Source organism: Marmota marmota, unplaced genomic scaffold (genome assembly GCF_001458135.2).
Source record: "Marmota marmota marmota unplaced genomic scaffold, marMar, whole genome shotgun sequence".
NCBI lineage: Eukaryota > Metazoa > Chordata > Mammalia > Rodentia > Sciuridae > Marmota > Marmota marmota.
This window is the reverse complement of record NW_026000057.1, coordinates 3,937,053-4,009,141: the sequence shown is the minus strand read 5'-3', so window position 1 is coordinate 4,009,141 and position 72,089 is coordinate 3,937,053. Positions and strand designations below refer to the sequence as shown.

At 37.9% G+C, this 72,089-nt stretch overlaps 1 protein-coding gene across 2 annotated transcripts; it reads right to left on the bottom strand.

Moving 5' to 3' along the window:
• Positions 1–37,868: 37,868 nt before the first annotated feature.
• Positions 37,869–58,938, bottom strand: Mmaa (metabolism of cobalamin associated A). Of its 2 annotated transcripts, XM_048813469.1 has the most exons (8): positions 58,922–58,937; positions 56,066–56,186; positions 51,445–51,948; positions 48,845–48,967; positions 44,813–44,983; positions 41,175–41,260; positions 39,256–39,405; positions 37,869–38,242 (listed from the first exon to the last, which is right to left on the bottom strand). In XM_048813469.1, exons 3-8 carry the CDS (start codon positions 51,887–51,889, stop codon positions 37,955–37,957), a joined length of 1,263 nt encoding a protein of 420 aa, XP_048669426.1. In that variant the 5' UTR covers positions 51,890–51,948; positions 56,066–56,186; positions 58,922–58,937; the 3' UTR covers positions 37,869–37,954. The 2 variants fall into 2 exon arrangements, with proteins under 2 accessions (XP_048669426.1, XP_048669427.1); XM_048813470.1 differs by lacking the exon at positions 48,845–48,967 and having other exon boundaries at positions 58,922–58,938.
• Between the last annotated feature and the right edge of the window lie 13,151 nt (positions 58,939–72,089).

Sequence of the window (72,089 nt, the reverse complement as noted above, 5' to 3'; positions counted from 1 at the left end):
TGAGTTGGCAAGACGTGACTAGTGAGTTCTTAGTGCTTTTTGAAATCTTTTGAGGTTTATAGTTGGCTTCACAGAAGAATAAAAGTGGAATTGAAGGATTAAGAGAAAAGTAAGTCAAAGATGGACACAAATACTCCATGAACTATATCACAGATTATAAGCATCTTGCTCACTTAGGACACTATTTAGTTCTTGTCAGTATTTTCCTAGATTCTGCCATCTTTGTAATAGGACACACATCCTTAGAAGCAGTTCCAGGTAGGGGCTTCAGAGACTTGGAATTGGGTGTCCGTGGTTAGGAAATATCCCAAGGACATCTTACACATATTGTCCCACCTGAGCTTTGACGTGTTCATACTACACAAAACCTCCTCTCAGAACATGCTCCATCGCCTGAAATAGCAAGAACCAAGGAGACTAGTTTTTTTTTTCTTGCAAGACTAACAACTTGGGTCCATCCAAGTTGTACAGGTGTGGGGCACAGGTATGGAGCTGAGAAGAAGAGAAAGGGAAGGGACAGGCAGGAGAGCTGGCCCTGATGGATCAATATGCTTCCCACCATGCTCTCCAGAAGGTTGTTTTGGACAGAAGCTTTTCCATTAAACAAATCTTGCTAGAATCCATCAGCCGAGAGCAAGCGGAAAGTTGAATTAGGCATTCATTGGTCACATTGCAGTTTTATGACACTTGATTTTTATTAATTATTTTCATGAGTTATATGAGAGATAAGCATGGGATGGACCATTTGCTCTATTCAGGCAACTGGGACAGAAAAGACACAGCCAAATCAAACACTTGGAAAGAAAGTCGATATTCATGCAAAAGGAAAATCAAGGTAATATAGGCAGAATAAATATGGCAGACCCTCTTTGAAAGGCTGTTGTGAAAAAGACTTGGAGAACTGTTTTCTGCGATGATCATGAATCACATTTAAGCACAGACCATCCGATCTGACCTTATGAGTCCACAGGTGCAATACATTACACAGGTATAATCAGTAGGCCACCAGTGGTCTAGCAGTTATGTAGTCAGCTTCTGTTGACAATGTAACACTTGGTTTTGTTTTAACTCCCTTCCTTATGAAGTACTAGCACAATTAAAGCTCATAATCCAAGAAATCAGGCCCAAGAAAGGAAATGAAGCACAAGAGACTTTACCATGTGGCCAAATTAGACCATTTTACCTGATGTACTGTCATCTCTCAATGAAGACAGTAGCTGTCGGTTATACTGAAATGACCGTTTGGAGAATGAAAAAGACAATATGGGTCAATTAATAAATCACCATTATTAATATGTATGCTTATGTCATTCTTACCCATTCTCCTATGAATACCTGACCATAAAAATTGGAGAGAAGATAGGAAACAAAGAATTACCTATTGCAGGGTGGTAAATTATTGCTTTACTGCTCACATTATCACACTTCAAAGACTCCCATCCTTCTAATGTTGGGCCTGCACAGCAGCTCTAGCAGACCAGAGGTGATTACTGGGGTTAATCAGTGTTCTGAAGGATGCAAACAGCAATATAAATGGAATAGGATCGTACCTGGTGCTACTTAGATCAGATGCACTGTGTCCTTGACTTGCTATGAGCGATGTGATCAGCCTGCCTGATTTCCCATACACTAGCTCGGACTTGTCTCTAAGCTATGTAGCATGTTTCAATTTTCTGTTCTTGACTGAAAAGAGGAGAAAGAAAATCTTTCCTGATTTTAACAATAGCATAAATGGTTACCTGTCCTGTCCTCTTGCATCGACTAATGGTAGAAGAACATTCAAAATCCATCTCATATGTACTAATTCCGTAAAGTCAAATTTCATTAAAGAAGCTGGATCTTCACTAGTTAGGAAGTACCCATAAGGCTACAGCATAACTTCCCACCATTCATTACATACACACCATGCATATTCAACTTTAAATACTACAGCAAATGGGCAAGCATTACCAAAATATTTTACAGAGTGCTTAAAACTTTAATTTGAGAGGATAATCATTAGTCTTATTGAACTTCCAGAGATTTGACCATGAGAAATGGGAATTATATGGGAAAACCATATAATTTGTTTCCTCCAAAAAATCAGTTTGTGGCGGAAAGGCCAGCTGTTCCCTTCTATAGTGCGCAGTTGTTGCTAGGGTGTGTCTGCCTAGCCAAGAAATCCATCTCTGGGCTCTCTGGCATCACACTGGAATGCAAGCGGAAGAGATGCATGCCATCTCCAGGATGAAGGGGTGAAAGGACGTGTGTGCCTTCCCTCCCCTGCTCCCCACCTGCCAGGTGGAGACAGAAGTCCACCAGGGTCCCAGGGATGAGGGAACCCCAGAGGGAGGGAACCTGTGTCCCCTCAAATCCAAGAAACAGGACCCCACCAAGGAAAGGCTAATTTTCCAGTTACCAACCCCCAAAAGGGAACTGAATAATTCTTTGTCTATGAATCGCCTGACAAAGAATTCAAAGCAATTATTTTTAGGAAGCATAGAAAGCAACAACGGAACACAAACAACTCAACAAATATCAGAGAAACAACACAAGGACCAAATGAGAATTTCAAGCAAAAGAAACAAAAGATACAGGTCAGAGGATAGAATATAGATGATACGCAGGAAGAATGAGCCTCAAGATCTAAGGTATGGCCTGAGGACTGTGAGTGGTAAAATTGTATTGGATATGGCATTCAAGTAAATGAGTAGATTTTAGCGCTCTTGTATCAAAACTAAACAAAACAAAAAAGAAGGGGGGATATAACTATGTTGAGATAATAGATATATTAATTATCTCCACTGTAATAATTATTTTCTTTATTTCTGTATCCCTTAGCATCATATTCTAAACCTTAAGTATACTCAATAAAATTAGTTTAAAATTAACAAAAAGAAATTCTATAGCTGAAGAATACAAGGAGTGGAATGAAAAAAAAAATGCAGTAGAGAGCATCAGGAGCTGACTTCTTCAAGTAGGACCATGCATCTGGGAAGTCAAAGGCAAGCCATTTGAAATTATTCAGAGGAGAAATGGAGAAAAATAATAGAAATGAATAAGGAAAGCCTATAGGATTTATGGGATACCACACAGGAAAGTAATAAAGATTATGGCAATACTGGATGGAAAAGAGAAAGAGAAAGGGACAAAAGATTAGAGAAATATTGAGTGAAAACTTCCCGAATCTGGGGAGATATATCTGGACATCCAGATACATGAAATTCAATATTTTCCAAACATATTCAACCCAAAGAGGATTTACCAATGCACATGATAATTAAGCTAAAAAATTAAACACAAAGAGAATTTTGAAAGTAGCAAGAGAGAAACTCAACTTGATTTCAAAGCTCTAGTAGTCAAAACAATATGGTACAGGAATGAACAGACATCAGGACCAAAGCAACAAAATAAAGAGCCCAGAAGTAAACCCATGCACATATCAATAACTGATATTCAACAAAAGCACCAATAACAAATAACAGGGAAGTTATAGTCTTCAAAATCAGATGTTGGTGGGGCTGCACACTAGTATAACTACTCCGGGAAGCAGTGTGGAGATTGCTCAAAAAACCAAGGATAGAACCACCATATGACCCAGCTCTCCCACTCTTTGGTATTTTTCCAAAAGTATTAAAATCAGCATACTATAGCAATACATCCACCTCAGTGTTCATAGCAGCACATTTATGGAATCAACCAGGTACCTGTCAACAGATGAATGATCAAGACATTGTGGCATATGCACACAATGGAATTTCTACTCAGCTATAAAGAAGAATAAAATCATGGCATTTGCTGGTAAGTGGATGGAAATGAAGAACATCATGTTAAGTGAAATAAGTGAGACTCCCAAACTCAAAGGTTGAATGATTTCTCTCATATGTAGAAGCTAGAGTAAAATAAGGAGAGAGGAGGGAAGGATAAAGACACGGGAAGCTGAGTGGAGTGGAGGAAGGAGATGGAGAGGCAGAATGGAGGGATGGAGAGGGGAGGAAATGTGGAATGAATTCTTAAAAAACTGTTAGGTGCAGGTTTAAATATGCCACAGGGAATATTTCATCTCTATGTGGAAGTAAAAAGAACCAACCAAATATAAATAAGTAGATGAGTGAAAGGAAGTCTAGCAGAGTAGAGAAAGGAGAACAGGAAGGAGGAAGGAGAAAGGGAGGGAGAAGGTGGGGAGCCATGAACTGGAATCCAATTCCATGCATAAGTGATTTTGTTAGAATGAGCCCAACTACTATGTTTAATTCTAAAGTTCTAGTAAAAATAAAAGAAAACCTCCTGCACTGCCAGCTACATGAAAATATAGCACACACCACTATGTCCAGTGCATGTGTACTCAAATAACCATGTTTCTAATCTATGCATTTACTATGCAATACCTCTTCCTATATTATGATTTTATCATGATTTTAGAGTGTATTGTTTCTAGTTATTGAAAAAAAGTTCAATGTAAAACAAAAAAAAATCAGTTGGGAAAAATTCATATCGATACACAAAAGAAGGGCATTGAACCATATCTGACACCACACACTAAAATCGACTCAAAAGAGATTAAAAACTTAAGACCTGAATGAAACTATAAAACTTCCAGGAGAAAACACAGGTCTTGCCATTAATTAGTCTTGATGAAGACTTGTTGAATATGATACTAATGGCCCAGGCAACTGAACAGGAAAGAAACAAGTGGAACCTTATCAAACTAAAAAGTTTCTGCACAGCAAAGAAAACAATTAACAAATGAAAAGGCGATCTATGTAAGGGGAGAGAAGATTTGCAAACCCTATCTGAGATGAGAGGCTACTACTCAAAATGCACAAAGAACTCATACAAATCAATAACAAAATCAAATACAAACTAAAATAAAGTAAAATAAAATAAATACCCTGATTGAAAAATAGGCAAAGGACTTCAACAGACATTTTCCCAGAGAACATATGCAAATGACCGAAAGTCATATATGAAAAGGTGCTCAACATTGCTCAGCATCAGGGAAAGGCCAAACTAAACCACAGTGAGATGTCACTGAGGTGTCACTGACACCGTCAGAAAGTCCAAGGGTAATAAGTGTTGGTGAAGATGTGGCAAAAAGGGACCTTTATGTGGTGTTAGTAGGAATACAAACTGGAATAGCCATTGGAAAAAAAATATGAAGTTTCCACAAAAAATTTAAAATAGAATTACCATGTAACATAGCATCCCAAATCTAAGTGTATGTATATACATACACACAGGAAATAAAATCACTATCTTAAGGGAATACATGCGTTCCCACATTCAGAGCAGCATTATTCACAACAGTTAAGATAAGTTAAGATATGGAAAACAAAGGAAATACCCTACAAAGATGGATGGATAAAGTAAACGTTGTATATATATATCCAATGAAATATTATTCAGCCTTTAAAAAAGAAGGAGATCCTACTGTTCATGATATCATGATGAGCCTGGAGGATCTTATGCTAAGGGAAATTATCCAGGGACAGAAAGAAAGATACTGCATGATTTTACTTACATGTGGAGTCTTTAAAAAGTCAAATTTATGCAAACATAGAGTAGAAATGGTGGGTCCCAGGAGCTATGGAGTGAGAGAAATGGGGAGATGCTGGTCAAAGGGTACAAACTTTCACTTATAAAATGACTAAGTTCTGGAGACCTAATGTACAGCATGGTGGTTGTGGTAAATAAAAATGTATTCTCCAACTTTACAAAGAAAGTAGATCTCAAATCTTCTCACCACACACACACACAGAGTAACTATGTGAGATGATTGACACATTAATGAGCTTTATTGTAGTCATCATTTCACAATGTGCACATATACCAAAACACCCTGTTGTATAATCTAAATGCATACAATTTGTATTGGTTAATCCTACCTCAATTAAGCTGGGGGGAAAAGAACCTAGAAACAGAGACACAGCAACCTTGGTGAAAGAGGAGCTGATCATTTTGCCCTTACCTATGACATCTGCAGTCTCCTGGGTACCAGCCTGGCAGGGTGGAAGATCGTAGGCAGTGTCTTTTAGCATTACCATTCTAAAGAAAACAAGTAGGAGAAACAAGGTATAAATTTATAGGTTTATAAGCCACATGGAGCCTGGACCTAGAGGAATTTTCATTTGGTTTCTTGAACGTTTTCTTCTTCTCTCCCTCTTTTCCATACTCCCAGCCATAACCCCACACTGTCATGAAATCAACCCAAGTTGGACTTCCCCATTGCCTTTAGGGATTTGCTTGTTCTCTGATTTGTCGTAAAAGGGTAACATTTTCAACTTCTTGCACATGAAAAGCTCAAACATTAAGTTCATAATTATTTCAACAGGATTTATGAGTGTTTCTCCAGGGAGCTGCTTTCAAAATAAGATAAGTGCTGTGCATGGAATAGGAGAGATTACAGTAATTACACTGGCTTCCAAATAAAACTTAATGGCAAGCCGGGTAGCTTGGGGGCTCCCAGATGCTGTGTCTATCCTTTGAAACACATCTGTATCTCAGTTTCCCTGAATCCAGATATGAAATTCTTTTTAAGCAAGCAGGGATTTACTGGAAAGCACAGGCCATTTTGTATGGAATGGACACAGCCCTCAATTGCTGGAATGTAATCCTTAGTGGCAGTTGCTATAGGACCTCTAATTGAGGGAGGAGGGTCTCCAAACTGCAGAGACCTAGAACTATGTGTTTGGGTTCCTGCAGGGAGCAAGTAGGGGAAGAGAGACATTGATGTCAGTCGAAGGATCCTAAAGTGCTCCTACTATACAAGTATTCAGACCAGCCCTGGTCATCCCAGAGACAGGGGCTGGTAACCCACCCTGTACCTTTCATCTCCTAACCTAGAACAGCCATTTGACTCATATGAAGGTATAACATTTTTAAATGCAGTTTCTGAGCCCAATCCCTCATAATTATTTTTCAGTAAGTTTGGGGCAGACGGTTCCAATATTAGTAGACAGTGGGTCAGTTTCCTGATTTCTGTGGGAATCACTTCTTTGCTCCTCTTTATATTTCTTTAATCTCCTTTTCTTTATATATATATATATATATATAATATATTTTATATTAGGTAAATATGAATACATTAAATATATATTTAATATTTAATTATAAATAATTATATTTAACATATTTATATTGAATACATATTAAAATATATTTAATTTATATATATATCTTTAAACCACCAGACATTATGGTTTGGGCTAATTTTTAGTTTTATATAAATGGAATTACACAGTGTGTGTTTTGTCTGGCTCAGAATGCTGAATATTTGTGACATTATTTTTCATATTTCTTGCTACATGATATTTCAATAAGCATCCTACTGTCTACCCATCAGATGTCAATATCCATCTACATCAATGGGCCCTCCATATCTAGTTTCCACACCTACTGTTTAACAACTGCCAATTGAAAATATTTTTTAAAAGTTGTATCTTTACTATGTAAGGATATTTTCTTCTTGTCATTTTAACAACTATTTGCGTAGAATTGATATTGTATTATAAGCAATTATAAGCCATCTAGAGGTGGTTTCCAGTATCCAGGAGGATGCTGTTCAAAGGTTAAATGTAGACGCTACCTCATTTAATAGGAGGGACTTGAGCATCTTCAGATATGGGCATCTGTTGAGGGTCCTGAAACAAATCCCAGAATGATGGACTGTAGTTAGTATTTATTCTACACTTGGCTTGTGTTGATTTTTGCCTCGTGTGAAAAATGCTGCTGAGAACACTCTTCTATGTGTCTTTTGGTGCCCGTGTGAAAATGCATTTCAGATGGGCATATATTTGGAGTGGAATTGCTAAGTCTTAGGGTATCCATAGATTCAACTGTAGAAACTAAAACCAAACTGTTTTCCTGAGGAGTTATATCAGGGTACATTGCCACTAGTTGTTAAAAGAGACTTCACAGTTCTGCACCGAATAAGCCCAGCAATATTTAAACTTGCATTTTATATGTAAAGTAGATACAAATCCTTTGTCAGTCTCTGAGTTAAAAATCTTCCTCCTCTGTCGGGAGCCTAGCATGCCTGTAATCCTAGCAGCTTGGGAGGCAGAGGAAGGAGGATCATGAATTCAAAGCCAGCCTCAGCAATCCTGAGGCACTAAGCAACTCGGTGAGACTCTGTGTCTAAATAAAATACAAAACAGGGCTGGGGATGTGGTTCAGTGGTTGAGCGCTCCTGAGTTCAAACTCTGGTACCCCCACCACCACCTCAAAAAAAAGTCTTTCACCTCTCTATGGTTTGTCTTTTCATACTCTTGATGGAATATTTGATGGAACAGAATTAACTAATTTTAAGTAGTTAATTTTAGTTCAGTTTATCTAACTTATTTCTAGGGGTTTGTGCTCTTTATTTTCTATTTTAAAAAATCCTTGCCAATCTCAAGGTCATCACCATACTGCCCTTATTGTTATGTAATGATTTGCCTTTAACAGTTAGACCTTCTTTCTCCAAGAATGAATCTAGTGGGTTGAAAGCACAGCCCATCTCTGCCGCTTTGCCATCTTTTTAGTACATCAAGTACCAGTTATTGGCACAAGTTTGTTGGTGGCTCTTTCTTCTGTTTCTGTGGTCTCTTTGTATACCACCCTGACTTAATTACTGAGGCTTTATGATAAGTTATCTGTAGAACAAGCCTTAAACATTGCTCTTTTTTTCACAGTATCTTGACTATATCATGGTTTTCATTTCCATATAAATTTTAGCATCATCTTGTCAAGTTCTACAAAAACAGCTATTAGGATTATATTAAGTCTGAGCTGGGGCAATGGTTCTGCAGTAGTGCACTTGCCTGGCATGTGTGAGGCACTGGGTTTGATTCTCAGCACCACATATAAATAAATAAAATAAAGGTCTATCAACAACTAAATATATATATATATGAATTCTATTAAATCTATAAATCAATTTGGGAAAAACTGATATTTTTACAATATTCAAGCTCCCAATCCATGAACATGGTTTATCTCTCCATTTACTTTGATCATCTTTATTTTTCAATCACTAATATTTTATAGTTTTCATGAACATGGTTTATCTCTCCATTTCCTTAGGTCTTCTTTATTTTCTTTCACTAATATTGTATAGTTTTCTGTGTGGAGATCTTGTACATTTTGCTTACATTTACTCCTTTAGAGACTTGACCTACTGTAACCATGCTACATGTGAAAACTTTTTAAAATTTCATTTTAAACTGTTATAAGCACTTTTTATTTCCTATTTTAATTTAAACATTCATGAAAGTTTTATATCATGCTATATTTTTCTTTATTATAAAAATTTATATTTATTTCTTTATCATAAAATGGTTTCAGCTCTCCACTCCACACATATTTCTTTTCTACTACTGCTGTAAAAAGCTAATGTTTGGCATTTGTCCTGCAACTTTTAATAATCAGTGCCACTTCATTTGAGAACCATGACGTGACATACTGCTGCTTTTTTCACTTAGGGATTTATCTGCATAAGTACTTATTTGGAAAGGAAAAACCACTGTTTTTCAAACAATTGGGGACTATTCTGAAGGCCCAGTCATAGTTGTCACAGCTTTTTGTCTTTTCTGGGTTTGTATTCCTTGTAAGCAACAAGGTGGCTGACTGGGGAAAGCAAGGTTGAGATGGGGAAGTTAGCTTTGTTCTAGGGTGTGAGGGAGAAAATGCCCCCAATAGCCAATGACTCCTAAAAGAGTTATTGAGAAGCCCCTGAAGTGACATCAAGTTTACTATGGGGTTAAAACATGTTTTTCACCCTCTTCCAAAGCAGCATTTCCCATTGCTTTCTGATGGTCAGAACCATGTGAAGCCCTCAACACATATACAAATTCACCAGTGCCTCATAATCATAGTTTCCCAAGGGAGTGACTTGAGTTTAACAAGAACGGATCATTGTCATAGTCAACCAAGGACAGAAATGATCATTTCTCTGAAGGACTCTTAAGCTGATGTGAGTGTTCAAGTTAAAACACACAAATGACACTATTTTTTTTTTAAATCAAGTTCTTGCAGTTTTTCCTGAGGACACACTCCTAAGGTTATTGTATATCTTTGGTTGATTTCCAGAGTTCTGAACTGATTTTGACAATTTTTCAAGGAGTGTACAAGAATATATTAAGGGATGGATGTATAGCAACATATGGAGGAATGAATGTACAGTGATCCTCTCTGCATTCTGAAAGCGCTGCCCTTTGAACCTTTAAAATTATTGAGATAAAACATACATAATATAAAATATACCATTTTAGTCATTTTTAAATGTATAATTTGGTGGCATTAATTACATTCACAATGTTTTCCAACTGTCACTATATAAAAGTTGATCCACCTTTTGGCTGTTGCCTTCAACAAGATTTTTATAATGATGTTTTATTTATCATTTAATTAAATTTTTTAAAAAAATTTATTGTGATTCATTTTAACCCATGGGTTACCTAGGAATATACTGTTAAATTTTCAAACATTTGGATATTATCTAGTTCAATGTTTTAGCTTAGTTTCTAGCTTAATATTTCTTGTCAAGGAACATACTATATATGATTTGAATTCTTTGAAATCTAATACTTTTTAATGGTTCGATGGTCAATTTTTTAAAAAAATTCCATTAATTATTTTTTGCTATTTATATATTTTTTAGTTGTAGTTGGACACAATACCTTTAACTAATTAATTTATTTTTATGTGGTGCCGAGTATTGAACCCAGGGCCCTGCATGTGCTAGGCAAGCACAGTACTGCTGAGCCACAACCCAAGTCCTCCATTTACTTTTTAAAAAGTGTATTTTTAAAAATACATCCTTGTAAGTATGTCAATCAGAACGAATATCATAATTTGTTGTTCAAATTTAGTATGAACTCACCAAAATTTTGCTTGTTCTACCAGTTACTGTGTTAAAGTGTTCAATTATGACTGTGGATTTGCTTATTTCTCTCTTTAGCTCTTTTAGCATTACTTAGTAAACTTGGAGACTATGTTACTAGATGCTCAGAAATTTGGAATTGTCTTATCCTCCTACGTGATGGATTCTTCTATCATTATCAACTGTCTCTCCTTAAGCTTAATATACTTCTTGCCTTCTGACCATCCCTAGAGAAGTCCTCCTCTCCCTTTCCTCCTCCTCTCCACTTCCTATATTTTAAGACTGTTTTTGTTTTTAAAAAGAAGTTGTAATACACAGATAAAGTTAGAGGATGAATCAGAGATCTACCATAACCTACCACACCTGCATAGCTTCCCTATTATTCACATCCCCCATCAGAGTGGTACATTTATTACAATTAAAACATAATTGTTCAAATCCATAGCTCACATTAGAGTTCCCACTATTGGTATTCAACAGTCCATGGCTTTGGACAAATGTATAGTGACATATGATACATATGTGATGTTATATGACACTATAACAAAGATATGTGTGTGTGTGTGTGTGTTTGAGTGTGTCTACATCCTCCTCCTCTTTGCCAACCCCTGAAAACCACTGCTATTTTTACTGTCCTAATGGTTCTTCCTTTTCTAAATTAGAAGCATACAGCTTTCATATTAGCTTCTTTTACTTAATAATATGCATTAAGTTTCCTCCATGTCTTTTCATTACTTGACGGCTCATTTCTTTTTATCATCGTATAATCTTCCATTATACTTATGTGTCACAGTTTACGTTTATACAGTTTACATTTCCAAGTTTGGGAAATTTTGAATAAAATGACCACACACATCTATGAAGAGGATATAAGTTTTCAGCTCTGTGGGGTAAATACCAAAGAGTACAATTGCTGGATCTTATGGTAGCAGTTAAAGCTTAGTTTTGTAAAAAAATTACCAAACTGTCTCCCAGTATGGCTGTACCATTTTGCGTTCCCAGCGGCATGAAGAGTTCTTGTTGTTTTAATTTGCATTTCTCCGATGATATATGATGTAGAGCATTCTTTTCAAATTCTTGTTTGCCTTCTGTACATTTTATTTTATGAGGTATCTACTAGGGTCCTTGGCCATTTTAAAATCAGAATATTTATTTTTGCATTGTCGCATTTGAAGAGTTCTTTGTGTATTTTAGATAATAGTCCTTAATCAAATAAGTCCCTGGCAAATATTTTCTCCCAGTTTGTGGCTTCTCTTCTCATTGTCTTGACATTGTTTTTTTTTTCAGATAAGTTTTAATTTTAACAAAGTCAATTATGTATTTTATGGACCATACATTTGGTGTTGTATCCAAAAAGTTACAAGTTGCTGGGTGTGGTGGCACGTGCCCCTAATCCCAACAACTCAGGGGGCTGAGGCAAAAGAGGATCACAAGTTAGAGGACCACCTCAGCAATGCAGCAAGACCCTTAGCAACCTGGTGAGACCCTGCCTCAAAATAGTAAATAAAAAGGACTGGTGATGTAGCTCAGTGGTAAAGCACCCCTGGGTTCAATCCCTAGTACCATAAAAAAATTACAAGTCAATCTAGGCTTTCTCCTGTGTAGGAAAGTTCTAGAAGTTTTATAATTTTGCATTTGCATTTAGGTCCATTATCCATTTTGAGTTCATTTTTGTGAACAGTGCATGGTCTGAATCCAGATTCATTTTTGCAGGTAGATGTTCAGTTGTTCTGAGACTGTGTGTTGAAAGGAGTATCTTCCCCATTGTGTGGCCTTTACCGGCCACCCCACCCCCCGCCATTGCACATCAGTTGGCTGTATTTATGTGGGTCTATTTCTGGGCTTCCTGTTCCATCACATTGATCTATTGGTCTCTTCTCTTGCCAACACCACACTGTCTTGATTACTAGAACCAAGTGGTAAGTCTTGAAGCTGAGTGGTTGTCGGTCCTCCAACATTATTTTTCTCCAATATTGTGCTGTTGTTCTGGGTCTTTTGCCTTCCCATATAAACTTCAGAACCAGCTTTTTAATGTCCATAAAATAACTGGCTAAGATTTTGAATCAGATTACACTGAATGTACAGACAAATTTGGGAAGAATTCACATTTTGACAATGTCATAGTCTCCCTGACCATGAACATGGAATTGCTCTTCATTTAGTTCTGCTTTGATTTCTTTCATCAGAGTTTTATGTGTTTCCTCATATGGGTCTTGTGAGATTTATACCTAGTTATTTCACTTTTGGGGTGTGTAAACAGTATTATGTTTTTCATTTCACTTGATTGCTTATATATAGGGAATCAATTGACTTAAAAAATTTTTTTATTTGTCAATGTACCTTTATTCCATTTATTTACATGTGATGTGGAGAATTGAACCCAGAGCCTCACACATGCTAGGCAAGTGCTCTACCACTGAGCCATAACCTGAGCCCTCAATTGACTTTTGTACATTAGCCTTATATTCTCTTATAATCTCTTATTAGTCAATTCACCTGTGTCAATTCACCTATTGAAAGACATCTTGGTTTCTTCTAGCTTATGGCAATTAGGAATAAAACTGCCAAACATTCATGTGGACATAAGTTCTCAAATTAGGTAAATACCTAGGAACATGAATTCACATAGTAAGGCTTTGTTTAGTTTTGTAAGAAACCACCACACGGCTGTTTGTAACAAAGCTCTCTGTTTGCTTCCAGGCATGAATGGTTTCTCTTTCTGCCATGATTCTTTCCCTCATCAGACCACAAGTTCTTTGAAGGCAGGGACCATATATGTGTTGATCACTGATGTAGCCTTGGCATTCAGCTTCAGACTGTATACATAGAAGGACCCTAAAGAATATCTGATTAATGAATGAGCAGATAAACAAAGTTTCAAGACCTGAACATTTGTAGTTGAGGATCTGGGGATGGAGCTCAGTGGTAGAGTATAAGAGGCTTGGGGTTCCATCCCAGGCTGGCAAAAAAAAAAATACACACATGCACACTGGGTGTGGTGGCACACCTGTAATCCTAGCAACTCTGGAGGCTGAGGCAGGAGGTTTGCAAGTTGAGGCAAGTCTGGGAAACTTAGACTCTGTCTCAAACAAAAAATAAAAAGGGCTGGAGGTGAGACTCAGTGGTAAAGCACCCTTGGGTCAAATCCCTGCTACCAAAACAAAACAAACAAACAACAAAAACTCTGTGAGTGTGTGTGTGTGTGTGTGTGTGTGTGTGTTTGCACTATATCCCTGCCTTATGAATTCCAAAATTCAGTTCTTATTTTAACCTTGACAGACCTAGGATTGGCACTGAGATCCCATAATACAAGTTCTCTACCTCACTAATCTCCATTCTCCCATCCCAGTATCCTTCTTTATGCACAGTATGTATTTTGCCTATTGCAAACTGATTTAGAACCAAATAATCAAGACTTCCACTGAGTTCCTTCTGCCTCACATGATATGTTTTCTTCTCTGTTTATAGTAAGTATTCTTACATGTACTGGATTGTGCTTTGGACACTTTAGTACTTTTCTGGTTTAACACACTTGAAACAATCAGTCATTTCACTTTTTTATTCCAAAAAGAGTCCTGGGACCATAATCAGCTCCTATAACTATATCATGTAGCCACACCTATAGAATTTTCCCCTAGGAGACTTATAGCAATGTGAAAAATCTCTCTCTAAAGCCTTACAAAATTTTAATCAAACAGCTTTTGCTTGGAATTTAAAAAGACATTTGTCCTCAGGGCTAAAATTAGCCAAGAAAAAAAAAAGATTAAAAACAAAAGCAAATATAGAATGTAATCAGTACTTTCAAAATGAGCTCAATCTGCCCTTCATCTTCATTTATAACGCTTGCTTCTCCTTACCCTTTAATGGGACAGGCAGTAGTTGTGCAGAAAATCTATTTATGAGTCCGAGGGCTCCAAACAGATAAACTTCGCAAGCTTGTGGCCTTCTGTGGTTTGCAAGGTCACAGAGAGCTTTGGTTGGAATGATGCATATGATGATCACACTCTGAGTAGCAACACACTCAAAGTCTTGTATATTTTTACCAGATGTCATATGTCTGGATTGTTTTTCAGGGCTATTAAATATCTTTTTTTCCTACCTTGGTGAATGGATCTGTTTGGATACTGGCTTTCAAACACTATCTGATTTCAGACAGTCACCCAGAAGTATTGGAAGACTTCTCTATCTGGACAAGAGCTGCTTTGGGTATCACAGAATTAGCAAAGGGACTGCCAATATTAATAGAAGTGTTAGCATACTACGAAAAAGACAGGCTGTAAATTGTTGGAATAGACTAAACACAGCGCCCAAATGGGAGGTACTTCTGACATATATATTGGCTTCAAGCCCTTTGTTTTGATGATTTGGAAAGACCTGGAAGGAAATGCAACTAATATTTATTAGGGCAGTATGAGGGCTATCCTTTACATCTGAAGGTGGAGCCAGCCATCTCACTGATTTTCAAATAGGTTTCCAGAATCTGGGGAAGATATTTACAACTAACAATGAGAAGGACAGACCCTTGAAGTTTTCCACATCCCCCCTTACACTAGGAAGTGTCTCGTGCTCATCCAGGCCTGACAGCTCCCCAACAGTGCTTGGGTTAAGTGCTTCTTTGCCACGGTGCTCACTCTTTCCTAGGGGCACATGCTTTTCCATTCCCCACCGGGAGGAAACCTGCTTTACTTAGATCTTTCTTGAAATACCAAACCCCTCCCCGACCTCAGACACTGATCATCTGCTTCCTTTGAACTGATTATTTATTTCGGTGGTTGCAGTTGCTGTATCAAACTGAAATTAATTTTTGCACTGTGGGCCTATCCCAGTGCCTGGCTTCCAGGAAACACTCAGAAAATTGACTCTGGGGCCCTTGACACCTTCATCGACAACTTTCTTCCACCTCTGAGGGAACTTTCCAACTCCTGAAAGTGGAAAAACCGTACAAGAAACCAAGTGATATTCTCAGAAACATCTCTTTGCTGCAAAGACAACACAAAACATCCACAATTTAGTCAATCACTCGTTTTCATCTCATTTCAGGAGTTGTAGTTATCTGTCACTTTAGGAGTAGTAAGGAGAGAATGGAATCATCATTTCAGCTGGTGACTGACATTTAGCTCTTCTTCCCACTGACATTTACTGAGGGAAATGCACAGGGTTAACATCTATGAAGACTCTCAAGAGCCACAATGCCCTCTTTCTTTTAACAGCGCTCTTGTCTATTTATAGCGACACATCCAGGTGTAAATTACAAAGGAATCTTACTGTGTACGCTGAGGCTCGTGCTGTGGGCTGCCTGGGAACTCATCCAGTTGTTTTTTCCGGTAACTGCCCTCGTAAGTTGTCATGCAGGAATTAGACCACCGTGTTTCATTCTGCCAAGATGCTCCGGCCTTGCGTCTGATCACCTCAAACTCTTGAGAAGTGAGAGGGCTGAAGGGCAGAAGAATTTGCGGGGTCAAGTATAAGAAGTGTGACATAGCTGTTGATGGTCTGCAGGGGATGACCACTGCTTTAGCCCTCTGAATAATGAAGAATTAATTCCCTTCTAGGGTCAGGAAGCAATGCATGAGGCTCCCCAAACTTCATAACTCTGACAGCTCACAGAGTGCGGAAGAGTAACTGTCTTAGGTACAGTTGCCAAGCAACGGGTCCCAAAATTCCGCAAATCCTACTCCTCACTCACGCACAAGTTTTAACCAACAAATTTATTTAAGTTATATAACTGCTAGTCCCTGCTCTACGAAATATATACTGCTTTGCCATTACATCAAGGAAGCACTCGGCAGGATTATTGTCTATTTCTGCTTCATGAATAAAGCAGTGAATCCTAATGTTGATGGTTTCAGAAGTTAGGAATAATATTTAAAATGATGGGGCCAGTTCCATCTCCCCTACATACCTAGCCTGCAAGCGTCTGGGAGAGAACACAAGCTGCTTGTGATGTCAACAATAGCAGGTGACTCAACAGCTTCTCATGTGTCACAGAGCAATGGTACTGACACTAGAGTCAAAATAAGCAGAAGCCCAGAACCCAATCCTACAGATTTTGACTTAACTGGTCTGGAAGAAGGCCCAGACATGGGTATTTTTTTAAGAGCTTAGTTCTGGAAGGTTCTAAAGAGCAGCCAGGATTAAGAATTGAAGTCATGGCTATGCTTTGTTGATTATGTCATGGTATATCCTGGGGTTGTATATAACTAAAAATAATTTTTAAAAATTTTTTTAAAGAATTAAGGTCATGGAAATGCCATGGTGAACTTTGTAAAGGTGGAGAAGAGAGAGCATTCTACCTTCCTCTCACAGGCTCCCCCCATACTAATAATCATCCTAACTCTGGTTAGCTGTTTGTCCCTTCTCACTTCTCCAGATTAGCAAACAATTCTTTGTCAACTTCAGATGAAACTGATCTTTTGACATGAGTCCTAACTCCGGAGCAGCAGTCTCAAGCCTCAGGGCTGCGACCTGTGGAATTCTTTATAAACACTGACTCCATGCCTCACCTCAGGGGGGCTGATCAGCGGTTCTGCAAGTAGACCTGTTATCCGTGTGGAAGAGAGAATCTCCATCGGTGACTTTATTGGCATCAGTGGGGCTTGTTCAACCTAAGACCTCAGAGATGGGTTCCGTCTGAGGCAAAGCCCAGGCATCTGCATCTTTATAGTTATTGACTCTGATGCACTCAATCTTTGAATATGGGCAACAGTGCTCCAGGGGTTAGATTTTTAAGTCTTAGAGTGAGGCTGACCCAGCACATGGTCTGTTTCTCCAAGAATGAAATTATTCGCAAATACTCGTTAGTGTGTTACACGAGGGGTTTCTTTCCGTAAAATGTTAAAATATGGAACACAAGCACCTTTGCCCTAGGAAAATGATCTGGACACATATCTGAAGGCTCAGCTGCTCTTACTCATGGCATTGAAGTCTTCCTGAGAAATCCAGATGAGCTTAACAACAACAAAACACACCTGGTTTCCGGGAACAGCTGTTTATTGCTTGAAGCTTTAACTATTTAAGCAAATAACAGTGGTTTTACTTTTACCTGTGACAATGTCAGCAATATGTATTTTTGTTTGGAGACAGGAAAATAAATAGAAAAATTATGACAGACTATTGGTAAAAATTTTCTTCTCAAATTATATGGTGATCTATAAATCCATGTGCAGTGAAAGAAGTTCTTTTAAAAATAAATTGCAGTGTACTTTATTATCACTTTCCTGTCCTCTAATATGTTTCTTTCTCCCAGAATCAATTATATTGTTTTAACAATTATAACCTCAAGAACCCACAGGAATAACATTTAAGTGAATATGTCTACTATTATCGAGTTTATATGGAGCTATGGACTGATAGATGTTGAACATGTCTATTAAAAATAAGTTGGACTTGCTGGGGATGAGCAAGGCCCTGGGTTTAATCCCGAGAGAAAGAGAGAGAACGAGAGCGAGAGAAAGAGAAGAATAGAACAGACGAATCCAATTTATTATAACAAGTATTTATGAGAAGTCTGAGCCAGGCATGGTGGCTTGTAATCCTGGTCACTTGGGAGGCTGAGGCAGGAGGATGGCAAGTTCAAACTCAGCCTTAGCAATTTAGCGAGGCTCTAAGCAACTCAGTGAGACCTGTCTCTAATAAAATATTAAAAAGGGCTGGGGATGTGACTTGATACCAAAAAAAAAAAAAAAAAAAAAAAGAAGTCTTAAAGAGTCCTCATGTGCATTCTTTGTTCTCATATTTTATGATGAGGTTGTTGTTTTTCATGGAGGCTGGCATTCAGCACTGAGGTGTATGGTGTGGCTTCATGTGGGAGAGTCTGCCCTAAACTGCCTTTTATAACTGTATCCTGGTCAGTTGTGTTCTTCAGTTCCCAGCATGTACAGTGTGACCAGGAATCCAATCAAGAACACTGTGCCAATGAACTCTAGATTGTGAGTACAATTTAGCAAAATTAGGGGCTTCTGAGTAACCTAGCTCGTAGCAAAGAAAACTAATTAGGTACACGCAAGCCAGCTGATGGCAAGGGAGCGGTCCCCAGGCAGGCCTGGACCAGGCTTGTAAACACAGCTGAGGATTCGAATGAGGTGTCAATAGACATTCATTAAGCTTCTTGGTCAAGGAAGTTTAGATCAAATTGGGAGTCACGTGTGTCTTTGCAGTGGGACTTCCCAGAGCTTTCAGTACTTCAGTGGACATTGTGCATCTTGCAAAGGGGCCCAGCTTCTGCACATCTCCTAAACTTGTTTGACCTCGAAAATCATGGGGAGGGGGCAATCTCTCTAGGGACTGCTATTCTATGGAATGGTCAAGACCTGAAGACGGAGATGATGGCTGGCCTGTGGTCTCCAAAATTTATTAAAGCTTAACTAGATCTATAGCCTAAAGCAACTGGCAAAAGGTTGATCCAGGAGGATTTTGTTTAAAAAAAAATGAGAGAACATCAAACAGTAAAATAACATACACATCCAGGTAACTATAAACCCATATCCAGAATTCTAGAAGGCTCTTCTGAATGCCCCTTTCCAGTCAAAACAACACACACACACACACACACACACACACACACACCCTGCTACCTATAAACCACTATTTTGATTTCTATCATCATAAACAAGATGTCAGTTTATGTTCTGTGAAAGCAGAAACTCATGTTACTGAAGAAAGACGAATCCAGGAAGAAACCAAGCTAAAGAGCAAGGAAGACTAAATTCCTGGGGAGAAAAGACCATATTTGAAGATGAAGCTTCCATCTCAGCCTGAATCTGCCTCCTCCCTATAAGGTGGCAAATTCTGCTATTTGCATGAGTGTGGCTCACATCTGCGTCAGCACACGTAATGGGTGATGGTAACCGCTGGAATCCTTCAGTTATAATATTTACTCCCAGTTCTTGATTTTGGTGTCATTTCTTCATGCTTAACAGATGTGTGATTTGGAAATTTTTAGTAACACATCAAAGACTGTGGTAGCTGGTCTCAGGAAACAAGGAACCACTTATAACAGGGAGAGATGGAAATAAAAGAAGGAAAGGAAAGAAGAACAAGGAAAGGAAATTGATTAAATAGGTGAGAAGTCTCAAAGGAGGACTATTTTTAATTTGCTTTCCTATAGTTTATTTGATCTGGTTTACTATTTGAAAACCAAAACTGATTACAAATAGTGTATCCATTGTGATCCCAATTTGGTTTAATAAAAAGTGTGAGTGCATGTGTGTCTATATTGAGGAGGAAAGTCCTGGAAGGCGAGGCATAAAATGCTAATGCTATAGCTGAGTAAGAAGATAGACATGATTTTTATATTTTGTATTCTTTTATTTATTTTCTGAACCTTTTTACAATGAACACATGTAGCATATAATCAGAGCCAAAATGTTGTTTTGTAAAAACTAAAACAAATTATGTGCATCCACATGTCGTCAATCACTCTGTCTTGCGGGGAATCTCTCTTGGATGTGCTTTTGGATTTACTTTTTTCACTTCTGTCTAAAGTCTATGCCTTAAGGAAAAAAAAATCAAAACATTGAAGGCAAAGAGATTGGAAAGGGTTAAGGTTTATATGTGGACCTCAAAGGGAGGAAATGGGAGGAAATGAACGTCTCTTTCCAGGAGTCTATCCATAGATACCCACATGAGGTGGTCTCCAGATAGTGTCCCACGTCCTCAGATGAGCCCAAAGGCTTATTATAATAATCAAAACTTTAAAAAAAAAAGGAAAACCCACAATAATGGTTNCCCTAACGTTACTTTTTTTTTTTTTTGGTGTCAAGGATTGAACCCAGGGATGCTTAACCACTGAACCACATCCCCAGCCCTTTTTTGTATTTTATTTAGTGACAGGGTCTCACTGAATTACTTAGGGCCTTGCTAAGTTGCTGAGGCTGGCTCTGAACTCATGATCCTCCTGCCTCAGCCTCCAGAGCCGCTGGGATTACAGGCGTGTGCCACCGCACCAGGCTGGTCTTACTCTTGCTGACCACACCCCTCCTCCTTAGTCCAGTCCAGAATCATCCCTAACAACCTGCACATGACTCACTTTTATGTTCCAAGAAGCTTCTACTGATGACCTGGTAAGCATGCCCTGCAGAGAAATACCAAATAATTACAGTTTTTATCTTTTTAAACATACTATCATCTTATGTTCCCAGGCTGAGTTTCGTAGAATTATTTATTGGAAAGAAGCATATGACCTCCTGTTACATGCATTATTTAAATAATTTAAAGATCCAGAAGCCAAGTTTAAGAACCACATATCAAATATTAACAATTAAATATTACTATGCAAAATCCTCACAGCCTCAAAATTATCCAAGCCACGAAGAGACTCTAGGAAGTGAGCACCCCTGGCATCTTTCCCAACTGGCATCCCAGGAAATTCTCTGCTAAAAAGAAATTAGTCTTTGTGTATTATGACTTCATCTTTCTTTCTCTCTTTCTTTCTTTCACTACAGGTGATGAGACTCTAGCTTTGCACATACTTGGCAAGTGCTATACCACTCAGCTACATACCCAGCCCATATTAGTAGTATTATTTTATTTTGGGACAGGGTCTTACTACACTGCCCAGCCTTGAGCTTGCTATTCTCCTGCGTCAGCCTCTGGAGTAGCTAGGATTGCAGGCATATATCACCTCACCCAGCTGGGTTACAGTTTCTGAATGCTTAAAGATAAATAATAGATTGATTAAGTTCTCAAGCTTTAAGTTTGGTAAGTCATGGTCAGCGAAAGAAGTTACGTTGCTAAAATGATCCGTTAATGTAGGTGTGGTGATGAACAAAGGCCAGAGGCTAAATCCTTTCAGGATTGAAGGAAAACCCTTCATTCTCTCCCAGTTCACAGTTTACTTGCTTTTGTTGGCTTAGTCAAATACATACCTAGGCTCAACTCCACTTGACTCTGTTAATAAATCTCATATTTGGGTCCTAGAGTTCAGAGGTGCACTAGAAGGAATGTACACAGACCTGAGAACGAACTACCCCAGGACAATCACAGTTAATGCTTCTCCATCTCCTTTGGATACTTAATCTACCTGGTGCAGCTTCCTAAGCACACAGGTGTTTACATACCTGCTTCTATATTTCCAAAGTTAATACTGAAAGATACTTTGAGCTAAGAGATGTTCAGCAGTTTTGTCCTACACAAATGTGGGAATCCTGACAAGGGTGATTTTAGGGACCTCTGGAGAAGTGTATTAATTTATATATTCCTGCCCTTTGATTTGCCAGTCTTTGAAGGGACTGTTCAATATGTGGCTTTGCCTCTTTGTCCCTATATTGGCTTTGCTCAGAATTTATTCATTCAGCCTTTCATTGAATATTTTTATGCATCTACTTTGGACCACTGAACACCACAATTTATTATTTCCTACCACATTGATCTACTTTCCACAAATACAGTTAATGGATATATGCCGTATATAAAAAACGTTTCGTACTTTTACTGTCCCCCTTGCTTAGCATTACTTCACTAATGAAGAGCCACTTAATTAGGAAACTTTGTAAAAAGGCAACATCAATAGTTTTCAAATTTAATTGGATATACTTTCTGGACTTTGGAAAGTGGGTGAACAGTACATAGTGAAATATTTTTGGTTATTTTGAGATACTATGCAAATACCTAGTACAATTTATGAGTAAATTGTGGACATTCAATTATTTTGAGCTAGAAATTTGTATTGTGAATACCACACAACAAGTCTTGATGCTAGAAAAGCTTAGCACCTATTATGAAACTTTGAACAGTATTGGAAGGTATTTTAAATATGCAGAATGTTTTATGTACTCTATCCCTTCCCCACTCTCTGGAGTGTGCCAGACATTATCTCCTCGGGATAGTGACTGCAGCATATTTTGCTGTACATTGAAGTGGCCACACATTTCACAGTGATTTGTTGGTTGATCATGGCTAATCATTTTAGAATATCTAGGTTTCTGAATCCCTTTCACAGGAGTCCAATTGCCCAGATATGCAAAATTTAGAACCTTTGGGATATTCGAAGCCCAAAACTTAGTTCAAGGCCAAGGTATGGTATAGACTGTGAACTATCAAAGGACGTAATGCACATTGACAAGAGAAAAACCAGAATGGACCACTGGAGGGTAACTGTGGGTAGGTGTGGTAGAGGGAGTAGGTCACCAAGGGTGTGAACTGAACTCTGTGGATGGTCCCTCCTCTCTTGCTCTGTGCATCCCAGCTGCCAGGAGCTGATCAGCCTTCCTCTGCCACACCCTTCCACAATGATGTCCTGCCCCACTTGGGCCCAGAGCAAGGTAGTTGTCACCAAAGACTGAACCTCTGAAACCATGACCTCTAAATAAACTCTTCCTCTCAGGTGTTCTTGTCAGGTATTTTGGTCACAGCAATGAAGAGCTGAATAACACATACAGCAGGGTTTCAAGGTGCTGAGTGATAGAGAATCAGGAGGTGAGGGATACATTTTTATTTGGGGAGTGAGGATTGGATCTCTGTAGAAGTTTCCTTCTTTGAGTCAATTTCAGACAGAAGGGTGATGATTGGGTTAGTTTCCTAGGGCTAGCACATCAAAGTATCACAAACCAGGTGGTTTAGAACAACAGACATGTATTGTCTCACCATTCTGGAAGCTAGCAGTCTGAAAATGAACATATTGTCAGGGCCATGCTCTGTCGGGAACTGATAGGAGAATTCTTTTCTGCTTCTTACTACCTTCCAGTGTTTGCCGGCAGGGTCTTTGGCATTTCTTGACTCGCCACTACATCTCCAATGTCTGTCTTTGTCATCACGTGATGTTTTTCTGTATGTTTCTGTCACATGGTTGTCTTTGTATAAGGACACAAGTCACGTTGGATTAGGGCTCCCCCACTCTGGTATGACCTCATATTAACTACTTATATCCACAACTACCCTATTCTCAAATATGGTCACAGTCTGAGGTATGGTGGTGGGATAGGAGCTCCACATATTTTTTGATAGCATAATTCAATCCATAAACAATGATGGTATATGATGGGCAATAAAATATTCCGAGACTGAGTAAAATGGTTTTTAAAAAGAGGTAGTGTGATTTCTCAGATTTTTGATCTGAAATAAAGATGTAGTGTGTGTAGTAGATATCTAGTAGGCAATGTGCATCCCAGGGAGAATTAACAGAATTAATTTTGTTGTAGTAATTTGAAGCTAAGACACTTATGATATTTTCAACTGACAGTGGTCTTAGAGATTTCTTCAAAGATTTGAAACTATTGTAAGTTGAGGAGCATCTGTACTATTGCAATGACAACTAAGTCCCTAACACATGCTGTTTAGGAAACATAGTCAAACCATCGCAGTGGGCGTGGCATTTCAGTCAGAGTGGAAGTGTTTCTGGGGAATCTGTTGCACAACAAATTCTGTATGGTGTACGATATTGTACTTGTTCTCTTGGAAATTGTTAGGAAGGTGAATTTTATGTTATGTAAGTATGTGTGTGTTGCCACAAAAAAAAATATTGTGGTCCATAGACAATACATTTTTCTTAACAAAATTGTTTCTAATTCACGTATTACAGAGATCATTGAATAAATAGTTAAGAGAGACATTTTTATACCCTCAACTTAAGCAAAACACTCTGCTCCTTTGAAACTCCTTTATCTACTAAATAATTCATTTTGGGGTGCCCCCTTTATAAACCTCATGGAAAAAAATTCTTTTTAAACTGTTGTTGGTCAATAAGCAGGAACTGTATTTATACTTTATGGTTCTTTCTCCCACCCAACTCAGATTGAGGTGGGCATCAGATTCTGGAAAACCCTTCCATAGATTGTCCCTAAATGATCCTTGCCTCCAAAAGTTGACCAGTCCACTCAGAAGTCTATCAAGAATTTGAAATCAGGAACCAAGAAACTGAAGTATTGAAGTTGGAGTCAGGAAGCAAAGAGAAAGAGGGGGAGGTGTCAGTGCCCAACCTCCCCTTCAAGGGCACAACCTCAAAATAGCACAGCAGGCTGGCAAGCAGGCGGCACATGGATTGGGGAGGGGTGTGGAATTTAAGATCCAAACCATAACAACCAGCAATTTTTGTTGTAAGAATGGGAGAAATAATTTTCCGATTCTTTTCACAACGCAGTTTAAAATGGAGGTCCTTGTTGCCTCCATACTTGAAGGTTGACTTTGATTCTTGCCTTTGGATTTTCATGAGATTTGCTGTATTTAAGATAAATCCATCTTTCTTGAGTTGTCTTGAATAGGTCAACCATGCAATCAAAAACCTGTGTCTAAAATTTATTGCTTTCCATGAGTCACAGCTTCTTCTACTGTATAAAAGGGGATAGGCTAAAATAACTCTAAAATATCCTATTAATCTGCTAGACATTTTTAAAAATGCCTAAAGGATACCATTTTTTAAAACCATTCCTCTTTAGACTCTTGATCCTTTCTTGTTTTCAGATGTATCTTCCCTCTAAAGAAGAGTAAATCATATTTTAATAAATGTGAAAAAAGAAAAGTATTCTACTTATAAAATTGAATCAAGGAAGGATATTTCATATTTCCAATAAATGAGAGTGTTATAGCCATATAAATTTGAATACGTAACAGTGGACTATATGAACTTCGTTTGTATGTGTTTCAGTGCTATGATACCCGTAATTACATTTCTTCATGAAGATCGCATCTTTTTTTCCTGTGATGGAATTGGACTCAGGGCCTTGTCCATGCTTGGCAGGCACTCTACCCCTGAGCCACCCCCAAGCCCCCTGATCTTTTTAATATAATACAACTAATAACACTATTTCTGTCTCACCTTATTCAAAACAGATTAAAGCATCTGTACTAAGCCTTTGTTTTGTGTGCCTAGAACCCTACATTAGTCTGTGGCCGTCACCCACTGATTTCGGGAAACTGGTCTTTCCCCAATGCCAAATGTTTCCAGTCCATCACAGACTGGCCTTGGCCAGTGAAGAGCTCTGGCTATCAGGCAGGCCAGTATGATTGCTTCTCTAAGGCTTTTATAACTGGGTCTGTGGATACAGGGGAAGTCCTTCTTCTGAACCTAGCACTACTGGTTGCCACGTATCAAGCTGTGTGGAGGAACCTAGGAGAATGAAGTCAATACACAGAGAAGCGGAGAGATAAGGAGAATCTTCAAGTCATTTGTGTTCATGAAGCTCGCTGCACCCTTACCCTTTCCCTGTATGATTAAATGAGCCAAAATTTAATTTAAAAGAGGAATAAATTCCTCTTTTTGACCAAATTAATAGATTTCTGCCACTTCTAGCCAAGGGTTCTAGTAAATACTGAAATAATATTACAAGCTTTTGTTTTGAGGTTTACATTGGTTTTTAATGTCTAAATGTTATCTTCAAACACAAGAACAAAAGTCAAATGGAAAAAATAGCTTGAGGCACCATTCTTCAAAAGAGTAGAATCTAGGGGATTCTACCTTTTTATGCACTTTTTTATTCCCTGGAAATAAATACTTAGTGATAATTCCGGCCCGTGAAGCTTAAATGTATTTGTTTTATTTTGTCATTCGTGGCATGTTTGATAACAAAAATATTCGAATGGTGCAAAAGCGGTTATATCAGATGCTTCTTTTTTTTAGAAAAAAAAATAACTTTCATACAAAATGTGGATGATGTGAGCTAACATGCATTAATATTTACCTGAAAAATTGTCAGTATAAAGGTAACATTAGGGCAATGTGAGGCACTGGGTTTGATCCTCAGCACCACATAAAAATAAATAAGTAAACTAAAGGTACTGTGTCCATCTACAACTAAAAAAAAAAAAGTAAAAATAAACGAACAAAATCTAAGATATTAGATTACAGAAGTAAAACTAAAAGTTAAAATACTGAGCAATTTAAATTATGTACAAACCCCTTATTCACTCTATACCACAGAGGAATCTATAAGTGAAGATAATATCTGTTAGTGAAATGAAGTCCGTGTTTTGAGCAACTTGGAAAATAGTATTACTTAAATCTAGAGTATATAATGTATCACATTTACAAGTAGTGACCTTAAATTAATTTCTTAATATCTCTAATGCTCAATTTCTTTTTCTATAAGGTGGGGATGGTGCCATTTTTCAGGGGTTGTTTAAAAAAATAGCAAAATATATAGATAGACATCACTATAGCTATTTATACATAAATAATTATATAATCATTATGTATTTATGTATAATTATATATAATTTATAATTATAGTGATTATTTTTAGACATAAATAATCATATATATATATATATATATATATATATATATATATATATATATTTAAAATACACACATACACACACACAAAAATGAAACTAGGAGATCATAATTCAACCTAAGGTGTACTACCAGAAAAGGAATGTCTTGGGCCTCATTTGCAGAAGTTGACTTACATTTGAAAAGTGGGCTTGTGCAGGGACAGTTTTCTGCAGACAGCAGTGGACCAAGGTCCTATAAGACATGTAGGGATGCTGAGCCAGAAAATTTTGTGTATGAATAAATGCTCGTGTGACTTTATTCGTAAGAGAACAGTGATCCTTGAAATAGTTGGGTTTCATATATAATGAGACCTGGCATATTCATATGAGCCAGAGAAATGGTTTTACTATTATTCTGAAATACTTTCTACAGAATTTTTTCCATACCTAAAGATGGGCCCGGTGGATGTTACAGAGCTTTGAGGATAAATTCCCGTGATTTTCTCTGCATTAGTTAAAAGCAACATTAATTTAGATTAAGTGTTTGACCTTGTTAAGAGTAGAGTAGCTCACTGACTTACATATGCCCTCATCTCATTCTACCAAGAAGCTGAGGTGGCTAAGCAAAATAAATTGCCCTAAGGTTACCTTTATACTGACAATTTTTCAGGTAAATATTAATGCACGTTAGCTCACATCACCCACATTTTGTATGAAAGTTAATTTTTTTTTCTATAAAAAAGAAGCATCTGATATAACCGCTTTTGCACCATTCGAGTATTTTTGTTATCAAACATGCCACGAATGACAAAATAAAACAAATACATTTAAGCTTCACGGGCCGGAATTATCACTAAGTATTTATTTCCAGGGAATAAATTTAGTTACTAACTAACCCAAATACTATAGTACAAAGAAAAACAAACAGGTTAAAGAGATGTTCTGATTATTCTTTTACAAGAAAAATTTCGACTTGGGCATCATTTTCTTAGATTAAGTATTAAGATTACTTAATACTTCAATCTGCAATTACTCAATGACTTCAATAGTGAACATATGTTAACTGTTGATGAACAACATGGCTAATGTTAATCACTGAAGAATAGCAACAGTAAGGGAACAACACTAACACTCCATGCACACTGTTCTGACACTCCACCTGAATTGTAGAAGCATTATTATATACCTATTTGGGTTATAAGGATTCAACTTTAAAAAGAATTTCATAAAACCAGTTTAGGAGCATTTGCACTGATGAAGCCCCATGTAGATTTCTCTGGCTTCAGAAGTATCAGTGCTCTGCCATCTGTACAAATATATAAGTTACTTCTTTTCTCCAAGCCCTTGTTGTTTAGTAGTTCTTAGCAGTAGCACCAAGATGTCCACAATGGCAGTCTACGGGATCAATGCAATGTTTGAATGGCTTCCATTGGTTTTTCCACTTTTTTTTTTTTTGCATTAAAGATTAAGTATCATAAGTATGTTGTTGATGAGCCGTTGTCTCCTGTGTACACTTGTAGCAGCTCTAAATGCTCAGGGAAAGCAGGAAAGTAGCCACAGTATGAGCAATTATGAAGAGAAAATGCCTGGTTAGATTGTACCATGATAGCTAGTACTATTGAAGTAATTGTCATTTTAATGAGATTGGATATTATCTTAGAAAAATGTCTGTCAATTTTGGAGCTCAGTTTGTAACATAGCACATTCTCCCCTACCTACAGAAATTAATGGTAATTATGTTTTTTGACTAATGCAAAGTTGACCTGTAAGTTTTTTTCAGAAAAAAATTTTCTTTTTAAAATAGAGACTATAACTCATTTAATCCTCACAACCACCCTAAGAAGTAACTACTATTCTCCAATATTTATTTATCAATTACTATTTTGAGGCACTGAATGTAAACTAAAATACTCCTTTCAACAACTCTGGGTAGATATTCATGTCATCCCCATTTAATAGTGAGGAAACGGAGACTCAGGAGATTAAGTAGTTTGGCCAATCTGAAATGAAATACTAGTCTATTTGAAGAACAAATAACTACTATAAATGTTTGTGCATCATATTTATAACAACACCTACTAATTATTGAGTGCCAAGCATGTCACAATTTTTTATATAATTTCTTTCAATAACTCTGTAAAGAAGCTATCATTACTCAAATTTTACAGATAAGGAAATTGGTGCACACAGAGGACTAACTCTCTCAGAATCAAATGGTTGGTTAGTGACAGAGCCGAGATTTGACCACACATGTAGCTGTGGACCAGGTCAGGAGTCCCCAGCCTGCTAGTATCACAAATGGGGAAGAAGGGATAGGGCTTTTGAGCCTAACAAAAGGGAGCACAGATATGAAGAGGGGCAAGAAACACACATATTTTGCTGTATTATACGGTCTCCAGTATAGCAGATAACAGAAATAAAGGTGATACTTTAGAATTTGTTCTGTAGCCAATGGTGTCACAGCCGATGGTACAATAACAACATAAGGACCAGGAGGCTTTCTAATGAGTTTTATGATTACCTACAAGAACATTTAAAAGTAGTTCAAATTGAGAAGAAACGAATAACAAAATTCAGAGCTAACAAAAAACACCCCCACTTTCCTACCTTCTTTAGAAGGCAGTGTGTGCGCTATGGCTACTTACAGGGTTCCACAGACGACAGGAGGTTTGCTGTTCCCTGTAAGAGCTTACCAGGGGAGATTATGAAGGCTTCCCCTAGGAGTTTCTCAACACCAGTTTTTCATCTGATAGTCTGGCTTCCCCATGGTCTTTGCTGAAATCAGGAGAATCTGCTGGGCAACCTTACAGTTTTCTCTTCACTGTGCTACACAAGGTAAGCATGATGTGTGAGTTAGCTTTTCGTCACTGTGACCAGAATATCCATCAAGAACAAGTTAGAGGAGGCAAAGTTTATTTTGGATTGTGATTTCAGAGGTCTCAGTCCATGGTGGGCCTGCCGCACTGCCCTGGGCCTGCAGTGAGGCGGAACATCATGGTGTGGGGGGCACAGTGGAGGAAAGCTGCTCAGCCCATGCACCTGGGAAGCAGAGGAGCCCACATGAAGAGCCAGGGACATGAGATAACTCGCAAAGGCATGCCCCCCCCCCCAGTGACCCACGTCCTTCAGCCCACCTGCCTGCCTACAGTATGACCCAGAAAAGCAGTCCTTTCCAATTGTTAATTCATCAAATGAATTGATTCACTGATGAAGTGAAGCTCTCATTATCCAATTCTTTCACCTCTGAACATTGCTACATTGACTAACCCGTGAGCTTTTGGGGTTGGTCAATAACCCCCAAACATATGCCAATCCTAACAAATCCTTCAAAAAGTGAAAAGAAATATTTGTCAAAATAATACTCAAGGGATTTGATTCCAGATAAGAACCAGTAGAGTAAGAAACACCAAAAGCTGACATATTATGTAAAATATTCTAAAAGACTCAGAATAGAGTGTGTTTGACACTTCTGGGAGGACATTTTATGCAATGGAGAAATTTTATGGTTATAAATTATTTTATTAAATGTGCATAGTTATATCTACCATAAAATTGTATAAGACAGATGGACATGGTGATGTACACCTGTAATCCCAGTTGAGTTAGGAGGCTGAGGCAGGAGGATTGCAAGTTTGAGCCCAGCCTTAGCAACTTAGCAAGACCCTGTCTCCAAAATAAATAAACAAACAAACAAATAAATAAAGACTGGAGCTGTACCCCTGGGTTCAATCTGAAGTATCAAAAAAAGAAACAAAAATCAGTATAAGACATGTAAGAATTAAATAGAACAAGTGCTTTAAACACAATTATAAATATCATTAGAGCATGATGGTAGTAGTAAGAAGATGGGAAAAACCTTAAATTATATATATAAGGTTCGTGTAACTTCAGGTATTCATAATTATTTTTTTCATTTTTTTCCCCAGATTTCGGGGCAGGTACCAGGGGTTGAACTCAGGAGCCCTCGAACCCTGAGCCACAACCCAGCCCTATTTTGTATCTTATTTAGAGACAGGGTCTCACTGAGTTGCTTAGCACCTTACTTTTGCTGAGGCTGGCTTTGAACTCGCAATCCTCCTGCCTCAGCCTCCTAAGCGGCTGGGATTACAGGAGTGCGCCACTGTGCCCGGCCCTTTTTTCTACATTTTTATCGGAGCATTAAAGTTGTACATATTAATGAGATTTGTTATTACATATTCATACATGCACAAAATATCACAATAAAATTTGACCAATATCACTCCCCAGCACTTCTCCCCTACCTCCCTATCTCCCACTCCTTGGTCCTTTTCCTTTACTGATTTTTAGGAGATCCACCCCACCTTTCTTTCCTTTTCCTCTCCAACTTCTACATATGAGAGAAAACATAGAACATTGACCTTCTCGTTTTGACTTATTTTGCTTAACATGATGGTCTCTAGTTCCATTCACTTTCCTGCAAATATCATAATTGCATTTTTCTTTGTGGCTAAATAAAACTCCATTGTGTATATATGCCACATTTTCTTTATCCATTTATCCACTGATGAACATTTAGCCTGGTTCCATAGTTTGGCTACTGTGAATTGTGCTGTTATGAATATGGTTATACATGTCTCACTGTAGTAAGGTGACTTTATAATTCTTTAGGTCAAATGCTAAAAAGTGGTATGGCTGAGTCATATGATGGTTCCACATCTAATCTATTGAAGAGCCTCCATACTAATTTTCATTGTGGTTTTACTAATTTATAGTCCCACCAACAATGTGAAAGTGTCCCTTTTTCTCTATATCCTCTCTAGCATTTATTATTATTTGTATTCTTGATGACTGCCATTCTGACTGGTGTGAGATGAAATCTCAGTTTAGTTTTGATTTTCGTTTCCCTAATTACTAATGATATTGAACATTTTTTCTAGGTATTTGTTGGCAATTTGTTTTTCTTCTTTTAAGAAGTATTTGTTTCATTTATTTGCCCATTTATTAATTGGGATATTTGATTGTGTGTATGTGTGTGTGTGTGTGTGTGTGTTGTTTTTTGAGCTTTTTATGTATGGTAGCTATTAATCCTCTGTTAGAAAAGTAGCTGGCAAAGATTCTCTCCCATTCTGTGGGTTCTCTCTTCACATTCCCAATTGCTTCCTTTGCTGTGCAGAAGGTTTTTAATTTGACACTGTCCCATTTATTAACTCCTGGCATTATTTCCTGAGCTTTAAGGATCTTATTGAGAAAGTTGTTGCCTGTGCCTGAGTTGCTTAGCGCCTCACTTTTGTTTGCCTGTGCCTAAAAGGAGCATTGAACCCATGTTTTCTTTAAGAAGTTGCATAGTTTCTAGTCTAATTCCAAGGTCTTTGATCCATTTTGAGTTGATTTTTGTGCAATGTGAGAGATGAGAACCTAGTTTCATTCTTCTATATGTCAATAACTAATTGTCCCAGTGCTCTGGCTAGAATTTCTAGTACTATATTAAATAAGAGTGGTGAGAGTGGACTTCCTTTCAATTTTTCCCCATTTCCTATGAGATCAGCTTTGGGTTTCTCATATATAGCCTTTATGATGTTAAGGTAGGTTCCTTGTATCTGTAGTTTCTTCAGGGGTTTTTATCATGAATGAATGTTGAACTTTGTCAAAGGCCTTCTGTGCATCTATTGAGATTACTAAATAGGTACTGAGATTTCTAAAGAGATATTGAGGTACTGGTGTAAAAACAGACATACAAACCAGAAGAGAAGACACAGAGACAAATACACCTAGATAGTCATCTAATCCAACAACATACATTGGAGAAAAGAGAGCCTTTTTAACAAATGGTGCTGGGACAACTGGATGTCCATATATAGAAGAATGAAACTAGATTATCATCTCCCAGTCTATACAAAAATCAACTCAAAATGGATCAAAGATTTTCCCCCCTTAATTCTGTTATTCTATTAATTGTAAGGAATTATATCAATTTTTCTTTTGTATTTTCCAAGAGTTGTTTTGTGACCTAAAATATGATGTATTTTGGACAAGTTTCCATGAACCACTGAGAAAAAAGTGTATTCAGCTATTGTTGGATGAAATATTCTATAGATGTCTGTTATGTCCATTTCATTTATAATATTTTTCAGGTCCAATAAGTCTTTACTGAGTTTATGTCTTGATGAACTATCTATTTGTGACAAATGTGTCTTCAAATCACCCAGTATTATTGTATTGGGGTCTATCTGGGGCTTCAATTTCAGTAGTGTCTCTTTTATGTAATTAGTTGCACCCATGTTTGGGGCATAAATACTTACTATTGTTATATCTTCTTGTTGGATTGTTCCCTTTACTAATATGGAATGAACTTCTTTGTCTCTTCTGATTATTTTTGTTGTGGTATCTGCTTTGTCAGATATGAAAGTAGCTACTCCTGCCTCCTGCTTGTTTGGGGGATCCATTCACATAATCTATCAATTTCCATTCTCTTACTTTTGGCCTGTGGCTGTCTTTGTCTGTAAGATGTGTCCTGTACAACAACACATACTTGGGTCTTGTGTTTTTAATCTATTCTGGCAAAGTATGCCTTCTAATTGGAGAGTTGAGACCATTTACATGTGATATTATTATAGAGAAATGTTTATTAATTCTTGCCTTTTTATTTATTTATCATGTTTAATTTGATCTTGTTCTCATTTGCTTAGCTGCTTTTTAAATGAGTCTTGTTCTTTTGTGATAATCTGAGGTTTGTATTTTATTTCTTCTGTGAGAAGTATTACTTTTAAGTAAGTTCTGTAGTGCTGGTTTAGTAGTCATGAATTCTTTTAGTTTCATCTTATCTTGGAAGGTTTTTACTTCATCTTTAATTTTCAATGATAGCTCTTTTGGATATAGCAGTCTTAGTTGACAGTTATTTTCTTTATACATCATTCCAAGCTTTCCTGGCTTGTAGAGTTTGTGCTGAGAAATCAGAAGTGATTCTGATTGGCTTGCCTCTAAATTTTGTGACCTAATGTTTTTCTCTTGAGGCTTTTAAAATTCTATCCTGTTCTGTATGTTAGGATTTTTATTATAATGTGACATGAAGAGGTTATTTTTTGACATTATTTAATTGGGGTTCTGAATGCATCCTATATCTGAATGTTCATCTCATTCTAAAGATTTGTAAAATTTTCTGTTATTAATTCCTGAAGCATTTATTCATTCCCTTAGTTCATACCTCAGTCCTTCTCAATTCCAAGGGTTCTTTAATTTGGTCTCTTTGTGTTGTCCCAGAGTTCTTGTATATTCTGATCATAGTTATATATATTTTTTTCTTTAATACTATCTTAATATTCAAGGCTGGCCACTTTGTCTTCCAAGATTTTGTCTTCAGCATGGTCTAAAATATTAGAGAGACTTTCAACTGAACATTTTATTTGATTTATTTTTATTTCCAAGATTTGTTTGATTCTTTACAGTATTTCTAACTCCTTATTGAATTTCTCATTCATATTGTGTATCGACTTCATTAATTCATTCAGTTGTTTTACCTGGAATTCATTGATCATTTTTATGATGATTATTTTGAATTCCTTATCTGATATTTCACCCACTTCAATATTTTTTAGGTTCATTTGCTGGTGAGTTATGAACTTTAGGAGGTGTTGTATTAGCTTGCTTTTTCTTGTATTCATGCATTGGGTTTTATGCATCTGTTTGAAGAGATTTCTCTTCCACTGTTATGTGTAGACTTGTGTAGGGCACAGTCTTCACTTGTCAAAGTGTCCTAAGTGATTCAGATTGAGACCCCCTCATAGATGTGGTCTTTATGTTATTTTTCTGTTTTTGCTATAGCAATGGATGTCTGTAAGTGAGACCCGGGGGCCCAACCCTATCTATTTCTACTTGGAGCCTGGTCATTAGTTTGGGTTTTCATCTCTTCTGTTCTCTGTATTAAAGGATAGTTGAATATTGAGTGTCATTAATTTGTGTGTGGAGCAAAGTATGCTGTCTTTTGGTTGAGTTTAGTTCAGCAGGAGAGTTTCTACCCTATGAACCTATAGTGTCCCTATAGGTTCCCAGTACCTCATAGAATAAGGAGAAACAAACAATAGCAACAACCAATGCAAAGAATATACAACATTAAACTAAACACTTGATTCTTAATATGATATTTACAATGTTAATTGCTACACAAAACAAAAATGTAGGGTCAGTAATTGCCAACAGCCAAAATAATAAGTAACCATGAACTATAACTAACATTAATGCAAACAACAGGTGTCAACTATGTCATCCACAGCAGTAATAATTGCAGTAGCATTAATGGTGGGAGCAGAAGTTATATAAACTAATTAGTGATAAAATATGGTAAGAATACAGTCAATTAAGATAAAAGAAAATATGATAGGAAGGTAGAAAAGAGTTCATAATTTCAAGAGATGATCATAAAGAATGCAGAAGAGATGTAGCATGTGATGGTTATAAGGAAGGAAGAGAAAAATAGAAATCACAAAGTAAAGAAAGAGTGAAAGAGAAAATAATAGAATTTAGCTGTTAGAAGAAGAAAAGAAAAAAGAGAAAAAAAACAGACAATGAAAAACCATACAAAACAAAAACATACCAATTAAAAAACCCTAACCCTCAAAGACAAGGCAAGGAAAGATAACTGCATTTTTTAAAAATGCTTATTATGAGAAAAAAAAGGAATAAATATGTATATATGTCCATGAACCAATCAACACAGCAAACACACACACACACACACAAAAGGAAAAAAATTCTTAATGAAAAATTAAGGAATCATTTCCACTGAGGTGGTCAAAATAATCAACCCAAATAGATGGACACTGTCTATGCCCCACTGTTTTTCTTTCCATTTCTTCTTGGGTTATATACTGAGAGCAAGAGCAAGGGTTGAGGGTTGTTAATCCCTTCCTGATTTTGTATTACTCACAAAGCTGCCAGTAGGAGTGGCCTAAGACTGAAGACAGTTCAAATAATTCTCAGCTTCTTTTCTTCCCAGTATGAGGTAGGGTGGGCTGGGAAGTACCATCAGTTGGAGTTTTGTCTGCACAGACCAGTTGGAGTTTTGTCTGCACAGATCAGATCCATGCACTCTAAGGGTGGGGGCACTGCAGAGTTTATTAGTAGAATTCCAGCAGGTGGGGCTTAGGTTTAATCAGGCCTCAGGAGCTTTGTTGGGTGGTGTCTGCTCTAGGAAGATTAGATCAACATAACCCTAGGGTCTGGCAGTTGCCAACCAGGGATTCTACTCATGGGACAGGACAGCCAATCCTTCACTCCCTCTGCTGCCCATGAACACAGCCTTTTTAGAGTTCCCAGGCTTAGTCCCTGAGTGTATTCAAAGTACCTGTTCAGACTCCTGACCCCGCTTCAGAGGGTCACATGAGCCACCTTTCTCAAAAGGGGAAGTGAGTTGGGCTCCCCTTTGCTTTTCTGACTTGAATTCGCCTGGGTAAAATATTCACTGTGCCTGTTTTGCTAGGTATATGTTCTGCTAGGTACACCCTAGACTACAAGGAAGGTGCTCTCCAGGACAGTGTAGTTGCACATCTCCTGGCTCCTGTAGCAGCAGCTGTAGTATGGCCACCCCAAGTTCTCCACCTCAGTTCTCTGTGGCCAGTTGCAAAAGAGAGGACACTTTTCAGTATAGCCTCTGGATCAGCCAAAGGCAGGCTGCTTTTCTTACCTCAGGTTTCTGTACTAATCTTGTCTGATTTCTCCATGTTCCGCCTCCCTCTGCTGAACCAGCAATGCTATTGACACTGCCACAACCAGCTGAACTGCAATGTAGTCTTTCTTTTTTGTTTAATGTGCCCAAATTTCTGAGTCTCTAAGATACTCTGACTGTCCAGTATTGAGCTTTAGTGAAATTCTCTTCCATCCACCTTGCAAAGAAAGAGTATTCCTCCTGCCTGAATCCCAAGCCACAGAGCAAGTAGGAATGCAACCTTCCTCTAGCCCGTTGGTTATTCATAATTTTAATGATAGTAAGCAGCCTTTGTGTATTTCCTATATATCATCATGATAGCTAAATGATTTTCTTGGGGCATCTCATCAAGTCCTAACTTGACAGAGTTGTAACCCAATCTCATTTTACCATGTAGGAAACTGAAACCTAGGGATGTTAGATTACTTGTCAACCTGAGAGCAGTTGGTCTCATTTAAACTCACGTGGTCCAGCTCCAGAACTCAGGCTCTTAATCACTGTGCCATGCTTTTTCCATGGACAAAACTTGTTCTTTATCATCAAGAAAAAAGTAGATCTCTAAAATGCTGAGGGAAGTGAAATGGCCAAGGAAGATCAACGAAAGTTTTTGATAATCTTCAAACTGAAACACCTTGAAACATTCTGACCTCACCTGGGTTCCTTTGGTTTGGCTCAAGCTCTTGGGCATTCTCTATCCACTTTTGTAACTGAGATTCCCAGTTCCCGTTGGTCCTCATTGGTGGGGGTCTGCCAGTCCAGACATGTAGACTTTAAAATCATGTTCAACTCATTACATCATCTCAGCTGTTTTGTTACTATGTACACAGCCACTTCAGAAATTTCTAGAATACTCTGAAATGAAACACTAAATGCCAATCATGGTTTTCAACTCTTAGAGACCTGCTGTGTATTGTTCTGGCCTCAAGTAAGACTTCAAAACTGTGGTCACCCTGGCTTACATTTTCTCTGGAAACTCAGAAAATACAGAATCAAAGCCATTTTAAGATGCATGACCTTTTCTTTCCTCCTCAGCTTTTTCTGCTCCTGACTGATAAGAAGAAAGAATCCTACAGGCCTATATGCCAGGGTGTAAGAATAGAAAGAAATGGAAATCAGTAACCTACAACAGGGTGCCTAATTGCTCTATCTTGCCACCCACATCTAACTTCCTTCAAGTTTTCAAGCACAGTTTACAAATAAGTAAGCCAAGGCACTTCAAAAGAATCACAGTATAAACATACAAGTGATTTTTTTTATTTTAAAACACATTATAAAACAATATGTAGCATCATGATATAGGATGTATTTCATTAGTCTTTGCTTTTGAAAGCTTTCAACAACAAGTCTGCTGCTAGTCCTGGGGACAAGGCCCCACTGAGAACCTTTCTTTCCAGAAGGGGAATCTGTTCTTGGACAGTAGGATGGGTCCTGAAATGCTCTAACACATTTTCCTGAATGAGATTCCACATCCAAACTTTCTGCTGCTTCCGTCTTTTGGCAGTCAGCTCCCCACTGGCAAGCATCAGGTCCCGAAATTCTTTCATTTTATCCCACATTTCTGTGATCCCCTCCCCACTTCTGGCAGAAATACGAATCACCTATTGGAAAGGAAGAACCAGAACTGCTTTACTTAAAATGACAGAAAACATTTTCACTGGGACTCTGATATTTGTCAATTAATATTTCAGTTTATGGAAATAGGCAAGTGACAAAAATGAATGTTGTGTCAAAGTAAATATTCTGATATACATACTAGTATAATGAATCTAGGATTACTAAGGGCATGGTAGAAATAAGACACTAATTAAAGGTCAAATTCTTTAGCCCAGAAATTTATTTTAATTTGGGATTGTTCAGATAGATGGGGCATCCTGGAGAACTGACAAGAGAGTCACAAATGAGAAAGGCAATACCAGGGAGGTTTCCCTGAGGCCTGAGTTTCAGGAAATAAAGCCAAGTTCCAGTCTGTGTCAAATCCACCTGACTCAGCAAGGCTAAGAGCTAAGCACTTGGCACCTGCACGTACAAGGTGGCTCTGGACTCAACGTAATATGACCAGGGAAAACGGGAGCTGACAGTAAGATAAGTCATCGTCCTTATTAGAAGGACTACAGCTTATTCTTTAATAACATAGCATCCTCCTGCTGATAAAGCTGTCAGAATCAATAATATTGCACTACTTACTACAGAATTTTTCTTTGCTTTTTTTCACTTATTAAAAACAGCCTCCAATAAACATAATGGGAATGGAAGTATCACATCACAAGCCTCTTCTCTTGTACTCAAATTCCAATTTAGATAATCAAATCCTTAATTGTTCCATAATCTAAAGGATGGCTCCTTTCAGGATGGATTTGCTCTCACTTCCAAGTGGTTCAAGTCAAGCATTAAGCAATCTAATCTATCACCCCCATTCTAGTTTTTGACATCCAGTGGTTGAAAGATTATATTTAAAATCATGACTACATACTCCGGCTTTGTCATATTTTTAAAACTGTAATCTTCACATTCAAGCACAGATTGATTATATGTCTAGCTGGGACTTATGTCCTCTCTTCTAATGTACACAGTCCACTCAGGATGAAAAATGTAGAATGAAATGCAAACTAACCTTTGGTCTCCAAGCTTCTGAGCGCTTGCGGAGCAATTTCAGTGCACTCACATACTCTGCTTGTATCCTTCGAGCTGGCACAATCAAGTCTCCGTCAGATTTAGTTATAGCTACCAGATCTGCCATCTCAATTATACCCCTTTTGATACCCTAGTGTGAAAAAAAGGAAGAAGAATCAGATTTATCAGAACAGTTCATTGAATCACAAGTATTATAAAAATGGGACAACCAGTTAATACTGTGATTTTGAAAGTCACATGCTTCATTAACTTTTTTCCTGTATTTCTCTAATCCCTGGATGCCAGGAATCACAATTACTTGATAAAAATTACTTAAATCCACCAGTTCATGGGATTACAGAAGTTATCTGTAACATCTCTTCCCAACTTACAGAGTAGTTTAGTAGGATACATTCAGAATTAGAGTAAATAGATCAAAGATACAACATGATTGAGTGGCAGGAGACAATTCACTCAGTCTCATGATGGATTCTGTTTCTCATGAGCAGGATACAAAATCATCCATCCTAAGAATGCTTAAAAATAAAACACACATTTCACTAACATCTACATTTCTCAAAACAACATCTTCAAAAGTTTTTTAAATGCCTATAGCATTTTTTTTAAATTTGCAAATAAGAAAAAATAACCTGATAGCTAAAACTGTCCTACCTCTTGACTTAAATTGTGTTGCATAAAAATACCAGAAATAAAGGACAAAATTCAAGGACCAATCTCATTTGGGAAATATATCTTTCCATTTAAGATTAAAATTCCTTTTCAGGGGCTGTGGTTGTAGCTCAGTGGTAGAGCACTTGCCTACCATGTGTAAGGCTCTGGATTGAATCCTCAGCACCACATAAAAATAAATAAAGGTATAAAAATACATAACATTAAAAAACTCCCCTTTCAAATACTTTTATTTATTACTTTTAATTATTAAATTCTAATAGTTAATGTTTCTACATCATAGCATATAGTCTGCTATTGCTTTTTTTTTTTTTAGAATTATGTAATTGAAAAGGAAGTTCTATATAACAAAGAACATGCCTTGTCTTGTCTTTGTCCATATTTTACTGGTAAGGACCTCTAAATCCTTAGTATTTCTTGAATGATTTGTTACTCATGGTGGGTGCCTGGGACCATACCCAAGTTTATGCAGTGAGATCACTCAGGATAGGGGCCTGATCACACTAGAATGACCAACTGCAGGATTAGAGGGTTGGGGCTTTGTATCAAAACACGTTGGCCCAACCTCTGTGGGGGAAGGGAAGTGAAAGACTGAGTAAAATTACATAGCCAATGATTCCATCAATTTCAGCTTTGTGATAAAACTGCAATTATAATATAGTGCCTTCCCAAGTTATGCAAGTTATTCTAATGAATATCAAACCGAGGGGTAGTGGGATCCCCCAAATTTGTAGCCAGCTGGTCAGGGGCATGGGTGGCCTGGAAACCCTGGAGCTTACAGCTGGTGTCTGAGTGAGGGAAAGCTTGTGGAAGACCTGTGAAGTTCACACTAACTCCAGGTAGTTAATGCCAGGACTGCATTGCAGAAGGAGAGTAAGACACCCATTGCATGAAATATAAATTGTGATGGTGGTACCCCAGTTAAAAATAACCATCAGTAACAAACACCCATGCAACAGTGGTCTCTTTTAGTGAGAGCTATCCATATATTCCAGTCACTTCCATGTTATAGATAGAAAAATTTAAGTTGTATGAGTAGCTCAAAGCCATACATTCTATTACCATAAGTTGGGAAAAATATATAGAGAGAATCTGCCTTTGAGTCAGATATTTTAGCCAATGTGAACGATGTTTCTTTCTTTACACTGTTTTCAACTTAATTTACAAAAACACAACTACATCTTAGAGATACATACTTTGTATTTTGAGAGGAAATATCAAAATAATTACCTGCAATTCATCCCCTCCTGCTGGTGGCAGTAGTAAGACAAACATGTCAACCATGTCAGCAACAGCAAACTCTGACTGACCCACACCTGGAATTTAAATCACAACTATGTCCTAAAATATTCACAGTTATTACATTTTCTCATCCTCACTATCATTTCCATTCCACTTTATTCACTTACACTCACCCCTTTGAACAACCTGTCTTAGTCCATTTTCTGTTGCTGTAACAAAATATCTGAGACTGAAGTTTATTTGGCTCACAGTTCTGGAGGCTGAGAAGACCAAAAGCACAGAGCCAGCATCTGCTCGACATCTGGTGAAGGCCTCCTTGCTGCATCATAACATGGTGGAAGGCATCACATGGCTAGACAGAGCAAGCATGGTAGCTCAGGTCTCTCTTCTTAAAAAGCCACGAATACCATTATGAGGGGCCCCACCTCTAAATACTATTAGCATAAAAATTGGGGGATTAAGTTTCTGACACATGATCTTTTGGGGAGACACATTCAAATCACAATACCCACCTCTGAAGAATTTATTAAATGCCACTATTTTACACTCTTAAGAAAACTGGTAGCCTTCCTAGCTCTCTCTCCCTTTTCCCCATTAGACCTATTCCTTGACTGAATGGAGATCCAAGGGACTTCCACTCTCTCCTAGTCTCAAAGCTCTTCTTGGCTTCTCTTCAGTGAGTAGCTGGAGCACTGTGACTCTAATCTTAAACCATGCCTGCCGATGCTTCCATCTTTTCCTTCATTATTTCTACCCTGAAAACCTCCAATAACTGGTCAATCCAAATATGTGTACTGTTTCCTTTATAGGCATGCTTGAGAAGTCACTGCACTGTGGATGGGTGCCACTACAGCGTCATGGTCTCCTGCATCTGCCACACCTTCCCTCACTGCCTAGTAAAGGCACTCCCCGTCAAGGCCCTGTGTCAGCCACCTTTCCCATTTCTGACAACAGTGATCTCCCACCGTCTCCTCACCCGATCACTGTGGACCTACTTCACAGAGGAATAAAGGGAGAACTCTCCCCACTTCTCCTGTCCACCTCCACAGACAGATGATAAGATACAAACAGCCCTGCTGCCTGCCCTGCAGTCTGTGGAAGAAGTATTGAAGGGAACCTGCCTCTTCTTTGCCATGAGCCCTGCCTATGTCTACAGGCTCCAATTCCTTGGCACACAAAATGAGCTGTACTCAAGGTCTTCTCATCTTGGAACCAAGCAAAACCACATAAATTGTTCCACTTCTCACCAAAGTTCTTACTTTCTCTTTGTAGTCAAGTTTCTGGGAAAAAAGCAATTCATGCCCACTGGCTCAACTTCACATTAATCTCAACCCACTGAAATATGGCTTCCACATCTCCTGGGCCACTAAAACTCCTCTGGAAATTCCCTCCTTTCTGGTTGCCTATTTGATACCTATTCTTCCCTGTTTCCTCACCCCAGTGTTACTGGGAACATCAGTGTATCAGGTGAAAGGCCACATTCGTGAGGTCCCCTTTCACGGGAATGGGGCTGAGAGAAAGCAAAAGTCATGAGATAGGGTTTCCAGGACGTTCATTAAAGAAGGCAATCCCACCTAGGAGGTGCACCTCTTCTGCCTACTCTTCCCTGACCCCTTACTCCTCCTTTCCCTTTCTTTTATCTGGAACATAGATGTAATAGTCAGAGCTTCCTCAGACATCTTTTAACCATGAGCAACCTTGAGCATGAAGATGAAGTGAAGGGAGGACAGACAGACTGAAGCAGCCTGGGCTTGCTATCACTGAATAAGCACCTATTCTGGACTGCCTGTCCCCAGAATTCTTTTGTTTACAAGAAAATACTCTCTTATTTAAAGTCTCTGAGACAAGAAGTTAAATACAACTTTTAGGTAACATGCTTGGTTTTTATACTACCTTCTCCTTCTAAGGCAGCTCTTCTTCCACCTAATCTCAACTGGTGGAGCTCCTTAAGCCCAGTCCTGGCTACTGCTAGGGACTGAATTATGTCTGCCTCTACCCTTCTCGTTCTCATGTGGAAGCCCCAACCCTCGAGGTGACTGTATTTGAAGACTGGGCCTGCAAAGAAAGTAAATGAGGTCATAAGGATGGAACCCCTAATCCAACAGGACTACTGTCTCATAAGAAGAGGAAGAAACATCAGGGTAAGAGAAATGCTCATGGGAGGACACAGCAAGAAGGCAGCCATCTGCAAACCAAAAGAAGTTGCAGAAAAAATGAATCCTGACAGCACCTGGGTCCTGGACTTTCAGCCTCCAAAACAGTAAGGAAATAAATTCTGGTTGTTTAAGCCACCCAGTCTACAGTATTTTGTCATGGCAGCGTCAGAAAACTAATATGGTTATCTTCCATTTTTGCCCCATATTTTCCCCAGTTTACAGCCTGAAATATGAAACTCTGAACTATGCTGCTAACTGCTAAATCCGTCTTTCTTACTCAGTCCTTTCTCAGGACACAAACAATCACTTGTACACCTAATAAGCATCTTATACTTAATATACTCACAACTGAACTTCTCATTTTCCCCTCTCCAAATCCCTCTTTTCACAGCATTCTTGATTATCTTCATTTCTCTTCCTTCCTCATCTCTTATACCTAATCATGGATAAAGCCCTGCCGATGTACACTAAAGCCTTTTTAATCCCTCTCCTCTTCTCCATTCCCATTCCCCTGTTTGGTTCAGAGCCCTGCCATCTCTTTCTCTGATGAGTACAAGAGCCTCCTCACTGCATCCTACCTTTGCCCTTCTAATCATTCCACACTCCGCTGCCAGCAATGTTTCCAAAATGCACATGTGGGTTTCTCCCCGTCCTGCTCACCCTGCATGGCTTCCCACTTCTTTCAGGGCAAACTCTAACCTCCTTGACATGGCACATAAAGCCCAGACAGTCAGCCCTGGCTCCAGCACTAAACCCCACACACCCCTTCACACTCTGTGCTGTCAGTACTCTAAGTGAACTGCGCTTCTCTGAATGAGTCAAGCTTTCTCCCTCCTCAGTGTCTGCAAAGGCCCTTCACACACATTTTGTTTCACTCCTATTCTTTCTTCAAAACTGAGTCCAGCTGTCACCTCCTTTAGGAAGTCTTCACCGAGTTCCCTAAATCTGAGTGAGTTAGGTTGCATCACAAACATTGAGCATGCAGTAATATAATAGATGGTCTCTCCACCAGAACACGACTAATTGTCATTTCAGTGTCTTCACTGCACATAATTTTGTGCTACAGATATAAAATTAAATAAAACAACCCTCAAATCAAAAAATAGCTAACTGCATTACTTTTCTTAATAATACAGACAGATGAAATGCGCTTACACAAAACAGGCGTGGGGCTTTGCTTGCACAGCTCATCCTAAGTCTACAGCTCTTCTCTGGCACACGTGACATGCTGTCTCAGGTAACAGTGATTAGCAGTGGCTCACTGTCACCCTCCAAATGGCAAGCTCTTTGAGGTTAGGAAGTGTAGCCTATGTACTCCTATTTCCTATAGAGTCTGGGGTAATATCTTGTACTTAATTACAGCTTTAGTAAGTATCTGCTGAATGAACAAAATATAATTAGTTGTTATTCATCTTTATATGGCATTGGTTATAAGAGTATATTATCTTTCTGAAAGCATATCACACTCACCTACAGTTTCAATAAGAATGATGTCATACCCCCCTCCTTCACACAACAGGATAGCTTCATTTGTGGTTCTTGTCACACCTCCTAAAGTCCCTCTGGTAGGAGATGGCCTGATGTATGCATTCATATCTCTTGATAACTCCGTCATTCGGGTTTTATCCCCTAAGAGCGATCCTAAAACACATAATTACATTTTATAATCATGGAACAGTTCTAAGGTCCAATTATCAATCAGCCAGTTCCCAGGAGATGTGTCATATCTTAAGATATATTTCATATTATTGAGCTTTCCTCTAACTTGCTATGTATAATCATGCAGGATTCATTTTTTTTAAACATTCCAATCCCTTTAAAACCTAAAAGGGCTTCCCACTGCCCCAAGCCAGATCCTTTGGCCTAGCACTGAAGGCCCTCAGAACCCAGCCGTACCTTACCTGTCCAAATTTGGCTCCTACCAGTCTCAAACTTCCCTCTGATCCAGCTGGGTGGTTTCTTTATTGCCTTCTTAACATCTTCCTCCCCTCCTTTGCCTGTGCTCTCATGCCACAGACATCTCTTTTTTTTCTCAGTGCTAACTTACAAAGTGTCATGCCCAGGGTCTGGGCTTTTCTAGAACTTTTTCACCCCAAGTCTACCTCTTGTGAATTTCTCAGTACAACAGCTGCTCTGCAACCTGCCAGCATCCTGGAGAGCACCAGAGAACTTCACTGTCCCTCCCCTTCCCATCATTACCTGGAGCACCACCACTCCTCATTCTTCTATTTGTGTGAATGGCATTTTCTCTATGTAAATACTACGCAAATAAATCTTTATGCTGCCCTTCATCCTATGTGTGTTGTTTTAATTCTTTACCAGTTAGAAATTTTGAAGCCCAGACTGAATGCAAAGTAAGTCAAATGAATGGATGGAAAAGTATTCACACAAAATATTTTGGATTTCATATCTGTATGTCTTATCTCTTCCAAATGGTGAGTCTCACCAGGAGTAATTTTATCTCCCCTGCCCAACACATTTGGCAATGTCTAGAGAAATATTCACTTGTCACAGTGTGGGTGGGATGCTACTGGCATCTACTGGATAAAGGGCAGGGATGTTGATAAGCATCCTTCAGTTTAAAGGGCAGTCACCTACAACAAAGAACTGCCTGGCCTCAAATGACACTAGTACCAAGGTTGAGAAATTATGCTTTAGCAAAAATTCCCTGCTTATGAACCTTGTCTTATAGATATTTAACACTGAATGCTAAACAATGTGTTAATAGTCGGCACTCAATTTAAAACTTGTGGAATGGAACTAGTTAAAGTTTTTTAGTTTCTTGCAGTATTTTGGCAACATCAATACCTGTAAATTCTAGAAAAATAAAAGCTCTGGAACTACTATTACCTTTCCCTACTTTGCTTTAGCTACATAACATGTGAAGGTGTGGTGCTGTTTTAACCTGAATATTTATTTTCAATCTGCCTAAGGGCTATTTTTTTCCACATAAGTTGATACTAAAGATTAAGAAGATTAAAGATATGCTCTTTTCTCTTATGACTACAATTTAGAGTCTTCTCATAAGTTTGAATTCTAGAGCATACAGCTACCATGTGCCTCAACTACTTTATTTACTTCACATAAAACTTCTTCCTAAAGTAATTTTCTGCATGAAATCATCCCTGTGGAAGTCAACAATCTGCCAAAGTTTAAATTATTATCCTATAGATCCTATCACACTGAACTAAACATTATGAAATTATTCTCCCATGTAATTGTCTTTTGCAGTGAATCCAAAACTGTTAGTTGTAAACCCCCAGGGAGGTCTCAAAGGTATCACAGGGGGTCTGTGAGTTTAAAGCACCAAGACTAACTACAGACCAAAAATTGAATGCTTCTCAAACTTCAGTGCTATTTTTCAAATGTATGTGTTGTCATAATAAGGTAGGAATTTACAGTTCTAGTGTCCTGTGTATCTTCATATTTTTTTTCTTTCAAAGTCTATTTTTTTTTTTTTTTTTTTTTTTAATATGAGAAAGGGGCTCTCCTTTTTGGTTTGAGAAAGGTGAAGAATCATACATTTAGCCCGTGACCCGCGCTGGCTTCATGAAAGAAGGTTTGAGTCGTGAGAAACCGCTAGGGAGTTTTAAATTAAAGAGACAAGACTCTAATTACCTTTAACCAGCTCTTGGACGGCTCCTCCTAGCTCCAGCCTCAAGCCACCTATTGTGGTATCGAGGTTTACTGAAGAGGCTAGCAAGATAGAACACGCCAGGGAGTGGACTTTTATTGGGGAACAAAAAATTCTGGGGAAAATCCCATCCAATGAAGATGAAGGGGGGCAGCATCCCAAGGTCAGGAGCGACGATTGGGTCTTCAGGGTAGTGGTCAGACACACCTCTGCACGGACAAGCCCTTGGACTTGGAGAAAGGTGGGGAAAGCTCTAACACAGCTGTGCCTAAACACCTCTCACCAGCCAGGGAGGTAACTCAAATCATGTGCGAGGATGGCCTCCCACACACATCCAGACAACTTCAGCACAGACTACTTTATAATATTTTTGCTATCAATTGCAATCTCAAGCTATTATTTCCTCTTTCAATTGCAAATAGTCTAGGATATTAAGAAGGTGGAGGGGAAAAGGACTTCATACCTATATGAAAATGAGGAACACTTATTAAAAATCATCAAGGTACTTACCTTCAACAAAGTTTAAATATAAATAAATTAGGCAATGCACTGACACAGATTTAATCTTAACTTTCTAAGTATAAATTTTATCTACATTATTTATTTATTTATTTTGGTACTAAGGACTGTACTCAGGGGCACTTGACCAATGATCACTGAGCCACATCCTCAGCCCTATTTTGTATTTTATATACAGACTGAGTTGCTTAGTGCCTCACCTTGCTGAGGCTGGCTTTGAACTTGTAAACCTCCTGCCTCAGCCTCCTGAGCTGCTGGGATTACAGGTGTGTGACACTACAACTAGCTACAATTAACCTCTTTAATTATAGTGAATCAAAGACTTCTGAGCTAGATGTCTCAATGAGTGCTAACAGGGATTGTTGCCCACCTCTCTAATGACTATGGCAATTGAAATAATATTCCATCTGCAGAACACCACAATATACACACCAAACACTTCCAAAAAGCCCCCTATATTCATTCTTTCACAACACACACTTGTGTTGATTCATCTGTTCAGAAACCTCCTAAGAATCACAGCTTCACAAGGCCAAGAGCACGGTATCTTATTCACCATTACACTGCACAGTACTTTCTTTACACAATTCCTTGCCTGTAGTAGGCATTCAAATACTGCTTAAGTGAATAACTGCAGTTGAGAAGCTTAAATCATAAATAGGGGTAAGGAAAGAAAGACCTTTCCTGAGTATTTACATGGCATGCTTTATGTTTTCTTTAACTGATCCTTTGAGAACTAAGTTTATATTCATTTTATCTCTGATGATCTGCAAATTAAACTGTGAATGATTGTATGACCTTAAATCAGTAAGTAATTGCTGAACCCTGTATCGTGCACAAGATACAATACTAAGTGCTATAGGGGGAACAGCAATATATTACATGATCCCTCTAAGAGCTTTCTGTTTAACTAGACATATAAACAGGTGACAAGTCATAAACAGCAGTAAATTTCTTTTTCTTTTTTTTAAGCTTAAGATAAGTTACAACAATAGGAAAATAACAGATGGGTAAGAACCATTTTCTACATAGCCACTGATGCAGTCTGCATAAACAACAGAAGATAAGGGTCTAGCCTTAGGCATGATTGCCAAGGGCTAAAATTTGTTTTTGATCATCTTCAACTTCTGGCACCTGTAAATGCTGGTTCTCTAAGTGCCACTGTGCTACCCACAAGCTGACCTTCTCTGCGCAGTCCACTGCTCCCCAACCACTTCCCTCAGCTTCTACCCACTCTGCAGAGGCCCCTTCCCTCAGTGAGACCAAACTCAGCTACAGGTACAGGTCACTGGATCATGGGAAAAAAAACAAAAAAGCTCTACAACCCCCCCAAAACTAGCTATACTCACCACCACTAGTGCAGGAAGAAGGGTCCACAGCTAGCACTGATAATCTGTGCCCTCGCTCAGTAAGCATTTTTCCAAAATATTCTATAAATGTTGATTTTCCAGCACCAGGGGGTCCAGACAATCCTATAGTGAAAAAAGATCTTCTAATTTACTAGATAAATGAAATCAGCACCATGTTCAGTTTACTGAATAAAACATTAGACTATCTTATATTATTAAAACTATCATTATTATATATTTAAATATGTCCTAAAGCAGAAAATAAAAATCTATCTTTTTATCTAATCCCCAAATAATGAGGGTATATAGGAATACTTCTCAGTTCCATGTGTTTATATATTCACTTTTTAAAAATACAAAACATGCTTGCCTTTTTACTACAATGTAGATTTTTTGAGACACACTTCAGTGCCTATATTTTAATGTGCTGAATTTCTATATCTGCCCAGGTCTCATCATGACTGGCAATTATTCCACCTGCCCCAATTCTGTCTATTTTCTCTGCCCATTGGAAAAACAACTCATTACTCTAGAAATTTCTAGTGATTGAGAAAGTAATTTTCTATTCACAAAGGATAATTCTTCATCTCACTTGTAACTCAAAGAATATCATAAACAGAGTCCTGAAAAAAATAATTTGTGTTAAGAAAGAGAGAAAAGCTCCCTCCTCCAAGAGCTAGTCAAGCATGGTGGATAAGAAGGCAACCCCCAGAGCCAATCAGCAGGTTCTCAATCTAGTTGTGCCTCTTAGGAGATGCAGAGATCAGTGCTCTCCAAGTTACTTTCCCTCTATGTGTGCTTCAATAATAAAATAGATAGTGTGATAGTACCTATCTCTTCAGGCTGTTTTAAGAAGCAGATCAGTTAACATTTGCAATATGTTTGAAACAGTGTGTGGCACACAAGACAAACATGTTTTGTCTAATTAGTATATACAACCCAGGTGTTTAACTGTATTCAAAACTATGCATAGTGTATGACATGCTTTGCTTCTTAATACAATTCTCAGGGCAGCTTCCTATCTTCAAAACCTTTACAGATGCTGAATAAATACCTGCTGCTTTTATTTGTGATGATGATAAAATGACTACAACAAAGACAGGCATTTATCTGGCCTAAAAAGATTAGGATGGAAGAATCAGAATACCACTTCAAAGTTATGTATGAATTGCTATCACTTCAAAGTTGTATATGAATTGCTAAGTTAATTCCAGATATTTCTGAACCATTTTCTCTGCAAGGATTCTTTAAAACATAGTAAGGTGTACTTCATCATAACTAGAGTTTCTCTTGGTGAATTTGCTATTTTTCCTGTCTACAACAAAAAGATTAGTAACACTCAATGGAGTACTCTCCCAATGAGAGTCCCTCGATGAGGGCAGAAGAAATAACCATGTAAAATATGTGGGCTGGTTCAAATCCTGGTTGGTGAGCTATTTTTGCAATTATCTTTTTTGATATCCTATTAATATAAAAACTAAGTTTGAGTCCCTATATTGCCAATAAACTATGATATAAACGTCTATTGTAATGTCAACTTTTACATGTATTTACTAATTCTTCCCAAATCCTCTACATTTTAGCCACCACTTCAAGTGGTTTTTTGCAGAAAGGTTGGTTCAAATCACTGAGTTCCCTATCAAGGGACACTCTCTACTCAAACTGCCTTACTTAATTCCTGCTAGTCAAATATATCTAAATTTCCAAAATATAAGAAGCTGACTCACAATTACAGAACTAAGTTAAATTGCCCAAAATAATCAAAGGATTATTTAAATGTAGAAGGCAAATGAATATGGTTTCTCCTTTAAAGTACATTTTAATATTGAGATGGCTGGATGGTGAGTTTCGGGGGAAACTCAACAGAAAGTATTGGACGCAGTGGAACTTACCTGTAGAAAGACTAACAAAGAATAATAGAGGGGGGCTGGTATTGTGGCTCAGGGGTAGAGCGCTTGCCTGGTGTGTGCAAGGCCCTGGGTTCGATTCTCAGCACATAAAAATAAATAAATAAAAATAAAGGCATTGTGTACAACTAAAAGAAATAAATATTAAAAAAATAATAGTAATAGAGGGCTGGGGCTGTGGCTCAGTGGTAGAGCGCTCGCCTAGCATGTATGAGGCCCTGGGTTCAAACCTCAGCACCACATAAAAATAAATAAATAAAATAAAAATGATATTGTGTCCAACTAAAAAATAAATATTTTTTAAAAAAAGAATAATAGAATAATAGAAGCAGAAATGTGATGAGGATAATTATAGTTGATACACCACAAAACAAATATCCACTTTAGACTACTAAATAAGAAGGACTACTGAAAGCAAAGAGTACAATGGTTACTAGTTCTTCCTATATATGTTTATCTTCTGGATGTCACATAAAAATTCTTACCCAAAGAGAAATCCTATATTATTATATCAAAATACAGACCCTTGGTTTAAAGGATCATGGCAAAATTTCAATATATCAAGATTAATACTTGCAAAAGAAAACAAGGCATTTAAAAGTCATCCAACGGGAAAAAGAATAATCTCATTCGATTACAAACATTTTAAAGGAATTTAGAAAATATTTACTGAACAAAAAATAAAAGACTGACCCACTCTAAATGCTAGTGGTTTTCCTCTATTTAATTGTTCTTGTTCTCGGTGGTAGATTAATACTTTTTGAAGAAGCACCTGGGCTAACTCCTTTTTCCTGCTGTGAGTCGATTCTACAAGAGTTATGGCCTCTGCTAAGCAGGCCCTTTGCCCTTGGATTAAGCCAGTATAAAGTTTATCCACAAATCTTTGTTCTTTATCAGAAAGTCCTTCCATGTGGTCCTTTAAGGTTGCTTGTACACATAATTTCCTCCTTAAGCCATTTGACAACAGCATCCACTTTGTACAATGGAGTCCGAGCGACTTAAATGGCTGAGCACACGGGATTCCTGACAGGAGATGAGCACTTGAGTGAAAGGTGAAGTGGTAACCAGGGAAAGGTGTCCTTAACAGGCCTTTTAGGAAATGCTGGTGAGGATGCAGTAGGAGCGCGGGAAGATTCATTTTGTTTGTAACTGAAGAAAACCCCGGATGCTTTTTGACTCAATTGATTTGTGACCTCCCTAGAAGAAAGAGAAACATATTTTGCCAGTTTATACAGACAACTAAGATATGGAGGTAGTAAAAGTGAAAGTAGAGTGCTTTTCCCACATTCTAAAACACACAAAATTAGCACTCTTAGCTGTATACATGGTTGAGTTTTCTTACTAAATTTAAGAGAGAAGACTTCCCCCTTGGTCACAGTTACTATTTCGAGTAATCCAAATCATGAAACTATTACTCTATTGTGAGGTGGAATTTACATTAAAATGTCCTTTTAAACAAAAAACAAATATACCAAACCTCATTAGGGCAGACATTTTCTGTCACACTTTTTCTCACATTCGTCTTCACACTTTCCTCAGGTCAACATACCCAATTCTGAAGCTCATACAAAAGATTCTTTAAAAAGAATGCCTCTGAAGCTAGCCTTTTATTCATTCTCTACAAAAGAAATGTGATTAGTGGTGTGGCACCAGAGGCACAAGTTTAGACCCATGTGTATCCTCAATAGACTCACCCCGAATAACCTGGCTTAAGCACAAAATCAACAACAATAAGCCTTAATGTGAGTGAACTGTGTGGGTTTGTGTAGTAACAAATGAGTGCATCTTAAAGTATGGTCAGAACAACCAGGTACTTTCTAAAAATGCACATTCCCAGCCCCAATACTCAGAAGCTCTGTAGCTAAGCACACTGAAGTTCGAACCGCTCAGGAATTGGATGAGGAGCCTTAGATTGACTGATATTCTCAACATAGTTTTATATTACATTAGGCAATGAAAGCTGGCAATAGTACACTGAATCAGGACAGGGTAGGGGATATGAGCCATGGCCATTCAGTTGCTGCTACTTATGCTATCATGACCTAGGGCTAGTTACTTAACCACTCCGAACTTCAATGTTCTGGAGTTAAGAGAGCATAGTGGTTAAGAGAACAAAATGACTTATTTCATGTAAAAAGCCTGGAGCAGTGCCTAGCACAGAGTAGGAGCTCAATTAACATTAGTTTTTATTGTTAGTATATGAATTTGTAAAACAATAGTAATAATTAGGTCACAGACCTAAACTTCCAGTGACATACTAAGATTTTGGGGCGGGGGGACCAGGGATTGAACTCAGGGGCACTCAATCACTGAGCCACATCCCCAGTCCTATTATTATTATTATTATTTTTTTTGGTGCTGGGAATAGAACCCAGGGGCTTGTGCATGCAAGACAAGCACTCTACCACCTGAGCTATAGCCCCCAGCACCCCCAGCCCTATTTTGTATCTTATTTAGAGACAAGGTCTCAGTGAGTTGCTTAGTGCCTCGCTGTTGCGGAGACTGGCTTTGAACTCACGATCTTCCTGTCTCAGCCTCCAGAGCAGCTGGGATTACAGATGTGCGCCACCACATCTGGCTCAAACTAAGATTTATAGGTACATATGTCCTATGAAATTTGGGTTCATAATTATTTGGAAATTTTGGTTTTTCTGGGTCTCATGGCTCATTGAAATTAATTATTTTATTGATCCAAGATACTTCTCCAAATAGCACTTCAAAGCCAATGAATATAAAATTAATTTTAGTTAATAAACATGCTATTCAGGACAAAGAAGTAGTTTAAGATTTTTTTAACCTGTAGAAACTATAAATGTTCATAAATTTTCCAAAAGCAACAATTTTTTTTCAAATTGAGGGGGGCATTATAACATTTATTTATACAAATTTATTTTTAAAAGAATAATTTATTTAAAATGTATAAAATTATTTCTAAAAAAAAAGTTTTTAAAACATCTATCGACGAGTAGCCTTCATACAAACACACAAAAAGACACTTAAAGTATCTAACAGGGGATCTATTGTGGAAGGTGTCATTAAACAACATCTTTCAGCTCAATTCACATCCTCACCACCAGCAACACCAGTAGCCTGGACACTCACATGCAAGAACTGGATTTTTATTCAACCCCTACTTTCCAAGCACATACTACTTTCCAGATTGTAATATATCAGGGATGGATCTGAAAGAATAAAAGAGCTGATGAAGGATGAAGACCGCTTTCTAGTATGAGGACTTGGCCTCTTCCCTGCCATATTAGAGAAGACTGAAAAATTCAGTGATGACAGAAGATACCAGTTTAAGGAACTAGTGATGGGAGATATGTCTGGATCAATATGTAAACTTTAGGGGCCAAGAAGCTAGCTTTTGGATCTTGGCAGAGGACAAACAACAGAGACCTTTATGGAGGTGACACCACTGACTTTGCTCTTTTAGGAGATAAGTCTAGGAACAGTGGTGAAAGGTCAAGAGTGATGAGACCCTGGTAACACAGAGTCCAGTTTAGAAACCCTAGCAAGGACCCCTAGCACAGGAGCAAAGGAGATGATGAGGACCTGGACTTCAGCAAGGTAGTAAGTATTGTACAAGATAAGCCACATTCAATTCAATCCACCTTCATGTCCCCGTTAGAATCCTCAAAGCTTGACATGAAGCCTGGCTCTCTTCACTTGCTAAGGGGGGGAAAAAAACTGTTGCTGATCTGATCAGAATTTATTTTATTACCCACTTACCTGCAACTTTAGAGCTTATAAACCACTTTCAAATACTTTATTTCACCTTATACACCAATCCCATAAGGACAGTGTGACAGTTATTAATCTCGTTTAACAGAAAGGGAAACCAAGTATGAGTTAAACAACTATAGTCACAATCAGAGACAGGGCCAGGACTCAAATCCATACCTTTGACTCTCTATGGAATGTCTTCTTAATAAATTATGATAGAACAAAAGAGAAATCCTTTGGCTAAAAGGGAAATAGATATCAGTTTCCCACTTTCCTAAGTGAATAGGGGAATGGGGCACAAGACCAGAAACAGGAAGACCACCTGGAGAATTGCACTAGAAGGTAGATGAGAGGAATGGCCTGGACCAGGTTGAGGTAGTGTTAAGACAGATTCCAGATGAATTCTGAAAGAACTGCTAATGTGGGTAGGAACCGGAACAGTCAAAGACAAGGCAGAGGTTCTTACTTGAGCCATAGAAAGACAGAAAGATGGGGTTGAGTGTGGTGGCGCATGCCTGTAATCCCTAGGCTCAGGAGGATGAGGCAGGAAAATCTTAGTTCAAAGTCAGCCTCAGCAATTCATCGAGGCTCTAAGCAACTTAGCAAGACCTTATCTCTAAATAATAATAAAGGCTCTAAGCAACTTAGCAAGACCTTATCTCTAAATAATAATTAAAAAAAAATACAAAAAAGATCTGGGGATGTGGCTCAATGGTTAAGTGACCCTGGGTTCAATCCCTGGTACCAAAATAAATAATAAAAATAAATTAAAAAAAAAAAGAAAGACAAAGTTGTCCTTCAGTGAGCTAGGGAATACTGTCAGAAGTAAGGTTTAAAGTGCAAACAGGAGTTTAGTTTCCAACACATTAAATTTAAGAGGCCCATTATTAAACATTACACCATGTATACCTGCATCAGAACATCACATGGTCCCCTACTAATATGTACAATTTTAATGTATTCATTAAAAATAAATTTAATCAAAAACAAAACAGACCTACTAGATATCCAAGTGAGATATGGAGTGAGCAGCAGCATTTATCGGTCTTAAGTTCCAGGCAGAGGTCAGAGCTGTGGCGTAAATTTGGGAATTACTGTTTAGCTGACCAAATAAGTTCACCAACTAAGGGATTGGATAGAGGATGTGTGACACCATTTTTTGATAAAACTTTACACACACATGCAGGAGGAATACATATGTTGAAGTGTACTTATCTATAAACTCACCTATAGATAAGTAGTCTTGAGGTGTTTCCATATTGTTTTGGGCATACTGTTTCTGATTTTTTTCAAGGCAGTCTATTATTATGGTAGTAGACAGAAGCATGCCTACCCAAGGATGCCCATGTCTGAATTCCTGGAACCTATAAACATGTTATATCACATAGCAAAGGGGAAATGAAGTTTGCAGAAGGAATTCAGATTGCTAATCAACTGACTCAGATACATAGATTAGTCTAGTTTATCTCAGAGGATCACTGCAACCACCAGGGTCCTTACAAATGGAAGCCGGGAGGCAGAAAAGAACAGTGCAATATCATGTGAGGACTCCACCCATCCCCACTGGTAAGGGAGTAAAAGGGCTAACCTGTAGAAGACAGAAAAATCCAGGAAGCTGATTTTCCTTGAGATCCTCCAGGACAGAATGAAGTATTATTGGTAGCTTGATTTTAGCCCAGTGATACCCATGTCAGACTTGATCAAGATAACTGTAAGATAATAATTCTGTGTTGTTTTACACCACCAAGTTTGTGGTAATTTGTTACAGTAGCAACAGAAAACTAACACAGTTGCTAAGGTAACCAAAAATATTTAAAATAAAATTCAGAATTTTTATGAGAAATATCTAATAACTACTCATGATTTAATTATCTGTCATAACTTGTACATTATTTCCTTTTTCATTTGGATTTCTTCCTAACATGAGAAGTAAACTTGATGAATCCTTAATTTTATCATTTATTGTGACTATCAGTGTTACATCCAATACATTCATATGTCAATTTCTAAATTAGACATAAAATTAGCATATGTTCTAGAAAAATCAGTAAACTGAATTATGTGTAAGGTGAAAAAGTGATGTTTTAGCTATGTTACTGCAAACCTTTTATCAGATTCATCACATTAAGATTAGAAGTTCAAAAGTACTCCAAAATAGCATGACGTACATATTCTAGTCACCAGTTCCGAGCATGGTAGCTTTTATTAAACTATGCACAAACTATCATAAAAATAAGAAGTCTGGAATGCATCTCATCCACTTTTTTTTTTAACCTGAAAAACACCTATTTAGTTCAAATAACACCTCCTTTGAGGCACATTTTCCCCCAACTCTTTCAGGCAGTTAATTGTTCTATTCAATGTTCCACTGCCTTTTGTTCATATAACAGGTAGTTTTCTTTTCCTTTTCCTTTTTTTTTTTTTGATAGTGGGAATGGAACCCATGGGCACTTTACCAAAATTCAGCTACATCTCCAGGCTCTTGCTAAATTGCTGAGGGTTTAAGTTGCCCAGTATGCACCTTGAACATAAGATCCTCCTGCCATGGCCTTTGATTGTTGGGATTACAGGCCTTGTCTTTCTGTCTTTAAATTAATCTATTTTGAGACCTCTCCCCACCAATTTTCACCCCTCACCTTAGCTGAGAACCTCCCAGAGAAATGACAAAATATTATTGCTTATTTCCCCAGAATCTAACACAGTGCCTGACACAGAGTAGCCTTTCTATATTTTGTTTTTTTAGGTCAATGATTGGATATTCTATCTACCTTGCATTGATCTCACATACGATGAAGAAAAACTTGGGTTACGATACTTATCCATGTGATCTGAGGACCTTTACCTAAAATATTCCGCCTTCTAAGTTCCCTATTTCAAATCATCTAGCCAGAACAGAAAATGTTTTAAGGAATCAAAACCTAGTAGCAAGAACATTAGTAGATGAAAATATGTCCATTTATAACATCTCAAGCAAATAACATTTCCTAAATGAGATGAATAAAAACAGTCTTATAGGGCTGGGGATGTGGCTCAACTGTAGAGTGCTTGCCTAGCATGAGCAAGGCCCTGGGTTCAATCCTCAGCACCAAATAAAAATAAATTAATTAGTCCAACTACAACTAAAAAATAAATACTTTAAAAAAATCTTTAAAAAACAAAACAAAACAGGGGCTGGGGATGTGGTTGAAGTGGTAGTGCACTCGCCTGGCATGTGCGGGGCACTGGGTTCGATCCTCAGCACCACATAAAAATAAAGATGTTGTGCCCACCGAAACTAAAAAATAAATATTAAAAAAAATTTTTCTCTTTCTCTCAAAAAAAAAACCAGTCTTATAAAAAAGTAGTATAGATTACTCTAACATTTAAAATAATGATGTCGTGGGCTGGGGTTGTAGCTCAGTGGTAAAGCACTTGCCTTGCATGTTTGAGGCACTAGGTTCGATCCTTAGCACCACATACAAATAAATAAAGATACTGTGTGTTCATCTACAACTAAATTTAAAAAAATCTGTTTAAAATAAAATAAAATAATGGTGTCTTATAACAATTTAATTGCAATCTTCCTCAAGAAATCCATGCCAACTATTTGATAAGTTAACATCTATTCTGCAGGCATAATTCTTTGTCCTTTGATGTCAGTACAAATCTTAAAAGGCTTTTAAGTGAAAGAAAGAACCAGGAAAAGGATGATAACATTTACTCCCTCCCCTTCTTCTTTCCCAAACTAAAATAACAGAAATGAAACCAAAGACCTATCCAGATGTATAGAATTCTAGGTTCTGATACCTTCCAAACTCTTCCTGGGGACTGAGTTTCTTAGTTCCCCTCTCTCTCTGGACCATGTGAATGGCAGCTAGAAGCTGTTGCTTTCTGCTGGCTGTGGACTATGTGTGAGTGCTGGACAAGCATTTCCTAATCTAACCTACAGATGAAAAGGCTCAGCAATGTTAGGTTGATTGGCCACGGCCTCAGAATGAGTGGAAGAACTTGGGAAAACCTGAACCTCACAAATATGTTATCTACATGATGTGAACAGAGACAATAAAATAATCCTTTACATTTGAATGTGGCATAATTATACCTGACTGTTGTTTATTTTTTACTTTTTTTTGCTTAGGCCAAAATGAAAAATTAGTTTACATTTCCTGTGCAAACCATATTGGTAGGAATTCTGAATGAAGTGTTAGGTGACAGAACAGACTGAATTTTAAATATTTTAAATGTTTCTCATTTCATGGGAAACTCATATCTGATAGCTAAATTTATTAACAAACCACATTAATTTATACAATTAATCTGATTTTAAAGGACCCCACAAATTTTTTAAGAGTTATCTAACTCAGCCTTATGAGCAACATTCTACCTATACATACATGTCACAGGTAGAAGATAAAAGTTAGTTTATTAACTTATATAACAAATAAGTTATTTGTAGAGTGCTCACCTTGCATGTGAGAGGCCCTGGGCTTGATCCTCAGCACCACATAAAAATAAATAAATAAAATATAGGTATTACGTCCATCTACAACTAAAAAATAAATATTAAAAAAAGAAAAAAAGTAGGAGGGAGACCAATAGGATAGGGGGGGATCTGGGTTTGGGAGGAAGGGAGGTACCTGGGAGTAAAATTGATCAAATGATGTTGCAGGTTTGTACCAATAGGCCACAATGAAACTCAATGTATAATATGCAACAGTCAAAAAAATTCACATCTGTTTTTCTCCTATAGGATGGGAGAAGGGCTTCCTACCTGCTCATGTAACTAAGAGTATTTTTTCTGCTTTCTTATACAAAGAAAAGTTGGCCAATAATCATGCAAGAGAAAATCTGTAGCATTTATAATGTTCAGTAAGATACCTGAAAGCATCACCATTTCTAATATACCAGAATATCAATTTATTAATATATAATGAAAAACATCAAGTAGGCAAAAATAACGAAATGAGTTTATAAGGGCATCCCCTCCTTAAATGTCCCTCAATGGCTCATGTGTTAAAGGCTTGGTCCCCAGCCATGTGCATTGGAAGGTGGTAGAACCTTTAAGAGGTAGAGTTTAGTGGGAGGAAGTTAGGTCATTGCGGACATGCCCTTGGAAAATCCCCAGCACCTTCTTTTGTTCTTGGCCATCATGAGATGAGCTGCCAAACACTGCCAACACTCCTGCCATGATATACTGCTCTACCACAGGACAAAAGCAACAGGGCAAATCTGTCATGGACTGAAGCCTCCAAAACGGTAAGCCAAAATAAATCTTTCTTATCGTCTCAGGTATCTTGTTACGGTAACAGAAATATGACTAATACACCTCCCGTGAAAGAAGGTTCACAAGAACAGTAGCATTTTAACATTCACATCTGTGCTAGAGAGGGCACTGGGATAAAGGAACTTTCTTATACTCTATACTCCATTGGTGGGAATATAAATTACTACAGCCCACATGGAAATCAGTATGGAGGTGTCTCATAAAACTAAAAATAGAAGTACTGTATCATCCAGCTATATCACTCTGGTATTTATCCAAAAGAATTAAAATCAGCATACTTAAGAGACACATTCATACCCATGTTTATCAAAGCATAATTCACTACAGTCAGGCTATGGAATCAATCTAGGTATTCAGCAACAGATGAACAGATAAAGAAAATGTAGTATACATACACAATGGAGCTTTATTCTGCCATAAAGATGAACAAAATTATGTCATTTGTAGTAAGTAGATGGAACTGAAGTGATCATGTCAAGCGAAATAAGCCAGATTCAAAAAGACAAGTACCATATGTTTTATGCCATATGTGGAAGCTAGTGGGAAAAAAGAGGATTGAGATTTACACATAATTTAAAAAATAAAATAAAAGGGTATCATGAAAGTAGAAGGGAGGGGCTGGGGTTGTGGCTCAGTGGTAGAGCACTCACCTTGCATATGAGAGGCCCTGGGCTCAATCCTCAGCACCACATATAAATAAATAAATAAATAAATAAATAAATAAATGTTTTATGTCCATCTACAACTAAAAAATAAATATTAAAAAAAGGAAAAAAAAGTAGGAGGGAGACCAATAGGATAGAAGGGGATCTGGGTTTGGGAGGAAGGGATGTTATCTGGGAGTAAAACTGATTAAATGATATTGCAGGTTTGTACCAATAGGCCACAATGACACTCAATGTATAATTAATATGCAACAGTAAAAATTCACATCTGTTTTTCTCAAAAATACTTTCTATACCCATTCTTTCCTCTCTACCACATTCTATGTCTCTACTGAGTTTCCACAGGAAGAAATATGCTTATATTAGTCAACACACACACACACACACACACACACAACTGCAACAAGTTTCACTAAAAAGACTTACCCTATTTATATGTGATACACTCTAAGACTGTCTTTTCTTTCTTTTTAATAGATTGCAATGTGCCAATAGGTACAACTTTAAACCTGAAAAACCCAATCTACTATAGCCACCTCTCTGACCACTATTAATTTATCTTCCATACTATCACTTAACCTCATGGTCATATTATCCTCTGCTTAAAACACTAAAATGGTTCCCTCTGCCCCATCTGAAATAGAAAAGAAAAAAAATAATTTTATGTATATGATTCATTTATTCACTCAGTAAATATTTATTGAGATCCTACCATATGCTAGGCCCTGTGCTAGGCAATGATAGATGGGCCAGGCATGACTCCTGTTAAAATGGAGATTACACTAGTCATTACATAAGTATTTCATATTATTTGAGTTCTTCTCTTAATTCACATCTCAACTTTTACCACATTACTATAACCACTATGATCAGCACACAGGTTCCAGAAAAAGCTACACTCTTTCATACAGTGTGGCTGTCATCTATAATGTTTTGTCTGGCCAGAATGGCCTTCTCTCCTTTAATCAGATCACATATTCTTTCTCAGCCTTCAAGAACCAACTCAAGTGTCTCCTACAGAAGAGTTCCCTGGCTTCCTTTCCTCACACCTTCAGTTCACTCATATCTCCTGCCGTCAGTGCTGGCCATAGTCCTCTCTTACAGTGCTCATCACACTGTGCTGTGGTCATTTAAGATGGCAGTCTTCCCTAGACTCTAAGGTATCTTTGTCTCCACAGCAAAGTTCATTTCTCACAGAATAAATGTATGAATATGTGCTCTAATTTTGCGTGGGTCCATAATGCCATTACACTGATTACTCAATGTTTTGAAAACATACATTTTTTCTAGATTGTGTAGTAAGTATAGAGGTAAGAACTTTCTTTTTAAATTCTCATTTTAACATATGGATGTTTTTCTTCATTAAAAATTAGCTCAGCATCAGCCAGTCTGACTTGGGATATTTGTCTTGAAATTGATCCAATGAATATTCTCAATTTCAATAACTACTCTGGCAAGAAAAAGCACACAGGATTTCCAAAATCAATACATTAGGTCAGTGTCTGCAGTGCAGCACAATTCATACAGGCAATTCAGTGTTATCCCATGTGTTTCCATTTCTCAATGCTAATCACTTTTGATTTGAAGATAAGCTGTCAGATGCCATCAATCTATTCACCATCTCCCACCACTCCTACAGAAGGCTTTGCTGTCTCCTTTTCAAATAACTTCAGGAAGTTTTTGTAGAGTAGGATGTCTTTTTAAATACGAAACTTTTAAATAGGCTTTAAACAGTCATCATTATGTAAGAGTAATATAGAACACATACTGAATTCATGCAGAGATTCTCTAAAGTTCTGTGTCCACTTTACCTTTCATCATGTTTCCAGTAAGACTCAGATTTCCCAATTCTACTTTTAGGTCCCATTTAGCAAGGGAAGTCTCCTATTTTCCTAAATTCCATCACCATTAAATGTTTGGATTCATTCCCACTGCTACCAACCTAGTTCAAATCTGCATAGTCTTAGGGGGCTCTGAGACCAGATATGTTTCCTGAGAAATTTCTCATATTCTTTCAGTTTCTTCATGTCCAAAATGAAGACATTCAGACCTATGCATGAGGGTAATGGGAAAGATGAATGAGAGCGTGTGCATGAGTGAGCCTGGCACAGGGCCCAGCATCATGCAGATGCTAGCTAACTCTAAGGAACTTTCTTCTTTTCCAGCTCTCTCCTTCCCCAGTTCTCCTCTCAGACTTCATAACAAGACTTATCCTGAAATATGCATGTGATTTCCTTACTCTCCTTCTCAAATTCTTCCAGAGTTCCCCACAATTTAGGAGGGTAATTCTCCAAGTGTGTTCCATGGAACAGAAACACTTAAGAACTATGAGAAAGGGAAATTCTTAGGCCTCAATTCAGACCCCTGAATCAGAAACCATGGATGAAAATAGGGCCAATAATGTTCTCATAATCCCTCCAGTTGATTCTGAGTTTTCATAAACCCTCCAGCAGATTCTGAAGTGTGCTCTAGTTTGAGAATTGCTGCCCAAAGGACAAAGTCCAGTCTTCTTAATCTGGGATTACACAGCTTCCCCAAAACAATTTTCTTGCACTCACCTTTCCAAACCTCCTCTAAGGCGAGTTTATTAATTATCTTCCAAACCTACCACTTACTTTTCCAACTCCAAGATTATACTCGCCTGTTGTCTCTTCCCCCGTGTATAGCACCTATCCTACCCTGCTTAAATTTCACTGTTCTTTTAATTCTTTCTGGATGATCCCAGTCTTGTAATTTTTTCCCATCCTTTAATTCCAATTATTACTGAATATTGATTTAGGTGATAATCTGCACAGATCACAAGACGTACCTGGCCAATTACATTTTAAGAAGCAAAAAAAATGCACATAAAAATAAAGATTTTGGGCCTGTGTTGCAGAAAATCATATCTTTTTAAGAGAAAACCACTGTTCCACAAGGCAATAAACGAGTAGCAAGTTTCAAGGGCTCATCAGCAATTTCCATTTCAAATATATAGGTTTTATTTCATCATCTTCAAATTCCTCAGTGATTTATATTTCTTATAATTATGTAACTTTTCATGTTTTTTCTCTCCTATTACAATACAGCACTTAAAAGGGCCATTATTTTTTTAAAAAAATCCTATTTTCCTGAATGCAAAACAGTATTTAGTGATTACTATCTAAAATAATATTCTGGACATTGTATAGAGGCCCAAAAGATTTAAGTTCTCCCAGAAACTTTTGATTTTTCACATACTTGGTACAGTTTTATTAGCTTTCTAAAATATATGTATCAGAGTACAGCTTTTTCATTTTTCAGTGAGAAATACATATTTGAAGACAGAATGTCCTCTGCTGGAAGAGATCTAGCCCTGCCTGGGCACAGTATTCGACAGAACCTAGATACTGCCTGTGACTTTTAGTCTGAACCCTATTTTTATATCCTAGACTTTATCCCTCACAAAATGTGTTAATCTCACTCTTCGGTGGACTATTGAGCTTTTCTCCCACCCAGCCAGATCTGGTGGTGACAATGGAAAGCTGCCTTGCCAAAGGTATCTTCCTAATGGCACAAAACCGCCGAAGATGACGAGAATTTTAAAACAATATTCACGGGGCCTTTCTTTTTCAGGGAAGAAAGGAACTTTCTCTTTGAATCGATCTGCCGACCCCTGCTGGTCCACACGTCCCCCGCCCCAAGACATCATCCCATTCAGTAGCCTCCTTCTCCTGCCCCCAATCCTCCAGGGGGCGCCCCCAATCGGGGACTGACCCCAAGCTGGCAGCCTGAGGACTCTCCAGCCCTGACTCCAGGACGACTCGCGCACCCGCGCCCCGACTCACCCTCCCGAGGCCACGGAAGTGCCGCCCCGCCCCTTCCGCCCCTTCCTCCCGCCCCTTCCGCCGGGCAGTGGCGCGCAGGCGCATCGCCAACTGCAGGCACGGGGCGGGGTCTGACCCAGGTCTTCGCAACGTGGCCGGGGAGTTCCGTTGTGTTGTGGCGGGTGCGTGGGGGCGCTGGGGTGTCGTCTGAGAAGGCAGCCGAGGGAAACTGGGGGTGTTAACGTCTTTTAGGTTAGCTTTTGCTCTTCTCCGGGTCCAGTTTGACCCTTCCGCCCACGGCGTTCGACGACTACGTGTCCCCGCTACTGTGCTGGCCCTTCACCCGGCCTCGGGTCACGTCCCGAGTCTCGTCCCGCCCCCAGCGGCCCCTGGAGGCCGTGTTGCACCTTCCTTCCTTGTAAGCTGTAATGTGGGCTCGGGAGCGAGACGCGTAAAGGTTGACAAACTGGTGCAATAAGATCTCACTCTGCAAAGCAGTTGGCAACCTGTTGGAGTAAATGCTCATTGTCCAGCCAGAATATAGTTTAAATTTTTTAAATGGTTTTAAATAGCTGAAGGGCTCACGTTTCTTTTTAAGAATCATCCATTCATATTAATTTTTTTAACATGCACCAAAGGCAAGAACCTGCACTCACTTCCACAACTATGCCCTCGAGAAGTCCGGGGGCGGGTTGGCGGGGGTAGCTGAAATGAAAACGAACAAGCCTAATATTTGCCATTTCATGGCGGGTTGGAATGGTAACTAATGTTTTTTAAAGCATATTAAGTGTTATAACAGGTAATAAAACTGTTGCATACAAACCTAGGGTTTTTAGGGAAAACTTATTCTCCTAAATGTTTGCTATAATCTGGCAAAGACAGCATCTATGAACCATAGACAAGTAGAAATGCTCTTAAATGGGTGCTGTAATTAATATCTGGAACCCAGACCTCTATCCTCACGTGTGATTTGCATAATTGCATGTGATTGGAAAGGTTTAGGCCTTCTCAATTATTTTGATACAGAATGCTTCTTAATGGATGTAGAACAATAAAAAAAAAAAAAAGGATTATTGGTCTTCCGTTTCATCTTCATTATTGACCTTACTACTAGTCTATAAGATTGCCAGCTTTTACCCCCAAAGAGTAATTGCACACCCAAGAGTAGTCAGGGTACAGAAAATTAAAACAAATCTAAATGAAGCAGAGATTGAGCGGAGAGATTGTGGAAGGGGTCAGACTTCAAAGGTCAGCTACTAAACACAAATATAATCAGGACAGGACAGTTTACTTTTGTTTCTTTAAGCTTGAGCTTGATCTTTTTTTTTTTCTTTTTTCTTTTTTTTTTTTTTGATAAAAGCTTAAGTTTTATAAAAGATCAGTTTGCATTGTCTTAGTAAATGAGGAAGTTTGTTAATTTAAAAACAGTTTTTAATCCTAAACTCCTTTTTATTCTACAGACTAATGAAACACTAGTGCATGTTGCTTTTTAAAATTATTCAGGTGTTCCTGAAATTATCCCATGGAAAGTTATTCCTTTGCAAAAAGTTAGTAGATGCTTCAGGAAAAAAAAAAAAAAACTGCTAGCATCTCCATTATTGGAGAAAACATGAACCTGTGTTTTGTGACTGAGAAGTACGTCTTTGTAGCATTCTTCCTTGAATGTTTAGTCAGATCTCATCCTGAGGAAACATTTCAGGTGAATTTAAAATGTGATCCGTTTGGATTTTCCAATAATGTCAGTATAATGAAAGACAAGGAACAACAGCAGCAAAGGGGACAAATCTATATTTAAGGCAACTGTAAACTATCCTGGGTAGAGTTAAGGATTTTAAAAAATTGAACAAAAAGCATCATATATTATTGACTTAAATTTGTAAGGAATAATATTGGTCATGATTTTTAAATAATTCTTTTGTTTTCAGGAGATGTACATTGAAGTACTTAGGACTGAAATCAAAATTTCTTTCAGATAATCTAGACAAAAAAAAAAGCATGTGGGGAGAGAAAATACAGCATTGTGTTAACCCAAGTGGTTGTTCAAGTTGTTAATAAATATGTGTTCTTTTAACTCAGTTTTAAAAGTTTGAAATTTTTAAAAACAAGCTGGAAACAAATTGTATTAGCAATTATTTAATATAACATTATGTTAAGGGTAAAAAATTTCATCTGTATAATAGTTTTCTTACAATCTGACCTTAAGAAATGATTCTTCATGTCAAGAACTATAGAAACCCACTTGAGAAATTACCTCATTCTTAAAGGCATTTATCAACTAGAGAAATGTTAATGTATGTCATTTGATAATCACTGCTTGCTGCAGTGAATGTTGCCTTAGAAGTTTAACTTAACGAATTCTTGTAATCTGTTGGCAAATTATAGTTTTTAAATGTCCATTCATTTCAATAAATACTTATTGCATGGTTATGAGGTGCCAGGTACTCTACAGGTTGCAGGACACCCTGAGGATGTCAGAATCCAAACATGCTCAAGTCCCTTATATAAGATGGCCTAGAATTTGCATATAACATGCACACATGCTCCTGTGTACTTTAAGTCCCATTTAGATTATAATACCTAGTACAATGTAAAGACTACTGTTTATGGGACAAGTGACAAAGGGAAAGCATGTGTATACATTAAGTACTGGTACAGTTTTTGGATACAAAGGGTTGATTGTGTTATTCTGGAGATACAGCTGTCACTGGCTCTGTTACAAAGTCCCTGTTCACACAGAGCTTACATTTGGGATATAAGAAAAGCAGAGTCAAATAAATAAGCAAAGCTCTGCATAGTGGTGATACCTATAATCCCAGTGACTCCTGAGGCTGAAGCAGGAGAATCACAAGTTCAAGGTTAGCCTGGGCAACTTAGTGTGACCCTGTCTCAAAAAATAAAAAAGGATTGGGAATGTAGCTCCTTTGTAGCATATCCCAGGATTTAATACCACAGAAGTAATAAAAAGAGGTAAATATATATCAAATGATAACTGCTATGTAGAATAATGAGCCAGGGTTTAAAGTTTAGTGCTAGGTAAAATTTGGGCCTATATTATACACAGGGTGAACAAAGAAGGCCTCTTTGAGAAAGTGATATTGGAGCAGAGACCTGAAGAAAGTGATGGTAGTTAAGTTGTGACTGAGGAAAGAACGTGCTATTTTTTTTAAAGGGACAGCAACTATTGAGGTTCAAGAGCAGCTTTGCATGTTTAAAGACTGCAAGGAGACCAGAGTGAGTGCTGTAAGCAAGGGGGGAAGAGTAGGAGGTAGGACAGGAGGTAATCTAGAGTTGGATTGTGTATTGCACTCAGATATGTTCTAGCTTCTTTCTCAAGTAAGATATGGGAAGTTCTTGGTATAATGCTAAAACATGGTAACAACTCTTATTATTAGTTTATTAGTTTTTTATCACTGCCATAAAAAAAATTGCCACAAATGTGGTTGTTATGGTTTAAAAATGAGTTGTCCTTCCAAAAGCTCCTGTGTTAATGCAGAAATGTTCAGAGATAAAATGATTGGACTTTGAGGGCTATGACTTAATCAGTCCATCCTAGTTTGAATGGACTAACTGGGTGGTGACTTAGGCAGGTGGGGCTTGGAGGATAGGAAGGTCACTAGGGGCATGCCCTGAAAGGATTCATTTTTCCCTGCAGCCCCTTCCCCTTGGCTCTCTGCTTCCTGGCCATCCTGAGTGGAGTCATGCTCCACCACACCTTTTTGCCATGATGTTTTATCTCATCTTGAGCCCAGAGAAATGGAGTTTGCCCACCATGGACTGAAGCTCTGAAACCATGAGCCAAAATAAACTTTCCTTCTCTAAGTTGTCCCTTAGAGGTATTTTGGTCACAGTGATGTGAAGCTGACTAACGCATTGGTTTAAAAAAACACAATGTATTATTTAACAGTTCTGTAGGTCCGAGGTCCAACACAGGCCTTGGGGGGCTGAAGTCAAGGGTGTTCCTTTCTAGAGTTGTAGGGGGAATCTTTCTTTGCCTTTTGCGACTTGTAGAAGCCAGTCACATTCCTTGGTTCATGTCCCTCTCCCTCCATTTTCAAAACCAGTACCATTAGTCAAAGGTTCTCCACTTTTATGTGTTGGTGTCATTAAATTGGGTCCACCTAGGTGATCCCAGGATGATCTTCCCATCTCAAACTCTTTAACTTTAATCACACCTACGAAGTCCCCTTTACCTTGCAAGGTGACCTGTTCACATGTTCTGTGGAAATCTTTGGGAGCGGGGCATTCTTTCTGCCACAGTCCAACCAGTCCACCAAGATTCATGTCTGTTCTCATGCAAAATCCATCCATTTCCTCCAAAACCCCCAAATTCTCATACATTACAGCACCTCATCTAAATCTTAAGAGTTCCAAATTAAAGTTAGGGATGGTCATGTTTCTGAGGTAAAATCCTTTTCATCTGAAACTGTGAAACTAGAAAATGAGTTTTCTGCTCTCAAAATATAGTGATTGAACAGCATGGCATAGCCATTCCCATGCAAATGGAATAAAAGGAATTACTAGCCTTAAAACAATTTCCTAGTCCAATCAGGCAATCTCCACTAAATGTCAATAATCCCTATGGTTCTTGGTTCTACTCTGAGCAACAGGAATGGGAACATGGAGGTCTTTTGGTGGGGGGGGGCATTATTCTGTCTACCACAATCATTTTCATTCAATTTATTATTACTTCATACTAATCTTCACTTAACAGTGGTTCTTTAGCACTAAGTTTCTCTATGAGTCCAGTCAAGTGGTTAATTACCTTCACTTATCTTTCAGCAAATACTTGATCAGTACTTGTGTGGCACATTATTTTAAGGAATTTCATTGTGAATCACTTCATGGGAAATGCAAATATGCCATCTATTTCTACTAGCTGGAAAAAAATGCATTCTTCATTTTTATAGACTGATCAGATTTTCTTACATGCAGGTCACTTATTCTAACATTATTGATTGACCCAAAATTATTATATAGTATTAAACATACTATTATAGTATAATGAGATAGGCAAAGTTTTACAACTTCTAAGTCATCGCTCTTTACCTTTGAAGGACACTGGGAACCCATTTCTGGTTCCCAGCAGGTGGCAGCAAATCAATACTGACTAAGGTACAGTAAAATCATCATAATTTGCTTGTCCTGCTAAATGTTTTGGCTGTTGCAGATTGGCTTTCTTAGAAAGAAGTGCAAAAAGTACTGCTGTTAGACTATGGGAATCTGTATCAATTAACAACTAGTTTCGAGAGTGTATTTAATTTATGCAACTAACTACATTTTATTGTGATTATGTTAATGTTGTTCATTGTTCAACTCACAGAATCTAAAGTCTCTTTGTAAGCCATTTTGTTGGAATAATACTTAATGCTCACAAATTATCTCTGTAGATAAACACATATTCTCCATAACCACTCTAATTGGCTAATATTCCATCAACATGATATTTCAGAATTTATGGAATGTAGCCAAAGTATTACAGGAAGATTTATAGTGTTTTCATTCCTTTGTTAGGAAAGAAGAATTGATGATCTAAAGACCAGCAAACTGTGGTCCACCAACCAAGTCCAATTCATAGTATGTGGACATCCTGCTTCTATACAGTCTATAAAACTAGCAGAACTAAGAGACAAATCTCCAGTTATCTGAAAGGGAGGAACACTAAAGAGTTTACAGACATTAAAAGAAGAGCCTTTGGTTTTTAACAGTGGTGTCTTGTCCTTGGAACATTTTGGCAATACCTAGAGAACTCTGGTTGTCACAGTTGGGTTGCTATCAGCATCTAGTGGGTGAAACCAGGGAAAAACCCCATAGTGCACAGAACAGACCCCCACAGCAACTTGCTGGTCTCAGATATCAATAATGCTAAGACTGAAAAATCCTAATCAAAATCATAAAAGAATATTATAAATAAATAAATTTAGACCAATAAAATCTGATAACAAAGGAATAAATTATTTGAAAAGCCAACTACCAAAACTGATTGATGAAGTTGAAATCTGAATACTTGCATATCTGTAACAGAATTTGAAGTCATAATTTAAAAATGCTTTCCAAAGAAAACTCTAGGCCCAAATGGTTTCACTGGTGAAATCTATCAAACCTTTAAAGAACATATAATGGCAATCATATAAATGCTTTGAGAAATAGAGGAGAGAATGATGAGAGTATAACCCTCAAAGAAAAACTGACAAAGATGTTAGAAAAAAACCACAGAGGAATATGTCCGGAATACAGATGTAAAATCCCTATGCTAAATACCAGCAAATTGAATGCTGAAATATAGAAGAAATATGGGTCATAGTCAATTGGGGTTTATCCCAGAATGCAAGATTTCCCAACTTTAATAAGTCATGTAATTTACCACATTAAGGAGAAAAAAAAATCATACGATCTTCTCAATAAATGCAAAAAAATAATCATTTAACAATGTTTTGCTGACTTTTTTAATATTTATTTTTTAGCTGTAGTTGGATGCAATACCTTTATTTTATTTATTTTTATGTGATGCTGAGGATCAAACCCAGGGCCTTGCAAGTGCTAGGCAAGCGCTCTACCGCTGAGCCCCAACCCCAGCCCATGTTTTGCCAACTTTTGATAAAACCACCACAAAACTGGAAATTAAAGAGAACTTCACTTTATAATGAAAATTTGAGAAAGACCAGTAGCTACTATCATGCTTATTGGTGAATTATTCCCAGGACTGGGAACAAAGTGAAGCTGTCTTTTCCCTCACCACTTCTATTTAACTTGGTTCTCACAAATCTTTTACTTATAAAAATTGTGAAGATTAGAAAGAGTAAAACTGTACTCACAGTACTCCCTGCAGGGAAAAAATTTTTTGTTTGTTTGTTTTAAAAGCCTACTGCCAGACGTGGTGGTGCACACCGGTAATCCCAGTGGCTGGGGAGGCTGAGGCAGGAGAATGGCCAGCCTCAGCAACTTAGTAAGGCCCTAAGCAATTCAGGGAGACCCTGTCTCAAAATAAGAAATAAAAGAGGGCTGGGAACGTGGCTCACTGATTAATCCCTATTATGGAAAAAAACTACTAAATTGTCTTTGTAGATTGTTCATGTATAAAAATCTTCAAAATCCACAAGAATTAATAATTAAAATTAGTGAAGTCATAGGATAAGAACTGGAAAATCCCCAAATCTCAGTAATCAAAGGCACACATTTTCCAGATTGCTGACCTCAGCAGCTCAGGGTGACATCAAGGCATTTTTCCTCTCTGTGCAGCCAGTTGTTACACATGGGAAATGATTATGGAAATATTAGTGCCACATTCTAACCAGCTGCACTAACCTGGCACTGCCCTGTGATTGGAATATGCTGGGAGCAACTGCAGACGGCTGTTCTATCCTTGAACATTGTCCTGAAACAGTTACAGCATATTTAAAATTCATGAAATTTTTCCCATTTCTTGCTTCCCTCAGACTGAAAACACTGATGACAAAAAAAAAAAAAAAGTCTGGGAACAAGATGGTGGGTGTAGTTGACAAAACAGAAAATCTGTTCCTGGACAGCTTTTGATGAATTTAATAAGTAGAAAGATAATGAACTTAGACTACATTTGCATAATGGCATACAAAAATTCATTGAACACGGCTAACTGGGGAAACTACAGTTGGGAAACTGAACGTAAGATTCTGGTTCTGGCAAGATGACTCATTCTATTTAATGATGATGCACGGTTTTAAACAAAGTGGGGGGGGAAACAGCTCCATGCTTTCCTCGTTGATTTGAAATATTTCATCCTATTGTAATAAAAATGATAAAATTCATTTTAATAGAAAAGTTTCCAATACCCAGAGTTGTCCTAAGTGGATCTTTTCCAAGGATTTAGGAAAAGTATAAGGTTCTCTTTAATAGATCTTGGAGAGGATTGGGATTATAAGTCAT

Bases quoted from the DNA above. Each gene is read 5' to 3' on its own strand.
- Mmaa (XM_048813469.1), bottom strand. From the start codon at position 51,889: ATGAATCTTCCCGCGCTCCTACTGCATCCTCACCAGCATTTCCTAAAA. The intron at 48,968-51,444 runs GTCAGTCTTTTA...TTTTCACTATAG, and splicing joins ACCACTAGCATTTAGAGTGG to GATTGTCTGGACCCCCTGGT. The intron at 44,984-48,844 runs GTGAGTATAGCT...TATGTGTTTTAG, and splicing joins TTCTTCCTGCACTAGTGGTG to GATCGCTCTTAGGGGATAAA.